Source organism: Cupressus sempervirens, chromosome 4 (genome assembly GCF_028749045.1).
Source record: "Cupressus sempervirens isolate cs-2001-9-10 chromosome 4, ASM2874904v1, whole genome shotgun sequence".
Taxonomy (NCBI): Eukaryota; Viridiplantae; Streptophyta; class Pinopsida; order Cupressales; family Cupressaceae; genus Cupressus; species Cupressus sempervirens.
Window position 1 is genome coordinate 737235330 of NC_143121.1, and position 72089 is coordinate 737307418.

The window sequence follows — 72089 nt, forward strand, 5'->3', positions numbered from 1 at the left end:
TCACCCATCCCAGTACTACTCCAGCCTGAGCGCGCTTAACTACGGAGTTTTCTCCACAATTAAACCCAAAGCTTGCAACCCCATTTGCAAAACCTTCACCAAGTGTTGTGCAAGTCCCGGTGCTTCACCTCTGTGAGCATCACCTAGATCCAATGAGTGCTAAGTGTTCCATTTATTCTCATGAGAGATGGATTCATGTTGAATCACTACTCATGAAACATGGGTCATCGAGTTTGACTCAAAATCACACAGTTAAATCCTGATATTCACATCACAATTTGACTAGCTGTGGAAATCATGTCCTACTTATCAATTGATGAGCTTAAGGGGCTTTCTAATTAATGGTTCATAAGGCACAACACTTGGTGAAGGTTTTGCAAATGGGGTTGCAAGCTTTGGGTTTAATTGTGGAGAAAACTCCGTAGTTAAGCGCGCTCAGGCTGGAGTAGTACTGGGATGGGTGACCTCCCGGGAAGTCCCGGTGCTTCACCTCTGTGAGCATCACCTAGATCCAATGAGTGCTAAGTGTTCCATTTATTCTCATGAGAGATGGATTCATGTTGAATCACTACTCATGAAACATGGGTCATCGAGTTTGACTCAAAATCACACAGTTAAATCCTGATATTCACATCACAATTTGACTAGCTGTGGAAATCATGTCCTACTTATCAATACTGAACAAGCCAAAGCGCTAGTCCTGAAAGAAATGATCAAAGGGAAGAATCGGAAGCTTCGGTAGAAGAAACCGTAGGTGATAAAGACCCATTTGGTTTAAAAGAGAAGGTAGGAATTTAATATTAATGGACTACTTTACAAACTGACTCCATGGCCTCTAAGGGCATGACCAGCCACAAAAAAAAGAGGAAGACGAACGATGGTCCAACTGTTAGAGGATACTAGAATCCAGAAGGGACAAACCAAGTTAAGACCGAGGAGGGATGAAGTCCCCTCAGGAAGTCATGAGGTGCATAACGTGGAATGTCAAGAGCTGCAATGCCCCTGACAAGAGGTGTATGATCAAGAAAGGTCTTGATAAGAGAAAGAACATATAACTTGCCTTCAAGAAACAAAATTATCAGAGGATCTAGCAAGCAAGATCTTTGAATGCAGACATCAACGGGTTGGGTATTATTCTGATGCCATGGGTGCATCCAAGGTTCTGGCTTTTTTATGGAACCCTCAGACTATGGTGGTGGAGCCAGTGATGAAATCTAGGTTCTAGCAGCTGATAAAATTCAAGCCTCTCACAATCAATTTCTTTGGGATTCTGATAAACATGTATGGGCCTACAAAACCAAATGATAAAAATTTAGTATGGGATGAAATATCATTCTGGACCAGCACCTACAACAGTTTTGCAATTGTGGTAAGCGGGGATTTCAATGCCGCACTCTCATCATCTGACAAAAGAGGTAGTTCCCACGCTGCTTCACAACTTCAATCTGATTTCTAAGATCTTGTTTCAGTCGAACTGTCTCTGGGAAATTGAGGCTAGGGGAGGTGAGTACACATGGACTAATAGACGTTCAGGAAGCTCTAACATTGTTGTGAAGTTGGACCACCTTTTTCAATCAGGAGAATGGAGTGCTCTTCCTCTATTGTTTGAAGCCATGGTGTTAGGAATTTTTGGGTCAGACGATTATCCAGTTTCATTATTAGTTCAAAAGGATGGATTCCCACTGAGATGCTCATTTAAATTTGAAAAAATGTGGTTTCGAACGGATGGCTTTTATGACATGGTAAAGAATTGGTGGACCAGTGCATCCATCCCTTCAGGTAACAAAGCATTCATGTTCTTGGAAAAGTTGAGATTAGTTAATCTTAAACTCAAAACTTGGAATAGAGAGCATTTTGGAGACATCCTTAAGCATATTCTAGAAGGTAATTTGGAAGCCTTAAACTGTAAAAATTTAGCAGAAGGTATGGATGAAGTGGACTATGCCATAGAAAAATATTTATTGACAAAATGCAGGGAAATTTTACTATGGGAAGAAATTCATCTCAGGCAGAAATTAAGAGAGACATGGATAAAGGAGGGAGACTGGAATACTAAGTACTTCCACTGCTCGGTAAAGATTCGAAGATTAGTCAATACAATTCTTTCAATAATGTGGGAGGACGGTGCCTTTGCAAAAGAACCAGAAGAAATTCATAATGAAGCAGTAAGCTATTTTCACAATTTATGGAAACAAGATGCAGCTGATAGGAGTCGAGGGAGTGGGGAAGTATTACAAGTCATTCCAAAGTTGGTAACAAATGAGGACAACAACAATTTGAATTGCCCAATTTCAATGAACGAGCTTCGCAAAGCAGTCTTTGGTATTGGTGGAGACAAGGCCCCGGTGCCGGATGGCTTCCAAGCCTACTTTTATCAAAAGTCCTGGGATGTGTTGTCCAAAGAATTATTAGAAGTAGTGGAAGAATCTAGAAAGGGAAGATTAATTTTAAAAGATTTAAATAATCCATTGGTTTCCCTAATACCCAAAAAGGAGAAACCTAACAGATTTCAATAATCCATCGGTTGCCCTAATACCCAAAAAGGAGAAACCTAACAGATTTGAGGATTTTTGACCCATCTCTTTATGCAATACAGTGTATAAAATCATATCTAAAGTGGCAGCTAATAGATTGAAACCGATTCTAGGGAAGCTAATATCGCAGGAGAAAAGTGGCTTCACTCCAAGCAGAAACATAGTGGATGGTATCTTAGTGGTGCATGAAGTAATCAATTCAGCATGATTACATAATCAAAGACGTGATGTTGAAATTGGATATTAGGAAAGCCTATGATCGCGTAGATGGAACCTTTCTCATCAAAGTGCTTAAATAATTGGGTTCTGCAAAGACTGGTTGAGTTGGATCAATGGGGTGATTAATGGCTATAGGGCCTCAATTTTGGTCAATAGAAGCCCACAGAGCATCTTTGAAACAATGCTAGGACTTGCGGCAAAGGGACTCAATTTATCCCTTCCGCTTCGTTTTGATGGTTGAAGTTTTGGGAAGATCAATCATAGCTCATAGAGAAAATGGCCAATGGAAGGGAATTAACATTGTAAGGGGAATGAGAGTATAACTCATTCCCAGTTTGAAGATGACAAACACTTTTTTGGAGTAGGTTCACTGGAGGAAGCCAGCATAATGAAAAAAGTTTTGGATGACTACAGCTAGGCCTCAGGCCAACGTGTTAATTGGGAAAAGTCAGAGCTATATTTTTTCAAAATAGAAGTTAACTCCCAGCTAAGCGTTGCAGGATTGTTGGGGGCAAAAATAGGATCGCTCCCTAGCAAATTCCTTGGAGTTCCTCTTTTCGAAGGCGCATGTAATGCACACTATGGGAGGATCTGATCAGCGGTTGTAATTCAAAGCTATAAGGATGGAGGAATCGTTGTCTGTCCCTAGCAGGTAGAATGTTAATAATCAGAACAATGATATCAACCATGCCAATACACGCAATATCTTACTTTCTTATCTCAAAGAAAGTAACACCAACCATTCAAAGTCGGATGAGGAAATTTGTGTGGAGTGGCAACCAGAAACATCACAAGTTGCCTTTGATGGTGTGGGATTGATTGTGCCAGCCAAAGGGATTTGGAGGTGTCGGGTTCTATAACTAGAAATTACTCAATTTGGCAATGGGTACAAAACTGGTCTGGCAAATATATTCCTAGCCAGAGAAAAGATGGGTGCTAGTCTTAAACGCAAAATATTTGGACAATCAGGATAAAGAAAGAAATCTTACAATTGCAAATCCAAAGAGGGGTTCATCATTATGGAATTTTACCATAAGCTCTCGAAATTGGTAACCACATCACTTGAGCATTGGCTAAATGGAAACAAGGAAGATTTATGGAATGATTCATGGGATGGCAAGGAGGTTCTAAGTCAGACGAAAGTATCTGATAATATCATTAACGCAACATCTCAAAGGTGGGGATCTAAGGTAAATAATTTCATAGACTTTTTAGAGTCTCAAGTTGGTAGGACTATTTGCTAGAAAAATATGGCCACGTTGGGAATCTCAGACGAAGACCATGCAAGTCTAAAGTAGATCTTGGAGAGTCGCTCTTTCCCTCTATCTAGGGATGAATAATTTGGTTTGGATCAAATAGTGAAAATTATTCAGTTAAAATTGGGTACACTCTCTTGGACAAAAAAATACTCTTAGGTGGAATAGGAAAAGTGTTTGTGTTGGAATGATCAGTGTCTTCCGAAAGCTGGAGCTTTCCTTTGGATTGTTGGCAATAAATTCGCACAAATGGGTGACTGGCTGAAAAAGTTTGGGTATGCAGGCCCATTTCAGTGCTCACTTTAACTTTTGACTGTGAGTACGCCAAATCTATGTGGGAATTTATTTTTCACAAGCTCAATTGACAAGGAATAATGCTAGCAAATTTGAAGGACTGGCTGAGTTTATGGCCTTCCAAAGTCTCTGAATCAGTTTACTCATCTATATGGGCAATAATCCCATCAATCACAATCTGGTAATTGTGGAAGGAACGCAACAGATGGTTGTTCTGGGACAGAGCTGATACTTCTCAACGATTTTTAGGCAGACTTGCAAGGGCAATCTCAGAAGTCGTCACAAATGCAATAGCAAAGATCAATCCAGTCAAATCTCCCTTCAACCTTCAAGACATCCAAATCCAACGTAGCTAGCCATTAATTAAGTATAGACCCGTTAATGGGATTGGAGGGGTTAAACCTTGCAAATAAGTTAACTGGGCTCTAAAGTGGAAGGGCTTGGGTTCGGATGGGTTAAAGTTAAATTTTATAGGGCGGAAAAGAATAATCTTGGGCCATTTGGATTAGGTGCAGTAGCATAAGATGAGGTAGCCAACATAATGGAAATTTCAGCAAAGAATATCCCAGATGGCACAAATAATCAAGAAGAATGTGTGGCAGGAGTAGAGGCAATCTTACTGGCACACAAAGTCAGGGCTCTAAAGGTTCATATTGAGGGAAATTCTCAGATCGTGATCTGGGGCATCATCAAAGGGGAGTTAGATGCTTGGTACCTAAACAAATACATCATCGAAATTCTGACATTGCTGAGTGAATTCAAGGACTTCAAGATTACTCATGTACTTAGAGAAGAAAATGGGGTGGTTGATACCCTTTCTGAACTTGGTGCTAACAATAGAGGGTTGTTCCTCTTTGAGTATTATAGGGACATCTCCCCTAATAACCTCCCTAAATTTCTTGACTAATACTCGAGCCAGCCTGGTAGATGACTCATGTGCTAGAGTCCTCCCCCTTTGAGGCATGTCATTTAATGATACCTGGGCCAAGATACCCTCAATGACTCTATAAGCCAAATATGGTGTGGCAATTGTCATGTGCGAGGTGGAGTATACAACACAACTTGAATTCAGGCAATGACTTCCTACTTTGATTGGTTTTTGTGGGAGTTCCCTCATGGAAGGTCAACATCATGACAGGAAAAACCTCAATTTACATGATCCTAAGATTGTTGGAGTTTAAATTTGTAGAGATTGCCCCTGCAAAAACAATGTCACATCAACAATCTCCATAAAATGCAAAGGGTCAAAGAGAGTCAAGGTAATTGGAATATTGACCAATCAACATAAATATTTAATTAATATTAAATTTAAAAGAATACATATACCAAATACCAAATACCAGATAGTTTAACCATGACGACCGAGTTGAAATGAGCTCCAAAACCTGTCTAAGAACACAAGGGCGAGAATATTCTAGGAGTGCTTTACCACCCCACCACGAAGCTATTAAGCTTCCCCAGAATCTTTCTTGACATGAAAGATACCCAGCCTGGCATCGAGGAAGACTAAACAAGCAAAACTAAGAGGAGAGTAATGGAATGTGTAGACATTTTCTATAATATAATCAGAAATTTTCACTCATAGTTTAGTAAGGCATGTAACACAACCTTTTAAAGCCAATGAAAGATAACACATTCAATCATTTACATAAGAAAATCATTTTTGACTCAATAATTTCCTTCTTATAGGTCCATTAGGAAACATTTCACAAGATCAAAACTTCATTGAGTAGTTCAATTTTCATTTCATAAAAATTAGGTAATTCATTCACTCTCACTGTGACCTATAGTTCAATTCAATGTATGCCACAATAGACCTAAATAATGATGACATTATCAATAAGCTTTACAAGGGTAAATTTTTGTATACAGTGTTTCTAATTATGTTACCCAAAGAAGACGAACTTCACTATGGGTTCGAATAATAGCATCTATCAATCAGAACTATGTAAATCACATTCTTATAAATTGGACCTTATACTTTACAAAAAAATTAAAATTAAAACAAAAGTATACTTCTTCTCTTCAAATTCCATATTCTACACAAAATTTCTCACACATGGAAATTTAATGAGTAATGAAGACACATCTCATAATCCTTCATTTGTAGGAATACATACTTGTAAGGACTGTCCATATTTCCTCAAACAGTTGTCCATATTTCCTCAAGCACCTTTTAAGACTTCTTAACCAGTTGTTTCCAATAATTGCCACTACGAGTCATTGCATCATATTCAAGAGTTCAATATCATTCATCTATATAAAAAAGAAAAGCCTTCAACATAGCTTAGCTTATACTACTCTTTACTCATGGCCATAAGTGATAAATACATTCAATTTTCATTGTACAACCACTTCCAACAAAGTATATACACAAGAATTGGCCATTTCTCATTCAATTAAAAGAAGAGGAAAGAATTAGTATTTTAATGTATTTTGGTCATATTCAGGTTTTAAGAAAAAATTTAAAGGGATTCCAGGTAATATATTCAGTCATACCCACTCATAATCTAATGACTTTATTAAAAAAGTACATCACTCTTATGTTCCACAATGAGAGAGCTTCATTTCTATGTTGACAACCAATCCTTTATTGCTTTTAAATTTTGCATCATTCATTCTAATGGTCATGGTTCAACTAAGTTATTTAATCTTTCAAGGCTTATTTATTTCAAGAAATCATACACACCTTTAGCTTAATTCAATGACTTCCTATTTCCCAACCACTGTCATTTTAAGAGAACAAAGGTGCCACCATAGGATAAATGTTTCACTAAGATGGGTGATTGTTTGCTAGGATTCTATATTCCACCCAAATATTTACTAAGAGGTGGTTAAAGAAGATGTAATGGAATCACAATGTGGGAATTGATGCACACTCCACAAGTTCCTCTTCATGCATTTATGGATTCAGATGAAGAAAGCAAGGAATTAATTTAAGAAAAGGAACTTTCTTGAAATTAGAGTTTTACACATACCATTTCTAACTTGTTTTTTTATATGTAACAACCATTACATAGTATGCTCAAGCACGTGGCCATACACATGCAGAAATGCTCAATACATAAGTCTGTATGTTTGTAGTTGATTTACATCTAGTTTAAAAGAAAAGAAAAGAAATCTATCAATAATTAACTTGACTCTATTCACATTGCTTAAAAATCTAATTGAAGACATTAAATTTAGTAAATTGCACAAGCAAAAGGAACCTAGTTAACCAATAGTTGCCAAGGCTTGTTTCCCAAAACCTTCCTTCCAGTTCTTCTAGTTCGTTGAAAGTGCAAACTGGAAAAAACAGAATAACAATAAAGATAAAAAACACAAACACACGATTTTATCATGGCTCACCACAAATTGTGGCTACGTCCACACTGCAGGGAAGATCTCTATTAATGTAAATATCTAAACTTTACATCATAACTATAGCTTCAGCTCTTTCAATACAATGATCAAATAATGAACCTCCAATACATATTTATAGAGTCTTGAAAGAAATGAAGAGACAAACAATTAGAAGGAAAAGATAATGAAATGTAAATAATAAAAAGAAGACTGTTGGACTTCACATATACACCCAACACTGCTCCACTCCATACCCCTTCCAAGAGAGTGTTCCCCCTTTTCTCTCCAATCAGTAAAACCACATTAGCTAGAAATGATGTCACTTCTCTCTTAGAAATCTTCATTGATCCCGTACTTCCAAATGCAAGAAAAGCATTTGCTGTAGTTATAAATGAGTGGAATGTATAGAAATCCTTTTCCCCTGACACTTGTCTGAAGCACCTTGAAAGTGAATGAGAAGTGTGACATACACAACTTGGGTGTGGTGCTTCTGGAGCTTGTGACTGGAAGAAACCTAATGAAGCAGGGTGTGGAGATGGGCTAGACATTGTTAGGTGGGTTTGGAATCAAATTCACAACATTGGTGGGGCGCAGTCAATACTGGACTCAAGGGTAGTAGAGCATTACACAAAAAAAATGATGTTCGCTCTAAAGGTGGCTCTGCTATGCACAAGCACTTTGTCCATTAACAAGCCTTCCATGAGGGGAAGTTGTAAAGATGCTACTCCTTTGCAATCTAGATGAACAAGTTCGGACTACAGTGGCTGCTAGTTTTCCTCCTCGTCTCAAAAGAAATCCCAGTGCTTTCACGACCTTGTCAAGAGAATCCTCATATTCAACAAAACTATCATTGACAAGCATGCTCCATGATGCATTCTTCTTACCCGTTACCTTTACCACACAAGGTAACTCCCGTGAGTGTGAACTAGAGCTTCTTGACTTTGGGGTGTAGGAATGCCACTGAACTTTAAAATTTGTGTATTGTATCATGCTCAAGTCTGAATCTGCCTTGACACTTCGAGACTTTTCATTGCGCAACAGAGATATAAGACTTAGTCCATTTTACATGAATAGTCTCCAGCTATTAACTATCGATGCCATAATCACCTTTCTCTAACATTGCACCTTCCTGTTCGAGTATGAGATTCAGCTTCAGATGCCAGTCGACTTGGTAGATCAAACTGTTCTGTAACAAGATAACTTTCCTCTATTGATGTCTCAGAACATTTAATGCGTCAAATTGAGAAGCAGCCTGGCTATAACCTTCAAATTTGGAAGAATTTACAATTTTTGCTCGGATTTGTTACTGTTTTCTGTAAAAACTCCCGTCATAGCTTATAACGAATTCGTTATTAATGTTGTTCCCTTCTAGATTAAGCAAAGAATTTATTACTTTAATCTACGCAACAGTTTAATACCGAATTATTTGGTATGTGATGGAGTGGCTTGTTACAAAATTTCCATGAAGAAGGTGGGAGTCGGTGCATTGGGAATCCCCCGTTATAGAAATGGAGGCGGAATCCGTGCCCAAGTGCATAAGCTTTCATTGCCTCAACGAAGAGTCAAGAAGAAATTTGGTTGTTTAGTTCTTCATGGACTCCACTTCGAGCAGAACTAATCTTCAGCATCATGGAAGCTACCTTCTCACTATCCACCACTGGTCAGCGACCTCCATTTGATGGTGAGATTCCTGTCAAATGCTTGAGAAATATCTTCAAGCTGCTGGACGACGACCTGTTTTGGGAGGCAATCAGGAAGATTTTCGGAGACCATTTCCTCACCACTGATTTTCGCCCTCAAACAAACTTGGATTTTCTTCATGTGCTCTGGTTCTATGTTGGCGTGTTTCAGTCTTTTCTGGTTCTTGTAAGCTCAGGTGGCATTTTCTCAATCCCAGGGTTTAGACGAGCCTGTATGGCATGTAATTTAGTGTTTGTGTCTTGCTGGTAGTCATGTCAGCAAATTTTTTTGGGTGGGTTGCCAATGGAACCAATGTAAAGAGTGATATTTTGACTATATATACATAGAAATGATTATTACCGTTCAAAATAAAAATCTGAATGTAATTAATTAAATGAGGTATTATAGTACAAATTATATCATTCTTAGAAAAGATTAGTGAGAGATGGTTATATGTAGTAATACATTGTTTTATAACTTGTGTATAGCATTATCGTTATGCAAAGTAAGAAGTTGGTATGAATGGAGGGCTTCACATTTGTAAGTTTTTAATTGATATTATTATTCAAATTCTAAATTTTATTATAAGCCTTGTCAGCTTCATACTCTATTATTAAAAAATTAATATTTAATACGTTATTGAATCATTTTGAGTATTGAATTTGATAGTTTTATTCTCATACCCTCTTCCTTTTAATCTTGAAAAGAAATTGGATGTTAAAACTAAAAAAACTATTATTTGTTTGTTTAAAAATAAAGCCATTAGTTATTATAATATTGAATGAATTTGTTCCAAGCCATGTGAACTTCAGTTATAGATTAATTGGTAGCCAAAATATTTGTCAAAAATTTTCAATTACTAAATACTTTTATGAATCATTTTATGAATGTAATTATAAGTACATGTGACATATTTTTTATTTTATTTTATCATGAGAACATTATATTTCAACAATGTTATACATTTATTCTAAAATAAAGTGTGTTAGTTTTTATAAATATTAAACAAATCACATTTCATTCTCTTCAATACAACTTTACTATTATTAATTTTTTTGAACTCAAAATTTAAAAAGCATATCATGTAATGCCCTGCCAAGGAACCCAAAAGAAGTTAACCTAAATTTTACTAAGTTTGACAAACTTTTTTTTTAAAGATAACGTACACAAAAGTAATAGAATAATGGAAGCAATAACATACACTCATACATCAACAACACATAAACAGGTTCCCATGACGATGAATTACATTTAATTTTAATTAACACTAAATCCAATATAATATAAATCCACATCAAATAATAATATACAAGTATGATTCCATTTAAATAATATACAGTCATCTCAAATGCCACTTGGCGATAATCATAATGCACCATCATCCACTGTACAAGTCTCAGGGTATGAAGGGCTAAAATAATATACATCATGAAAATAGATAACAACACATCTCATAAGATTCACGAAAATAAATACAATACAATAGGTATAACCATCCATCATAGTACACAAGAATAGAATGAAAGAGATACATAATAGGGAACTCCAACCACGACAATCAAACTATCGAATCTCAGGTATAAGAAAAAGCACTACCACCCGACCTCGTGGAACCCAAAAAGGCCCACTCCCACCGCACTGAGATAAACTCGAGTCCCAAACATGATAACAAACTCAAAAGTCAAAACCAACAGCTAGGTTCAAGGAATCACCTAAAAGAAAACTATCTCAAGGGTACCAAGACACAAGTATCAACTAAACCCAAAGGTAATAAAGACACGTAGGAAATCTACTATGTAAGTGGGCAAGTGTCATCGCATGAGCCAACTCTAAGGTTACCCTAGTAGCCTCTTTGGACTCTAGCCCCTCAATGTCTCTATACGACATCAGTATCCTTTCATAGAGACAAGGCATACTAACGAGTTAACTCTAAGGTTACCCTAGCAGTCTCTTAAGACTTTGACCCCCTACTGACTTTATGTGGTACCATATCTTATTAATTCATTTTAAACCCATTTAATGAAATGTTATCACTTATTAAAACAACCTACAATGGTTTACCCAGGCAGCCTCTTTAGGGGCTCCAGCCTCCATTGCAAGCCACTTCCCAACATGACATACAGATAACCTACCCTAAGCTCAGTAAAATCAAAAGATCACAAAAGACCACATACCATACATCAATTATTAAATAAGAAACTGATAAATATTGAAAATCATTGATCATAATCACTGATTCCAACAATATGATCATCCTAATAGGACTGGTCCCAAAATCAAGTACACATAAACCAATTCCATGTCACAACATGACATCACCAAAAATAAATCATTTAATCACCTCAGTCCTATACAAACAACTGAAAAGAAATCCAAATACAACTGATCCAAGACTCAAAGGTTATATCAGATAGGTCACACTGTTCACCTCAATTTCACACAAGAACACTGGAAAGCAATAACAATCAATAGATCAAAACACCTCATAGAGTATACAAGACACATTACCATGGTTGAGTATAAAAGATCCTGATCAAAGCATCATCACAAAATAGAACTCTTGAGCCTCTAGTAAACATCTTAATTTGGTCAAAGCTAAGTCAACCCAACACCCAACAATAAAATCACATGTCATAAAAAGAGTACATATTAAAGTCATTTTCTCAACTCATAACATTTTGAAAATACGATAGTTCAATTTTCATTTGTAGGTTTTCAAGCTTTCATTTACATTTATAAGTATTACAATTGATAATGTTTTCAATCTCAATCAGGGTTTCAGTTTTTGTTTCTCTAGTTACCAGATTTACTAAGGTTTTCGAGTTCACTAGAATTCTAAACGATTCAACAAATCATATAAAATCGTTTAAACATTATTTCATAGTTCAATTCATTATCAAACAAAAACAAGATTCGATGTTCAAAACTAGGGTTTAAGTTTTCATTTTATGTTTCAAAGTATTATAATGACAAAGGTTTTTATAACAATAAAAGGTTTATGCTTTTATTTCATTTTAAGTCACAAATTCACTAAAGTTCTCAATTACAATCAAAGTTAGTTTCTGTCTTTTCAAAGTATAATAACTACTAAGATTCTCGAATAATAAAATTCCCTCAATTTGCTAATGTTTTTTCGAGTACACAAGAATAATAGATTTATATATCTTATTAAAAGTCAATTAAATATGAAAACAAACTATCAACCCAAAGACCTAAGTTAAATTTTCCCAATTTCAATTATTAATTTACTTCACAATTACATTGTAATAATAAATTACTTAAAACTTCAACTAATTATATTAACAACAATTTATAATTAAATATTATCATTAAAACTTTATTATCAATTATTAAATTATGAATACTAATAATTATTTAAATAAAAATAAAATAATATATAATATATGTTATTTATTAATAATTATTATTATTAAATTAACTAATATTAATAATAATAAAGTTTTATTAATAATTACTAATTTATATTAATAATTATTAATTAATATTATTAATTATTAATTAATAATAATAATAAAAAAATGCAAAGATCTCATGTGATTCAATTGCACGTTCCCCAAAAGGGAAGGCTACCAAAGGCAGTGTGCTGCCCAACGCGGTGTACGCTACCTTGGCAATGGCGAATTGTCTTTAGATAGCTGCACATTGCCATGGTAGCACACTATCCTTGGATAGTAGCTACTTTGTGGTAGCTGGGGGTAGGGATGGGGTCCCCGCCTCCCCCCCCCCCCCCCCCCCCACCCACAAATTTATATGTTTATTTATTTACTTAAAAACCAAAACAACCCCCTTCTATAAAAATAGTATTTTCATGCTTTCCCATAAAAAGGTATGCAATAAAAATTATCACAGTGAAAATTTTTACTGTGGTAGTTTTTATTGACATATTTTTTTAATATAAAATATTCATAATAAACTGATAGAGAAAATACGATTAACCAATTGAATATTACAATTAAATCCTGATTACTTTTCAAACCCTCATTTTGTTTTCTAATCAATAAAACATGGATTCAAAGTTATAATCATTCACAGATGTTCCCAAAACAAAGAACAATAAATCTACTACGAGATTTCAAATTAAATCATAGAAAATTCTATAACGAAAAATCATTTTTCTCAAACAAGGGTTTCAATCCTAGAAGAATTTTGAAAATAGAAAACACAATAGACATGGAGAAGACAAAAGATCGAAGAATGAAAATTACTGTACAAATAAACCACAAGAGCCTACCTGAATCTGATGCTAAAACGACATTTGCACGAAGCACACAAACAATCCCCTTTCCATGAAAACCTTTTTCTCTGAAATTGTTCCTTCAAAACCCAGCTCCTACAACAATGAGCTTTAGGTCTTTGATAAAGAGTTTTCCCCTAAATTTGAGGCTCTAATTCTATAATCACACGAGGGAACTCAATGATCAATATCTTTTATTATTTTATTATCTTTTTACATTTTCATGCATGATTTTTTACAATTTAAAATATCTTTATTAAATTAATTTGCTTTATCTCTTTAATTATTTATTATATTTTAATTTCATGCATCAGCGTTATGCAATTTAATTAAAATAAAATTTATGAAATTATGTTTTCTCTCTCTTATTAAATCATGAGATGCTTTAATAATATATTTATTAATTCAAATAATAATATTATTTAGAGTTTATTATTAAATAAAACTCTTAAATATTTTTTTATTAAATTAAATAAATATAAATACACCAAAATAGAACTTTAATAAAAAAATTTAAACTTATTTTTTTATTTAATTAATTCCACAATTAATTAAATATAATTAAATATCGAATTTCTTTATAAATTTTCCATTAAATTAAAGCATTAAATTATCTTTTAATTTGATTCAATTATAATAGAAAATCATCACATACCCACAAAAACAAAAATGACAACTCAACTGAAGACAAAGAACAAAATCAACCTCCAAGGTCAAAATCATGAATTCAAGTCACTTGACGAATTTGAACAGGTAAACTAACTCAAATACTTGTCCTACTTTCTAGGACAATTGGCTTAGGGTTTAGAATTTGGACTCAAGAATTATCTCCCCACTTATACCATTGAAATACTATGATAGAGTACGCTCATCCTGGCAATTCAAGGAAGTCGATACTCAATACCTACAATCTGCATAAAATCCATGCATGTACAAACACATGCATTCTAAACTAAATAGGCAATGGTGGAAAGCAGTGCATCGTGTAGATCCTGACTAGAATGTGACTACAAATCCCTTCCTCAACCACATTTGAAATGTCAAACATAAAGAAAAAATACACCTACACCATACACATGCAAGTATGGGGTAAGTATCCCTAGAAACTACATAAAAATAGTTTATCTAACTAACATCATCAAATAACTAGAATCATTGTATACAATCATCATCAAAGTATAATCATGCATACATGAAATAGCTAGTAATAAAGTAAATAAATACATATATTAACTAAATATGAAATACAATTAATCAATTCCAGTAATCTAGCACCACTAATCATAAAACATAATAATAGAGTAGGCCTAAAATAATCTAGTCATAACAAATCACAAAAGTCAATTAGAGGTAGGCATTACATATCAATTGTAGGTAACCATGTCATAAATTATTTTGGTAACCTATTTTTAATCTAATTTATAATTACATAAACATATATCGACAAATACATGCCACTATGTGGCACTTGTTTATAAAATAAGATTACATATACTCTTTAAAAAGATGGGTGGAAATAAGTCACATATCTAGAATTTACATAAGGTTAAAATTCATAACATAATTTAAATATATAAAAAATGTAATGACACTAGGCAACTAAACTAGTAGCAAAGGAAAGACAACACAATATCAATCTTATTCTTTCTCTATTAGATTACAAGATCTAGATAAGAAATTTTTAATCTCACATAATAGGTAACTCACAAGTTCCCTCTTTAAGCGGCCAATTAGAAAAGCACTAAAAATTAGGACAAAACCAATCCTACTATCTATGGTCCCTTCTTGTCCCTTGAGAAGAATATTGCAAATAAGTTCTTTTTAAAAAAAAATTGAAATAATGAACATGTATTACACAAGAATCTTACAAGAATGGCAACAAAGTTTGTCATAGAAATATAAATTGTTGTCACAAGATTATACTCATAGGAAGACAACAAGTATACTACCACATTTATAGAAACCTACACATAAATACTGAGCACCATAGTACATGAAATAAAATTTCTTATTAATTAAATTTGAAGTAATATTGTAGTTGGGCAGAACAAAGGAAGTCTTTCCTATGAACTCTAAGAAGATGAAGTTTGATCATGTCCAACAAATATTTTATCTTGGGTTGTTGTTTAGTGACCCCTTAAAATTGAAAACATAGTGGGGCAACTTGGAACAAAATGTCCTAGTAAAACTATAGCATTTTATTCCCACGATGAACTACTTGATTTAGAGAAAATAGTCACACACCTATATTTCCAAATATTAAGTAAAATAGAATATCTTAAGGTATTAGTAATCACATTATCATGAACACCCACCCCTAGAATAGAAAATTTCCATCTCAAACCATTCTCAAAAACCATAGGCAAGTGAGTGAGGAAAACTGATACACGGGCATCTTGGGTCTTTGAGAAATCTTGAATCAACCAAAAAAAAAATTCTTTTTTTCTGTACATGTTTGATGTTCATGAAGTAGTTTTTATTTCTTTTGGTCTTAGGTTGTGCGCAGTTGGTATCATATCAAAGACCTATCCTAGAACTTTTCCCTAAGTGCATATGTTATGATGTTTCATATCCTTCGAGCTCTATGTCATTCTTCATCGTCTATATTTCCTATAGTTTTCATCCAGTGAGGCATGTTGTTTATATTCATGAAATTTCTTATGATGATGTGATATCTTGCATAGTTGGGAGCCAACTCTAAACTCCCATGTGGACCTATCTTTAAGTGTGTGTGCACGATCTTATGTTGTCATTTTCTTGGGTTTTAGTTTACTCTTCCAAGACTGGACCTTTAATGTAATTTAATGCTTGACTGGCCAACTAGTGGCTTAGCTGGCTATATAAGAAGCTTAGTTAGATGTAGAAAAGAAGGTACTGAGAGATGTTAGAGTGCATAATATTTGGGATGTGAATTTGGATCCTGATTCTATTTAATTTCATTGTATATGGCCACAACTCAAAAGTCCTCATAGTCAAGCCTGTTGCTTTCTTTATATGCAAAATTAAATAATTACAACTATTGAATTTCGTATATGGCCTCTTGTTCCTTGTTGTGTGTTTGATTAATCTTATATGTATAACATTCAGCAAGGGCCTCTTGGGGTTCTCTCCTTGGGATACCTCAACCTTACATCAAAAACCCTCCATTTTATTCTGGCAAATTAACATTCACAACAAATATTCTTTAAGTTCTCAATACTGCATCAAAATGAAAAACTATTAGGTTGAAATTAAACATTTGAATATTCCCCTATAGGAAGTTTGAAATGAAGAATCTTCCAAGTCAACATTTATGCATTAATTAAGTAAAAATCAATGGATAACTAGAGAACTAAAAATTTACTACATGTAACAATTGAATAGTGGGCTTGGAGGGATCGATAAAAGAGCGAGATGGAAAGGTTGGTTCAAATTTGAATTCTCTGAGTGGGAAAAATGGTGGTGGTGAGTAGGAGGTTAGATGTCAAGAGGGATTTTTTGGGGCTTCTAGCCCTTCTATAGTCTTTGTTCCTAACATCATTTTGTTCCTAGAATCTCTGGGAGATTTTTTTTTAAATGCCTTGAAGGAAGGACCTTTAGGGGCTTTGGTTGAAGTTTCTAAGGTGGTGATCCTACTACTCTCTTGTGTTGTCAAAGGATCTAGAAAAGGGGTCGTGAGGTGTCTTTGAAAGTGGGGTCTAGATGTCCTTTGACAAGGACATTCAAGTGGGATCAAAAATATTGGGGAAAGTTGTTCAAGCCCAACTTGAATAATAAGCCCTTGGTTCCTGTTGAACCTATCAAAGTGGGATGCCAGAATGGGGCATTCTCTATTATTATCCCTAACACCATTCTAAATTTTTCTATTTTAGCCTTGGAGATGAGGCAAATTTGTAAGTTTCTTGGTTCTCATCCTATTATTGAAGATGTGTGTTCTTTTGTTAAAAAGAAATGGTATTTCAAAGGCCAATTTGAGATAGCTTCCCTTTGCAAGGCATTTTTGTTCTTTGAATTTTTGAATAAAGAGAATTAATAGAATCCTTTATGGGGGACCTTGGATGATTGGCAAAATGGCTCTCTAATTCCTAAAATGGGCTCCTAAATGGAACTTTGAGGAAGATGTTTTTTCTTGAATGTCCCTATTTGGGTCATACTCCCTAAGTTGCCTTTGGAGTTTTAGAATGAAAATGTTTTTGAAGGTACAATGTTTCTCACTTCAGCCAGCTACTAGTTATTGATCAATGTATGACTACTAGATCAAGGTTGACCTTTTATCATATATGTGTTAAAGTTTGTAGATTGGAGAACCTACCACCTATTATAATGATCAATTCCAAGTAGGTTTTATTGAAATAGGAGGTTGAATTCAAATCCCTTCCCTTTGCCTATTTTGTTTGCAATAAGATAGGTCATTAGGCTAAAAATTACCACAAAAAAGATAGCAAGGTTGTTCAGCCTCATCTTACCCTAGGATAAAAAAAGGAGTGGATCCATAAATAGGTATTAATTTCTAAGATAGATTCTGGGTCTGAGGAAGTGGGTCAAGTGAACCAATTTATTCACCCCCCCCCCCACCACCCCACCCCAAGAGGACTCAATTGTTGGGGATTCTCTTAGAGGTTCCAATATTTCTAGTGAAGAAAAGCATTGGAATCTAGGCTAGAATGTGGAAATTTTTCATATTTGGGGTTGTGGTTGACTCTTTTGATTTTGAGAAGAAGATTGATGTCTTGCAATCTTAGAGGACATATTTTCTTGAGGATCAAGTTCTTCACAGAGAAGGATTGATTGAAAGTTTTTCTAAGGAGGTAGTAGGTGGGGAAATAAATGTTTCCTGTAGGGTCCTATGGAATAGTTGAGGTTGAGAAGGTGGAGTCCCCTTCTTCAAATGGGATGATCCAAAATTTCCAAATGGTGTTACCATGAGCATCAGTTACCAATCTGGAGGTAGTGGTGAACTTTGTGGAGAAAGGTGTTTATTGAAAATAATTGATCAATTATATCTTGTCTTTGATGTTATACAAAATGTCATATCTTTACCAGTCAATGTATGTCAAGCTCACTCGAGCAATGAAGATGATTTCCTATGTTTATCAAGCATTCCATCATTTTCCAAGTTTAAAAGATAGTATCTACCGAGTTCACTCAGGTGTCGAAGAGAAGTTAGCAAAAGTTGAGTGTTAACTAAGTTAACTTGGCTAACAAAGGCAAGTTGGATAGAACCAGTGCTAACCGAGCTCACTCGATTACCAAAGGAAGTTTGCAAAGATGTAGTGTTAATCGAATTCACTTGGTTAACATAGGATAATCATTTATGAGTTAGTGTCTACGAGTAGGGTCAACTAATGAAGGATTTTCTTGTTTTGGCATATTTAGTTTAATGAATTTGTTTATTGGTTCTAGCTAATTGATGAGATGAATATTAGTTATTCTAAGATTTATTCAAGATGACTCGACAATGTGTATGATATAAATATAAGGTCAAGTTGAGGATTGAATGAGTGAGTGTATGGAAGAATAAAAGATGTTTAGAGGAAGAAAATTAGAAGGATAAGCATAATATTCTTGAGGAGCTGCAAAGATACATTTGATCAGGGAGGATCAAGTATTTGAGCCAGAATTGATATCTGAAATCAGAAATATGGTTGCATTAGAAATTAGGTTATATCATTGTTACTCTCTAACCATTGTAGCAGTGAACTAAATCTCTTAACAAAGTTGGCTTAATAGCTATTTGTAAATCCTCTAACAAGGTGGCATTTCTAGATTGAAGTGTCTAAAGACCTCTAACAAGGCCACTCCTAATAGGGTCATTAAATCCTCTAATAGGGTCACACCTAATAGTATGTTTTGTAACCTTTAATAGGGTTGGATCCTAATAGGGCTCACTTCAGAAGAGTGAAAATTAGTAACTAGTTGCAATTGGTGGTTTTTCCCAAATTGGGTTTCCACATTAAATTTTGGTGTCACTTGTGTTCATGTTATTTCTTTTATGTGTATGCAACTAAGTTAATTAAGGTTAATCATAGATAATATCTTAAGTTCTACATATTCAGTATTTGCTAAGTAAAAATTGTTATTTTAGTGGTTACTGAGTTAAAGCATACTATTAGTGTTTACTAAGTGCTTATGTGTTAACTAAGTTACAACAATTTCAGCGGAGTTTATGTTTTGTATTGACATCTAAGGGATCTGGGATTTATTTTTGTGGTAACTGATTCACCCCTTCCCTCTTAGTTGCTTCTCTTATATTTCCAACAATTGGTATCAGATTTTTTGGTGCTTTCAGAGAAGGTTTCAAGGACCTAAGCTAAAGATCAAGATGTCTTACATAAGAGAGATCCCCAAGTTGAACAAAAATAACTTCAATGCATGGAAGGAACTTATGAGGTTACATTTGGCAACCATCAATAATTTGAGTCTGAAATATCTTGACTCCAAGATGTGGCACCTGCTAAAACTATGATTATTGAAGAAATTGAAGAGAAGAAGAATCATAATATTATGATGATTGATATTGCTTCAACTCTCAACTATGTCAAATTTGATGAAGTCAAAGACTATGATACTGCTAATGAGATGTGGATCTAGATGAAACCCATCTATGGAGGAGATGATAATGTAAGAAGAGCCAAAGTTGAAAGTCTTAGAGGACAATTTGATCAATTAAGGATGAGAGAAGATGAGAACATTGCAAAGTATGGTGATAGAATCAAAGTCAATTTTTGTGCAATCAAAGCCTCATGAGGAAAGAATGAAGATGAGGTCCAGTGGTAAGTAAGTTTTTCCAGAATGCTTCTTCCTATATATGCAATCAGATTTTTAGCAATTCAAGAGATGAGATGCAATCCAAAGAATGATATAACATTAGATGTAGTAGTTGAAAGACTAGGAACATTTGAGCTAGATAACTATGATAATTATGTTCCTAGTTCTAGCAATATTGAGTCTACATTTGAAGCCAAGTTATCACTCAAGAAGAAAGCTACAAATTCTAAAGGAAAACAATTTGAAAGTGAAGAGGAAGATAGTTCTGATAGTGATCTTGAAGCTATTGAAGCATTACTTGCAAGAAGGTATCCCAAAGGCAAAGGAAAGTATAAAGGTAAAATTCCTTTAATCTTCTTTCCTTGTAAAGAATTTGGTCACATTATTGCAAGGTGTCCAAATAGAGAAGACAAAGCTGAAAAGAAGAGTAGCAAATACAAAGGAAAGAAGGATTTCAAAAGCTACAAGGACTACAAGGATAAAGGTAAGAAGTCTTGTTTTATGGCTAAAGATTCAAATAGTAGTGATGATGATGAAATGGTCTATATTGTTGTAAAAGATGAATCTAATGATGAAGATAAAATAGCACTTATTTATCATGTTAGAAAAAGTGATACATGGATTATTGATAGTGTTGTTCACATCATATGACTCGTGACAAAACAAAGTTTGAACATATGGAATACAATAATGATGGAAATGTAAGATCTAGAAACAATGAACCATGTTGCATAAAGGGAAAAGGTTGTATCTCACTAACCAATGAACTTAGATGTGATAATTCTTATTGGATTGAAGGGTTGAAGCATAATCTACTAAGTGTGGCATAGTTGAATAACATTGGATTCAAGGTATAATTCATGAATGGGAAGGCCAAGCTACCAGATGAAAAAAGAAATCTAGTTGGGTCTGGTAACCAAACAAAAGGTAACTTATTCTACCTAGATCTTAGTGAAAGTTCATTTTTCATTGTTCAAGTAGAAGAAAGTTGGTTATGGCATAAGAGGTTGTGTCATGCTAACTTTGATAACTTGATCAATATAAGAAAACACAAAAGAGTGAGAGGTATTCCTAGTTTGAGGAAACCTGATATGGGCCTACGCAAAAATTGTCAAATTGGTAAGATGGGTAAGAAAAGTTTCAAGAGAAAGAACTATCATTCTGAAGAATTATAGGAGCTAGTTCATACAGACCTTTTTGGACCTATTGAAATTGAGAGCTATAGTAGAGATAAGTACTTTATTCTTTTTGTTGATGATTATTGTATTAGCCCCTGGTACACCACAACAGAATGGTATAGCAAAAAAAAGGAATAAATCAATCATGAATTGTGCAAGAACCTTGATGATAGAAAAGAATGTTGCAATCAAATATTGGAAGGAAGTAATTAATACAATAGTGCATACCTTGAATAGAGTATAGCTAAAGAAATACTCAAATCAAACTCCTTATGAACTATGGTATGGCTACAAACCTAATGTAAGTTACTTGAAAGTATTTGGTAGAAAATGTTATTTTTTGAAGGAGACTATGAAAGGTAAATTTGATATGAAAGGTGATAAAGGCATATTCCTAAGATATTCTAGCAGAAGTAAAGCATACAAGTGTTTAAATCCAGCCACTCATAAGATCATAGAAAGTGCACATGTGAGAATTGATGAGTTTGCAGAAAAGAGTGAAGAAGAGAGCAACAAAGAACATGACGATTATATAAATTTTATTTACTTTGAACCCGATACATTGCCAAATCCAATTAGAAACTAGTATACTTCACCTCTTGATTCCCCAAGATCTCTAGAAGCACCCGAGTTGCATCCAGTGCAACCCGAGTCATAATCAAAGGCTACTGAGTTACATCTAGTGCAAGCTAAGTCTAAATTTGAAGAAATTGAGTCACAAATAGTGGGACCCAAGCATGATGTAGAAGATTAAGGTGAGGCAAGTGGAACAAGATATAAATCCAAAGTACCTGTGTTAGCAAGATATGTCAAAAGGCACCATGCACCTAAGCAGATCATTAGAGACAAGTCAGATGGAGCAATGACAAGAATTCTTGAAGATTGGTTTTCAAAGAACAAATGATAATAGCAACGTATACATCAAAGAAGGACCAGACAAGAAGAGTGTGTTGACAAAGATCTTTGTGGATGATACATTGTTTACTAGAAATGATGATTTGTGCAAATATTTTTCATAGGAAATGAGTGAGGACTTTGAACTGTCCATGTTTGGAGAGATAAAATTCTTCTTTCCAAAAATTATGATTCCAAGGAGGTAGATCAGACCACATATAGATCAATGATTGGAAAATTACAATATGTAGTGCATACAAGGCCTGATATTGCATTAGCAGTTGGTATGCTGGCAAAATTCTTAGCTAATCCTAAAGAAAACCATAAGATGGAAATCAAGAGAATCATGAGGTATCTAAAGGGTACTAAAGACTATGGATTATGGTATAAGAAAGGAGACAATTTAGATTTGAAAGCCTTCACTGATGTTGATTAGGTAGGAAGTATTGATGACAAGAAGAGCACCAATGGTGGAGCATTCTTTCTTGGTAAAAGACTATTGTCTTGGACAAGTAAGAAGAAAAATCACATTTCTTAGTCTACAACAAAGGCAAAGTATGTTGTAGCAGCAATTAATTGTTCCAATGTTGTTTGGTTCAAGCAACTGTTGGCAGGTATAAAGGTAGAAATCAAGGATCCAATGGTTATCTTCTGTGATAATGCCAGTGTAATTAATATATCAAAGAATCTTAAGATGCATACCAAGACCAAGCACATTGTAATAAAATATCATTTCTGACAAAATTGGTGCAAGACAAAGAGGTGAGATTGGAATATGTGAATACTAAAGAACAAATTGTAGGCATATTCACCAATCCATTACCTAAGGATGCATTTATGTATCTAAGAGGTAAGTTAAGGGTTATTCCCCTATCTGAAGCTTACTAAATGAAATTTGGCATTTAGTGATGCATCAACTAGAGCATGTTAAAGATCAATCAAGTTTATGTAGTGTTGAAAGGGCAGATTGCATATGAATCAGTACATGAGGTACATTGATATTCACTGAATATTGTCTTTGGCATAAGATGTAAAAGAGGGAGATTTTGTTGTCATATCCAAAAAAAAATTCTAAAGAGGGAGAGTTTACTGTAATGGTTCATATCACAAAAATTTTGTTTGAATATGTCAAAGAAAGAGAAAGAACTTAATCTGATATCAAAGAGGCAAAATTTACTGACAAAGGGAGAAATTGAAGTCAGAGGGAGTTCTCATGGATGAGAATTAGAATGAAACCAAGGATATTATCCTTACTATTATTTTTCTCTAAAATTTCATTGTATTATTGACATGTTGTGTTGTCATCAATGCCAAAGAGGGAGATTGTTGAAAACAATTGATCAATTGTAAATTGTCTTTAATATTATACAAAATGTCATATCTTTACCACTCATTGTATGCCAAGCTCACTTGAGAAATGAAGACAGTTTCCTGCATCTACCAAGAATTCCAGTGTTTTCCAAGTTCAGAAGATAGTATCTATCGAGTTCACTCAAGCGTTGAAAAGAAGTTAGCAGAAGTTGAGTGTTAACCGAGCTCACTTGGTTAATGAAGGCAAGTTGGATGGAACTAGTGTTAATCAAACTCACTTAGTTACCAAAGGAAGTTTACAAAGATGTAGTGTCAACTGAGTTCACTTGGTTAACATGGGAAAATTATCTCTGAGTTTGTGTCTGCCAAGTAGGGTTGGCTAATGAAGGACTTTCTTCTTTTGGCATATTGAGTTTAATTAATTTTTTTAGTGGTTCTAGTCGGTTGAGGAGATGGATATTAATTATTCTAAGATGTATTCAAGCCAACTTGATAATGTGTATGATATAAATATAAGGTCAAGTTGAGGATTGAATGAGTGTGAGTGTATAGAAGAATAGAAGATGCTTAGAGGAAGTGAATTAGAAGGATAAAAAAAAATCCTTGAGGAGCTACAAAGACACATTCGATCAGGAAGGATCAAGTATTCGAGCTAGAATTGAGATCTGAAATTAGTAATACAGTTGCATTCGAAATGAGGTCATATCATGGTTACTTTCAAACCATTGTAATAGTGAACTAAATCTCTTAACATAGTTGTCTTAACAACTATTTGTAAATCCTCTAACAAGGTAGCATTTCTAGATTGAAGTTCCTAAAGGCCTCTAACAAGTCCACTCCTAATAGGGTGATTAAATCCTCCAACAAGATCACACCTAATAGTGTGTTTTGTAACCTTTAATAGGGTTGGCTCCTAATAGGGTTCACTTCAAAAGAGTGAAAATTAGTAACTAGTTGTAATTGGCAATTTTTCCTAAATTGGGTTTCCACATTAAATTTTGGTGTCACTTACGTTCATTCTATTCCTTTTATGTGTATGAAACTAAGGTGATCAAGGATAATCATAGATAATATCTTAAGTTTTACATGTTCATTATTTTCTGAGTAACAGTTGTTATTTTAGCGATTACTGAGTTACAACATACTATTAGTGTTTATCAAGTGTCTACGTGTTAATCGAATTACAGAAGTTTTAGTAGAGTTTATGTTTTGTATTGACATCTAAGGGATCTAGAATTTATTTTTGTGGTAATTAATTCACCCTCCCCTCTCAGTTACTTCTCTTATATTTCCAATAGTTTCTAGTCCTAGAAGTCCTTTGATCCATCAGAGATCATATTTCAGTTTGTTAAAACCTATCTATCATTGTTGGTTTAGGAATCAGAAGCTTTGGTAAATCTGAACTTTTTGATCTCTTCTTCTGAGAAATAATGGCATTTTGTGAACCGTAGGAAAACAATTGAGTAGAAAATGTCACTATTTGTTAATAAGGTGACCAAGAATCTCATTAAACCAAATGTAAGGGGAAAGAAATAAGTCCCTGGTAAGAAAAATAAAAGGAGAATTGGGAGTCTTCTCGCAAACAAGACATAACAGATGGGAAAAAGAGGAACATCCTAAAGATCTACTCCCCTAGTTCTAAATGAAGATCATTTGTTGGAATAGAAGGGATTGAGTGCTCCCCATAAGAAAGATGTATTGACAATTATGATCAGGGATCATTAATTGGATGTGTTGTTAATACAAGAAACTAAAATGTCTAAAGATAAAGTTGAAGTCCTTTCTCTTTTGAAGAATGGAAAAGTGGTTGGGTGTGATTTTGAAGGAGCCCTAGAAGGTGTTGTAGTCTTCTAGAATAATCTTTTATTCAAGGTTAGGTTCTTATGGCTGAAAATAATATCATTTATATTTTTTTTGTTAGGAATAAGGTGTCTCAACCTTGGATGATTCCTATTCTTATTATTTGTTTTGTAAATGCATTTTTCGCAAATAATTTAATTAAGTGCGAGTGTACATGTCTAGTTGGAATGTTGATGTGTCACTCCACTTGCATGTGTCGACATCTTGAATAGTGTGTAAGGAGATAATGACTAAAATAGTTATGACGGATTCCTATGACATGTAAGAGCTATCTTTGGAAGATATGATGATGGGTGAAGATGTGAAGACATGTGGTAATTGATCATTGAGTACTATACACTCGAGTCTCCATTTAGCATGCAAGGTTCGGGGCATCACCTAGAAAAAAATTTGGGTTCCTACTTTTCTAGAGAATGGTAAAACCCTAATATGGTTATTCTTTGGAAGTTGCCCTAAAATGGTAAGTGCATGATATAAGTGACTTTAGGGTTGTAGATAGGAGAGTGAAAATTTGTGTATTTTTGGTAGTGTTTGGTTGCGACTGGATTTGTCTTCCATGTCCTGAAAGAACTTGCATTGCAAGTGTGTTGTAACCTTTGTGTTGAAGATAATACATTGTGTAGGTTTTGGAGGGGTGGGGTTGTTTTATCGAAAGGTTTTTCCCCACTAGCGTATCTTTGTGTTTGTGTTTTCTTTCTCTATCTATTTTTTGTATTCATGGTTGACTACAATATTGTTGTTTACATAATATTGAATAAAAAATTGTAAGGATTTAAATAGAATTTGCACAATACTTTCCTTAATGGATTAGTGTAGGAAGTTGTTTTTGCACCTGAGTTTCCTTACAAGTGGTATCAAAGCTTGATCAACTTTTGATCCTAGTTGTTGGGTAGAGTTTTTTGAGCTAATCTCAAGTTGAGTGGGAGTTTTTTGCAGAGTATTATGAATCTTATTGGCAGATTGAGATGGCTAGTTCATCATACAGAAAAATGGAAGTGGAGAAATTTAATAGTAGTAATTTCAAGTTGTGAAACTCAAGATGGAAGACTTGCTTAAAGATCGTGATCTATGAAAGCATGGCTTCACTTGATGTGAGACCCATAGCAATATCTCAAGTAGATTGGGAACTCAAGGATTAGAAAGTTAAGGGTCTCATTAGATTCAATTTAGCTGATTCAGTTCTCCTGAATTATCTTGATGAGAAGACTACAAACAATTTGTGGATGCAGCTTAGGTCTGTGTATCAAGCCAAATCTCTGGTGATAAGTTTTTCTTAAGGAAAAATTTGTATTCTCTAAGAATGGAGGAAGGAGGATCTATCATAGATCATCTTGTTGGGATGAAAAATTGCATGCTTCATTTTTTTAGTCCCATTTTAAAATTTTGAGAAATCAAGCCCCATAAATGCTTGTGTACCCAGCTATACCTGTTATCCCCAGGGGTGTTCAATGCTTCTAACACCTTTCATTCAGCCTATCTAAGTGTTCCATGAAGTTAAACTGACTTTCTAAGTTGTTTCATGAAGTCTCATTTTGAGCAAATTTCAAATTTGCATTTTCACCTGTGTCAAACAGCATCAGGAGGCTATGTTTGCAATTGAATATCTTGCACCCAGAAATGTTTTGTGAGTTTTTGCTTTGGGAGTGTCTAGTGTCCATACTCGAGAACTTGTGTTTTAGATTTTGAGTCGTTTCGAGTTCGTTTGACTAGGTTTTGAATCCCTCAAAGTTGGTCAATTACTATTTTCATGCTTTTGCACTTTGCACATAATTATGGGAAGCCCTATTTGACGTGTTATAAGTTTTGACCAGTTGACTAAAATGCTAAAATTCTTTTTGCATTGCATTGTACAGGTCAAAAACTTGTTATATTTCAAGTTTCATCTTATGACGAATCTGTTTGATCAATTTTCAAACACGATTCCAAACGCAATTTTTATCTTTTTACTAGTGTCAGCATTTGCATATTTGTCAGTACCCCTGTTTGTGGTGTTATAACTCCTGATCTATGATTGGTCAAGTCAAATGGATTGTACCCTTGTGTTGTCCTTTGAAAAATTTTCAAGTGTGCCAATTTTTAAATCTTGACGAATCCATTTGCACAGTTTTCCAGGTCAATTCCATTCACAAAAATTGATTTCTTGTCATTGTTTCCAGTCAGCAAATCCAAGTAGCTCACTTTGACTGATCGTCATTCACATCTTATTATTTTTCATGAGCCCAAATCCCAGATTTATAATGTCCTCATGACAGAGAATCAATGCCCCATTTTTCCTCTTCCTAAGTGTCAGTTTACCTAGTTTTTGAAGCCAATTCCAAACCCAATTTATTGTTTTTTGACATGTTTCTTGCAAGCAGTTCTGGGAGGTCAACTTTGATAGAGAATATCTTTTGACCCCAAATTCATCATGAGACAAGATTCAACAAGGTGAAAGTATGCATAACAAAGAGTCAGTATGTTAGTTTTTAGAGCCTGGTCAAGTGTTTGGATCAGTTTTTAAGGCCAGTCAACAAACTTCCTGGCGCAAAATTGACAGTTTGCAAAAAGATGTAAAATGAGTTTCAAATTCATTTTCAATGGTCGAATTTGTTTTCAAATCAGTGCTAGAGGGTGAATGAGTCAATTTTGCAATTCAATTGTTCAAAAATGAAAAAAAAATAGTCGGACCCGCTTTGGGGCCCGATTGAATGGTTATCAAATTACTGAACCATGGGTGAAACAGTTGAGTGGGTGACGATGAAAATCCACCACATTTCTTTGTCCAAATATGATGGGGATAGAGCTTTCTCTCCAATGAGTTTTTAATGGGTTAGTCTGCTTAGATAATGCTCTAAAAAAGGATGGAATCCCATTTCTATGTACTGCACCTATAAAATTCCAATATGCAAGTTTCTCAATGCATGACTATGTTTGCACATGAAATGGATCTTTGAATTTTCAATTGATCAATTAGTGAGTTAGCTTTGCTTTTAGCATTATTTTCGAGGGGATCCTCTTGCTTCTAGTCATACTTGGTCACATTTTCATTGCCACCATCATGCAATATTGGAATTTCCTATAAGAATTGGGAACGACTTCAAATTCTTTTAATGAAAAGCTTGAAGCATAGTTTGACCAATTAAAGAAATTAAAAGATGAACTTAAAATGATAGGAGATAGCCTTAAAATTTTAGAGTAGCCACCTTCACAAGCCATTGTGAATGACTGTGAAGCTATCTCTCCTAGACATTTGATGGTGGTATTTCTCAAATAGGACAAATTATTTTTGGCATGGCATTCAATCATCTAAACATATGTGGTGTGTTGAATCATGTGTATCAATAAAGCAACAATGAGGTGCTATACAAGAAAAGTTACCTCAATTCCAAAATCACCCTCCCATTATTCTATTTCATTCAGATATGTTGTGGAAGAAAAAGAGGAGGTCACTGCATAAAAAGGGGAACACATATGTTAATAGCCCACGCTGAACATAAAGTAAACATGCAGCATGATCACACAATGCAAAGAATGGAGCTCCACATTTTTTAGCAACATAAAATCTCCATGAACATAAATCCATCCACACAAAATCCAAAGAAGCCTACAAGCATTCAAAGTAGCAGGGAGATGAAAAGAAAGAGCCGCTAAACAAATTAAAGTGCCCACGTTTTCCAAAGGGGGTCAGCCAGTTAAAAGAAGAGGATGCAAATTAAATGGGAAGGCATCCATAAAGCAGTGGCAATTATAAAAGATGCCCGCGTTAAATGAGCACTCCACATAGGGAGGCCTCTTCAAGCAAGGTCGTTGGCCAGTAAGGAAAGGCTGTAGGCAGTCTAAGTCCAAATATGAGACAAAGCAGGCACCACGTCAAAGAAAGAAGAACACACCTTACCAAGGGCAGTAATGCAAAGATGCCACCTACAAATAAAAAGAATCTGCAGTCAAAGTAAAGATAAACACGCACAAAAAAAGGAAGAACAGAGCATGCATTCAAAAATCCAAGCCACTAATCAAAAGGGCAGATGACATGTATATCAAGAAAAGAAACACCTGCATTAGAGCAAAAGACACCCTATGCTAGAATAAAATCACAGTAAATGAGTTAACAAAGCTTGTGCAAGGAAAATGATGTGAAGGTAGGAATCAACGCATAAATATTTAGAAGTGTTGTTTCAAAGGAATTCATACATGTTCAAAGAGCTCCCACACAGAGGAATCCACTTAAATAGAGAAAGTTGCCCATGAAAAGGGTATCCTCATGCAAGAACAGGGTGAGCTAGAGATATAGGGGATGACTTCTTGCAAGGAAAGTAGACCTCGCCAAAAAAAAAAAAAAGGAGGCAGCGACAGATCAGGCTAATGAATAACATGCATAGAGGATGGGGGCGTGTCAATACAATTATCCCACATCGGGGGCACCAAAAGATTTTATTTTGTTTATATTCAAATGCGCACTATAGGCTTAATGTATATAGAACAACACCTTTTTGAAGTGAAGGCTTTCCTAGTGGGGCCCCATGTGCCAGTGAAAGCCAGCTGGCAAGTTGTCAATGAAAAATTTTAAACAAAGATGCAAAAATGCTGATGTGGTGAGTAAGAACGAGATTATGATAGGTGTCCACATCCGACGATGCCTGCATTCCTGCATTATCAAGTTACGCAAAAGATAAATAATGTGGGAAAGTGGGCTGTCGCCAAGTGGCAACAAGTCTCGCACATGACGAAGTGTCGTCACAGAGCAGTTTAGGCGATCTAATGGATGGTGCTTCCCCACAAAAATAAGTTGCGCCCAGGATAAGAAATGCAGGAAAGTGAGATTTTTCCACGTGTCACTGGGCCCAGAGTAGATGGTGATGTGGAAGATAAAGCAAAGGTGAACGAATCATGAATGAACATGTGGCAGCTGGTCAAGGTCAGTTGACCATGAAATTGGAGGGATGGGCAAAATAAAATGATTTTAAATTTTCTTTTTTAAAATTATTTTCAAAAAGTGACTGCACATTCAATTTGTTTTTTTAAATCAAAAGAGGTCATTTTTAATATAGTTTCGACCTTAGGACATTTTAAATTTTTCAAAAATTTAAAATCAAAAGAAGTTGCAGACAGGCTGAGTGTTTATACGAGGGGAGTATTTTTCAAAATGACTTCCTAGACATTTTTGAGAGGCTAGATATGCCTTATCATATATCACTGGAATCGTGAGAATCTAAATTTTCTAATTCTGGGGTTAGTTTTTGCACAAGAAGCAGTTGGTTCAAGCTACAGAAGGTTTTGTACTAGATGTCTAATCTGCAACTGCATTCAGGTGAGGAAGTTCAAAATTGATTTTTGGCAAGGTAGTGACCTGAATATGCATAAAAGATGGTAAAAATGCAGTATGGGTTGAATTCAATTCAGGTTCACTCAATAAAAACCAAATTTCACTAGCATTCTCATAAGGTAGTTAAGATATTTTGGTGACTCACACAGTTTTCATCATTTAGAAAAGGATATTTTGCAAGTCTATTATAGAAAATGATGAAACAAGATCAGATCAAAATGGGAAGAAAGAAGAGAGTCTTTTCAGTTACAAAAGAGGGAATTTCAATTGGACACATGTTGATTGCAGATTCAATCCGAGAATTCATCTTCATCGTATATTACTCTTTCTTTCTTCCATTGTAAGGGTTCCAATTTTTGTTATTGAGAAACTAGTTGGTTCTAGTCTTTGGAGAGAAAACTAGTCACTACTGAGATACCAGGTGTTGGATCCAATTTTGATGTGTTCCCATACTGTGATACCATACATTCTTTAGCAAATTTCTCTTATGTGAACAGCAGTAGGAAGGATAATACGGAAAGTTCTGATATGTTAGGTTTCTCTGTGTTTTCATTTCATGCATATGGTGGTATTTTTCAAAGAAATTAATACAAAGAACATTAGGATTTCATCAGTTTCATCTTAAATCTTGTCTCCTTTCTTAGTAAGCTTCAATGTTTTATGATCTTTGAACAAAGAGCCTAGGTCATAGTTACAGTCCCTTAAGGTTGTATGATGTTTTATTGTTGCTTATAACTCAAGGGGTTGTGTAAATGCTTCAGTAATTCAACAGGGTTGCAAGTTTTATTAATGGGGATATCAGGTAAGAATGAGGTTCAGATTGAGCACAGATGTCTATTTACAAGTTAAATAGATAGATCAAATATCTGATTATATGTATAAGTATCAGATATCCATATGTATGTTTTTAATTCATGGATTTTCCCAATGGTTAAGGCACTGATCAGCTACATGATCATTAATTCTTACTATTGCATATCTGAGGGTTTGTCGGAATCAACATTATTAATCAAACATTCTTTCATTTCATGTTGAAGGACCTAAATAGAATGCCCTCACTCAACTTGTGAATATTCTAGATTTACATTTAGCTACTGCAGATTTGTGTCATTTCATGAGTTACTAGGAGAAATAAGGGCTTGTATCTACTTAATAGATTCAGGGATATGTTTTTGCACTGGTATGGTATCAATTGAATCTGAGGTCTACCCACCTAGGTTTAGCAGAGCCTGAAGAAGAAGAAGGTTCATGCCTTATAGTTGGCCTGATGTCTGAATGGGCATGTTGAAAATGGGAGTTAGCTACCCCTAGATGTGTTTTGTTCTCATCAGGGTAATTGAAAACCCTCTAGCATTTTCAAACACCAACACATCTAAATGCTTTTAATTTATTGATTGAACAGTTGACATCATCTGGTGTCAAGATAGAGGAGAAGGATCAATGTATGACCCTATTATGTTCCTTTCCAAATTCATGGGACCATCTTGTGATGGCTCCTGGAAGTACTTTAGTCACTTTCAGAATGGATGATGTGGTGTATTTATTGTTATCTAAGGAGACACAAAGAAAGTCTTCAAATTTGGCTAAGGAAGCTCATGTTGTTCATGGTAGATCCAGTGACAAAGGGAAGCAAAATGACAACAAGTCTAGAAAGGGTAGATCCAAATCTCGTAGAAAATCAAAGACTCCTAGAAATTCCAAGGCTAAATGTTGGAACTGTGATAAGATTAGGCACTTCTGTAAAGACTGTAAAGAGCCAAAGAAGAAGAAGAAGGCCTCAGATTTAGGTTTAGAAAAATCTCAAAAAGATGGTGATGCTTTCGTTGTAGCCTTTGCAATGCATGCGTCTAATGATGTGTGGTTGATAGACTCAGGTGCTTCTTTCCACATGACCTCTAATCAAAGCTAGTTCTCAAAGTATGAAGTTTTTGATGGTGGAAAGGTGTACTTGGGTGATGATTCTCACCTAAAGATAATTGGACGAGGATGGGTCATTATCAGATTCCCTGATGGAAGAGTAAAGGGGATCAATGGGGTAATGCACATCCCTTGTTTGGCACAAAACCTATTATATATAAGTATACTAAATGATGTAGGTGTACAAGTTATTTTTCTAAAGATGGATGTAAGATGATGAGAGGAGCTATGGTGCTTGCTAAGGGTACTAAGAGAGGTACTCTATTTCAGCTTGATACATGCATTTCTTAGTGCAATAGTTCTTCTATTTCAAAGAAGAGAGCAGCTATCACTTCATCCCCACCATCTGAATGAGCAGTAAAAAAGATTTTGGTTATTGGTTTCAATGGCAATGTAGCATGTGTACCTAAGGGTGCAAACACATTGGAAGGAAAGCTTCCTCCAGAAAAGACAATGTTATGGCATATGAGATTTGGCCACATTGGTGAGAAAGGTCTTAGAACCTTGAAAAATAAGAACTTCATTGATGGGTTAAATGATTGTAATCTCAAGTTCAACTTCTGTGAACATTGTATCTATGGTAAACAAAATCGTGTTCAGTTAGTTCTCACAAATCTTCTAATGTTTTGGATCTTATACATTTTGATGTATTTGGTCCTGTAAAAGTTCCTTCAATCTCCAAGTCTGTATTTTTTGTATCTTTCATAGATGATTACAGTAGAAGGACATGGATTTATTTCCTGAAAAGTAAGACACAAGTCTTTATTCAATTCAAGGAATTCAAAGCTCTTGTAGAGAATCAGACTAGCAAAAATATTTAAGTGTGTGAGAACTAACAATGGTGGTGAGTTTTGCTCAATAGAGTTTGAATAGTTCTATAAAGAATGAGGTATTGAGAGGCATACGACAACTCCTTATACCCCATAGAAAAATGGAGTTGTAGAAAGAATGAATAGGACATTGATGGAGAAGGCTAGGAGTATTCTTAATGGAGCTAGTCTTGAACAAAGGTTTTGGGCTGAAGTTGTGGCCACTGCTTGCTATCTAGTTAAGAAATCTCCTGCATCAGCCCTTATTGGTAAGACACCCATGGAGGTGTGGTCTAGTAAGAAGCCTTCAATTAGAAATCTATGTGTTTTTGGTTGTGAAGCTTATGCACATGTTACAAAGGAGAAAAGATCTAAGTTGAAAATAAAGTTGTCAAATGTATTTTCATCAGATATGGTGTTGGTGTGAAGGGATACAAGCTTTGGGACCTTGCGACTAGTAAGGTGTTGTATAGTAGAAATGTTATTTTTAGAGAGCTAACATATTCTCCTATTGTGCTATAACTAGATGAAAGAGAGAGAAAGAAGATATTGTTCAGTTGCCTCCTACTCCTGAGAAGAATGAATAAAAAGACCAAGTTGGGTCTAATGATGAGGAGAGCTCTAGTAGCTCTAATAGTTAGAAGAAGAGGAATAATAACATCAACCTTATCCCTTGAGGAGATCCATGAGAGTAAGAAAATAGCTAGAGAGGTTTGGTTATTCTATGTTAGATTCTAGTTGTGCCTTCGCTTTGATTACTAACACTGATGAGCCTAGATTTATGAAAGAGACTTTGGATATGGAAGATGCAGGTTCCTGGATTGAGACCATGGATGATGAGATAGCCTCATTGGATAAAAACAAAACTTGGGACCTTGTACCTTTGCCTAAAGGATGGTAGCCTATTGGTAGAAAATGGGTGTTTAAGAAGAAATTGTGTGTAGATGGCAGTGTTGAAAGGTACAAAGCTAGATTGGTTGCAAAGGGGTACTCACAAGTAGAGGGAATAGATTATGGTGAAATATTATCTCCTATTGCAAAGTTGACATCTATTAGATTTCTTTTATCTCTTACTGCATCATATGATTTAGAGATAGAACATATGGATGTGAAGATAGCTTTCCTTCATGGTGATTTGGAGGAAGAGATTTATATTTCACAACCTGAGAACTACATTGTTAAAGGTAAAGAATCTTTGGTTTTCATATTAAAGAAGTCTCTGTATGGTTTGAAACAATCTCCTAGGATGTGGTACCTTAAGTTTGATGCCTTTGTGTTGTCAATTGGATTTGTAAGATCAAAATTGGATCATTGTGTTAATTTCAAAGTTGAAAATGATCACCTTCTTATTGTTGCATTATATGTTGATGATATGTTGTTGTTTGGGAAGGGTAAGGGTATGATTTTTAATTTTAAATCTCAGTTGTCAACACAATTTGAGATGAAAGATCTTGGGGCAGCAAGATACATCTTATTATGGAAATTAGTAGAGATAGATCTAATAGAAAACTTTGGTTGAGTTAGAGTATGTATGTGAAGTCTTTGTTTTTGATAGGTTCAGCATGGCAAATTGTAGACCATTGTGTGTTCCTATTTCTATGGGAAGAAAGTTATCTATATATGATTTTCCAAAATCTCCTAGTGAGGTGGAGTACATGAGTAGAGTACCTTATGCTAGTGCAGTTGGTAGTCTTATGTATGCTATGGTCTATACTAGACCAAACATTCCCCAAGTGGTGGGATTTCTAAGCTAGTTTATGGCTAATCCTAGATGGGTACATTGGGATGTAGTTAAGCGAGTATTCAGATATTTGAGGGGTACATTAGATTACTCCATTTGTTATCATGGTAACTCTTCTAGAGCTCCACATTCAGTTTGTATTCATGGTTTTATAGATTCATATTGGGCAGGTGATATTGATAGCAAGAGATCCACTAGTGCTTATGTGTTCACTATGTTTGGTGGTGCCATCAGTTGGATAAGTAAGCAACAACCTGTGGTTGCTTTGTCCACTACAAAAGCTAAGTACATGGCTGCTACTCATGCTTGTAAGGAAGCCATTTGGCTTAGGAGATTGTGTTCTGATATTGGTGTTGATGCAAGACAGATTATTATTTGGTGCAACAATTAGAGTGTTATTTTCTTTGCAAAGAATCCAAATTTCCATGCCAAAATGAAGCACATTGATGTGCAATTTCACTTAGTGAGAGCTATGATGGAAGATGGAAAGGTAAATTTGGAGAAGGTAGATACTATAAAGAAAGTTACAGATGCATTGATGAAACTAGTGGGCATATAGAAGTTTAGATGGTGTTTGGAGTCTATGGGCCTTTCAGCCTATAGTGGTTAGTTTCTGTTATGTTCTTGTTGCTATTATAAGGTGTTTGACAAGTGGGAGAATGTTAGGAATAATGTGTCTCAACCTTGGATAATTCCTATTCTTATTATTTGTTTTGTAAATGTATTTTTTGCAAATAATGTAATTAAGTGTAAGTGTACATGTCTAGTTGGCATGTTGATGTGTCACTCCACTTGCATATGTCAACACCTCAAATAGTGTGTAAGGAGATCATGACTAAAATGGTTATGATGGATTCCTATGATATGTAAGAGCTATCTTTGGAAGATATGATGATGGGTGAAGATATGAAGACATTTGGAAATTGATCATTAAGTACTGTTAACTTGAGTCTCCATTTAGTGCATGGGGTTCAGCCTGAAAAAAATTTGGGTTCCTACTTTTTTGGATAATGGTAAAACCCTAATACAGTTATTCTTTGGAAGTTTCCCTAAAATGGAAAGTGCATGATATAAGTGACTTTAGGGTTGCAGATAGGAGATAGTGAAAAAGTGTGTATTGTTGGCAGTGCTTTGTGTTAGAGTAAATAATTAATTAATTATTAATTATTTATTCTATTTACTTAAGCTTACTTAGGTTAATGCATTTATTTAATATTTACTATTTAATGCATGTAGTGATGAGTTGTTGACAACATGGGAGTTTGTTCCCTTCTAGCATGTTCCACCTTTTTGTGGAAGTGTACTTAATTGTCAACCTTATCTTCTACCACTTTCCAGCCTGTTCTACAAGCTTCCATGAGGCCTTTATATTCAGGCTCTCTCATTGTATTTTCTCATTCCATTCTCATTATAAATACAATTTCATTGTTTTGCAATATATTTCTCTCTCATGTTCATTTAGGATTTTTCCAAGCTCCACCTCTTACTTCTTGGTTTTCCTTCAACAGGTTATTTTGCATGCAGGTGATCTTGGCGAGCTGTGGAGTTGGATTTCATCAACTCCTACATTTTTTTGCAACTAGATTTGTCTTCCATGTCCTAAAAGAACTTGCATTACAAGTGTGTTGTAACCTTTGTGTTGAAGATAATACATTATGTAGGTTTTGGAGGGGTGGGGTTATTTTACCTAAAGGTTTTTCCCCATCGGCATATCTTTGTGTTTGTGTTTGTGTTTTCTTTTTTATCTATTTTATGTATTCATGGTTGACTGAAATATTGTTTTTTTTTTTTTTTTTTTTTTTTTAAGAGGGGTAAATGCTTTGACCTGGACTTATGAACCAGTGAGGCCACAAACGGGGGACCTCATCCCCATTAGATTTGAACCTTGATGGCAAGGATAACAACTCAACAACTTAACCATCACGACATGCCACTATTGGCATTGACTGAAATATTGTTGTTTACATAATATCGAATATGTTATTGTAAGGATTTAAATAGAATTTGTACAATACTTTCCTTGAGGGATTAGTGTAGGAAGTTATTTTCACACCTAAGTCTCCTTACATTTTTCTCATATTAGGGATAATTTCACTTGGACTCTTTGTACTATTGATGCCCCCAACTCAAAAATTGGGAGGTTGGTTTTCTAGGAAAGTTTGGGATCCTTTAGAAATATTGTTATGGATTTTTTGTCATTGGTTATGAATGATTTTAACTCTCTTTTTAATGAGAATAATAAATAGGGGAGAATTTCTCCCCAATCTCATCTAGATGGTAGGATGGATTTTATGGATTTCATTAATGAGCATGCTCTTCTTGATGTGGATCTCCAAGATTACTCTTACACATGGTCTAACCTTAGGAAGGGTAACCATCTAATTTTAGGTAACATTAGACCTATCTCTTATATCAAGTGATTGGTTTAATAGTTTCAATTATTCTCTATCTTCTATCACCAAGATAGGTTTTGATCGCTTTCTAATATCTTTATTGGTTGAACCTCTAGCTATCAAGCATAAATTTTCTTTCAGGTTTGAGAGGATGTGGATGGAATACCCCCATTTTTATTATCTTTTCCAAGTCTAGTGGAATGTGCAAGTTCAATGGTTGTCTATATTTAGGATTGCTAAGAAAATCAACTATGTTATAAAAAATAGTCAAAGTTTGGAACAAGGAGACTTTGGAGATATATTTCACCAAAAAAGTAACATTAAAAAGGGTCTGGATGAAGTGCAAAAGGTGATTCAAGGGGATGGGGATTCCTATGGGTATTTTTGATGAGGAAAAATAAATGTTGATGAAATTTCATGATATTGTGATTTAAGATGAGCTTTACCAGAGACAAATATCCAAAGCCCTCTAATTGAAGGTGGGAGATGGGAATACCAGGTTTTTCCACCATGCTATGTCAAAACATAGAGCTTCCAAAAGGATTTTGAATATCTCTATGGAGAATGCAGATATTCACACTAATGGGGATATTCTGAGATTTTTGTTGATTTCTTCTCTAGTCTTTTGAAAAAAGATTCTAATCTTTGTCCTCTAAGTCAAAACCATCTCTTGGCTTCCATTCCTTTGATTCTACATGATAAAATTAGTAAAATGTTAGTTGTCATTCTATCTACAAATGAAATTCAAAAAGTAGTCTTTTCCTTTGATGGTGAGAAGCCACAATGTCCTAATAGTTTCTCAATGTTCTTCCTTCAACACTTTTGGAAGATAGTGAGGTTGGAGGTGTGTGTGGTAAAAGAATTTTTGGATCTAGAAAGTAGCTTAAAGAACTAAACTCAACTCTCATAGTGTTGATCCCTAAAAAAGAGGGTACTAGAAAAGTGGAAGCTTTTAGACCTATAATCTTCTATAATTCCATCTGCAAGGTGTTTTCTAAAGTCTCAACCTTGAGAGTATTATATATTGTATCTTCTATCATTTTGCCTCAATAGAATAGTTTTGTGTTAGCTAGAAAAATTATGGATTCAATTATCACAGTCCATTAGTTTATTCACTCTACTAGCTATTTGAAATCTTAAGGTTTCCTACTAAAACTTGATCTATCTAAGGCATATGAGAGAGTTGAATGGGAGCATGTTCAAAGTTTTGAAGAACTTTGGCTTTGGGAATTGCTTCATCTAGCTTTTTTTCTAGCTAGTCAGGATTTTTGCAACAGTTATTGTTAATTTTTATTCTTAAAAAAAAAAAATCAAATCATCTACAAGTTTGAGATAGGGAGATCCTCTTTCTCTCATTCTTTTTTTGATCATGGTGGAGACCCTTGGCAGATCTATCAATGCTTATATGTCTCAAGGATTGATTGCTAGCCTTAAACCTTGTTCTAGTGGCCTAACTTTCTCTCATGAGGAATTTTTTGATGACATGATTATGATGGGAGAATCTTTGTAAAAGGAGGCAAGAGAATCTTTGTAAAAGGAGGCAAGGAAAAAGGTTCTTTTTTTCTAATCAACATCCCTATTCCTAGACAGGGGAAGATTACCAGGATTTTAGATTGCAAAATTGAAAATATGCATGCTTCCTATCTTAGGCTTCCCCTAGGGCTTACACCTCTAGAGGTTTTCTAGGTGAATATGGTCAATAGATTCAATATAAACTTAGTTCATTGGAAAGGGTCTCTCCTTAGCCAAGTAGGGAAATTCCAACTTCTTAAATCTACTTTGAAAAAATTGTAGGTTTATGCTCTCAGCCTCTTCAAAATACTAGGCAATTGTTTGGAGTCTATTGAAAAAATCCAAAGGAATTTTCTTTGGTCTAGAGTTGAGGATAAAAAAAGGATGGCTTTAGTAGCTTGGGTTGAAGTGTGTAATATTAAAGTGAATGGATGCCTAGGGATTTTTTCAATCAAAATGCTAAACTTAGCCCTAATGGCCAAGAAAATTTGGCACATTTTAAGGACAACAAATATTGGAATAAAATATTAAAGAGTAGTGCAGGAGCACCTAGGCTCATCCCTCAAACTTGTTTCAATTTTGGCTTGTATTGGCCTTATCCAAGTTAGTAGTGTTTTTTTTACCTTATAAGGTCTTTCTTGTGTGTTCCTGGGTGGATTAGATTAAGTTCAATCTAACCTAGGTGTTTATTTGCTTTACTAGTTGTTAGTGTTGGATTAGGCCTAAAATGGGAAAAGTGGGTATTAAAGAATTTAAGACTTGGGAAAGGGTAGAAATATGCCTAAAATAGTTCCTAGGATTTTTATACATCATTCTAGGTCGAATAGAGACCCTTGGCATGAATTTAGCAAAAAGATGTAAAAGTTGTCACAAAGTTGCTTGACAATATTTTGTAACTTTTGAATGTTGCATGACAACAATGGCAAGAATGGATTCCTTTCAAAGAATCATTATGGGTAGTTTCTATAATGGCCTAAAATCAATGTTAGGGAATATTTAAACTTCTAGGATCCCCTTTCCAAAGGTAGAGTGTGATGTAGTGGAATTTTTGAAGTAGAATAGAGTTCAAAATTATGTTTTGCAGTGACAGTCAATTTGCATTAAGTGAAAGTGTGATTTAATGGATTGAATAATGTGAGTTAGTGTTGGGATTTTGTAGGTATATTAGTCTTAAGAATTTTTTTTCATTGCTTGATTTATTTTGAACTCGTTAGATTAGGTTTTAAAATTGATTTGTAAGTAGACATGTTGCTGATGTAAAAGGAACCAGTTTTTTGTTTTATATCTTCCCCATAGAACTCTCCATCATAAAAATCATTACGGCCTAGAGGAATATGGTAGGGAATCCATTAGAGGTTTTTTGTGTGAAGTTAGGAGCTCAAGAAAGTAAGTGGGCCATTTTTGGCATTATTCCCTAGGCGAGATCAATGTGCCTAGCTAGGTGTATCATAGTGCAAATTTGATGTATGATTGCAGGGGAAATAGGAAGAACGTGGAACCAAGAAGGGTTTTAGAAAATTAATAGTCATATAGACACCTAGTAGTGATATTAGGCATTTTTCAATCCATTTAGGTAGATTTCTGGTCATAAATCAGAGGACAACACAAAACTAGCCCTTTTAGCCCTATTATCCCTACATTCTAGGAATCCATTGTACAGATGACCTAGGAACCTAAGACCTCAAAAATATTAAAGGTCTCAAAAAAGGGTATCTAATTATCAAGTTATTTTTTGGGTTTTTTTGGAGGTTTGGAGAAATAGTTGAGAAAAACCCACTATCTAGAGCTGATTGGCTAATTAAGCCTATTAGGCCAAAACTGTAGCAAATCTTGAACTTGATAGGAAAACCCTAGATTCCATGTTCAAATGGAATCATTTTGAAGTCAAATGAATGTTTTAGTGATGGATACACCCCCTACATCATTTGTGATGATGTTATGGTGAAATTGTCTTTGGAGATATTCAGGAAAAATGAAGGTTTGAAGCACCCTTAATGATAGTTATCCCTCAAGGTGAAGCACAAAGAAACTCACTCATAGAGTTGAGTTAGGGAAGTCTTAGGACAAGATTTTGAAGACTTGTAAGGTTCTAGAAGTGATTTTAGGATCTTGAGAAGGCTAGGACTAGTGTAGTCCTAGATAGGGACTGTGCAAGTACACCTTGGAGATAATCTATTAGATTGGTGTCAAAGCCTAGTTGAGGTTAGGCTTGTGTTGAATGTTTCAAGAAGATGAAGAATTAGTTGGTGAGTCTGTAATGGTGAAAAATGTAGAGCTTCCAAAGAAAGTATATGAGAAAGAAGAGTAGAATAGATTTCTCAAAGTTAGGCTAGCTCATTTGGAGCAAAAGTGGATGAAGTGGATGAGAAGACTAAAGAAGTCAAGGATAAGGTTGAAGAAAAAAAATAAGGAGGTTCCCTAAACTAGACCCTGTACTTATAGAAGAACCATTCATTAAAGAGTTGAGGGCCCTAAGTGGCAAGGATCTAGAAGGCATTCCAATCTTTAGTGGTAAGATGGAACCTGAGATAGTCCTAGATTGGATAGAAGGACTAGAAAATCACTTTGAATGTGATGGTATAACTAAAGCTTAGAAGGTTAAAGTTTCTAAGGCTAGATTAAGAGGATTTTTGCTAACTTGGTGGAAATTTATCCAAGATGAGGGAGAGAAGGAAGAAAAGAAGCTCATTTCCACATGGAAGGCTATGGTTGCAAGAACCAGAGATGCTTATGTACCTAAGAAATACAAAATCCAATTGCATAAAATAAGAAAAAGTCTAAGATAGAAAGACTTGTATGTGAACTCTTTTACTAAGGAGTTTTAAAGATTGTCCATGAGGTTAAGAGTTATATAATATGAGAAAGTAAAGGTAGCAAGGTATATTAATGGTCTCAAGTGGACTATACATGATGAGATGAGTCTCTTGACTCCTAATACTATTCAAAGATGCCACCAAATAGTATTAAAGGTAGGAGAGAAGCTAAGGAAGAAGCAAGATTCAATCAGTACTAGAGGTATGGGAAAAGGAAGAGACAATAGAGGACAGAGAGGTGGATATGGTCATAGAATTTTTAAGACAAAATCTCAAAGAGAGACCAAAATTACTGAGCAACAAGGAGGAAGTTCAAATAGAGGCAATTCTAATAAAGGAAGGAACTCTAGTAGAAATTGGAGAGGAAGAAATAGTGGTAAAGATAGAGGTTCTTACTTTGCAACTATGAAGTGTTACCACTGCAAGAAAATGGGACACCCTACGTACAAATTTCCAGAGAAAGGCTCTACTTCACATGGAGGTGATAAGAGGGTAAACTATGTTCAAGAGGAGACTAGTGGTGGAAGTAAAAACCCTGAGGTACCTTTAGAGTTGAAAGAAGGAGAGAAATTTATGATGAGAAGAACATTAATCAAGGAGCACATAAAAGAGAAACCTAGTAAAAGAAGGTCACTATTTAGAGTGAAATGCAAAATGATGGGTAAATTTTGTAGAGTCATCATGGACTTGAGGTCTACTAACAACATTGTTTTAGAGGAGGCAGTCAACAAGTTGAAGTTAAAGATAATACCCCATAGCAACCCATACATGGCCACTTTGTAAACAAAGGATAACATGTCTTAGTCAATGAACAAGCATGGGTAGAGTTTTCCATTAGGAAATACAAAGATAAAGTTTTGTATGATGTCTTACCTATTGATGCATGTCACCTACTACTTGGTAGGTCATGGAAATTTGACAAATAGGCCATGCATAATGGAGTGATGAATTATTATTCTTTCAATAAGGACAATGTGACTTTCAAGATATAGTCACTACTAGAGGATGGAGAGATGAAGTCATCAAGTCCTCATATTATTATGGTCAATGAAAAGGGGTTCATAGAAACCTTAGAAGAAGTTGAGGGACTGGGTTTTGCAGATATGTTGAAGCCAAAAGAAGAAAGTGTAGACAAGGTATTCAAGAAGGTAGAATTGCCAAAGGAAGTGTAGGATTTATTGCAAAAGTATGAAGGCATAGTAAGTAATGGACAACCATCAACCTTAGCCCCTAAGGGATATTTTAGTCATCAATTTTATTTTATCCTAGGAGCTACCCTTCCTCACAAAGCAGCCTATAAGATGACCCCTCAACAAAATGAGTAAATTGCCAAACAAATACAAGAACTTCGAAGCCAAGGACTCATTAGGAAAAGCATTAGCCCTTGTGTTGTTACCACTATCTTAGCACCTCAAAAGGGAGGAACTTGGAGGCTATGTACTAACTCAAGAGCTATAAACATAATAACCATTAGCTATAGGTTCCCTATCCCTAGGATAGAAGACCTAATGAATTGTCTAGAAGAAGCCAAATATTTTATTCAGATTGACCTAAAGGGTGGATTCAATTAAATTAGAATCAATGAGGGAGATGAATGGAAGACAACCTTCAAAATCATAGAAGGGTTGTATGAATGGCTTGTAATGCCATTTGGGCTATCCAATGCCCCATCTACATTCATGAGACTTATGAATGAAGCCCTAAAAGACTAAATAGGTGAATTTGTGGTAGTATATCTAGATGATATACTCATTTTTAGCAAGGCTAAAGAAGACCATATTAGTTAACTATAGATTTTTTTCAAGAAGCTAGATCATGAGAAACTAATGATAAACTTGGAGAAGTGTGAGTTCATGAAGCTAGAGATGGTGTGCCTTGGGTTTGTGTTATCCCAAGGCAATCTAAAGATGGATCCAATATCATAGTAAGTTCATTAAGCAGTTCAATGCTATTTTTGCTCCTATGCTTGATACTTTAAAAGGAGGAATGAAGACTAAGTTTGTTTGGAATGAGCAATCTAACCATGGATTTGAGTTTTTGAAGAAAAATATTGCCACTCAACCAATCTTGATTTTACCAAGCTTTGAGAAGTTGTTCAGAGTTGAGTGTGATGCTAGCAATGTGGCTAATGGTGTTGTCTTAAGCCAAGAGGGGAGACAAGTGGCTTTTCACAATGAAAAGTTAAGTGATGCTAAGAAGTACTCTTCTTATGACCTAGATATGTATGCTCTAGTCTAGGCACTAAGGAAATGGAGGCACTACTTGCTTCCAAAGGAATTTTTGGTCTTTTTAAACAACCAAGCACAAAGTTTTTAAAACTCACAAGAAAAGCTTAGTCATAAACATATGAAGTGGGTGTAGTATCTATAGGCCTACATTTTCAACATTAAACATAAGAAGGTACTATAGAACAAGGTAAAAGATGCCCTAAGTAGGAGACTACTAATAGTACAAGAAGTACAATTTCAAAGCATAGGTATTGAAAGTTTTAAAGACTTATATGTTAATGATGAAGACTTTGTAGAGATATACAAGGAATGTAAAGACCATAAGAATCACTTCCATGGAAATTTTTTTGAATATACTTTGTAAAGTAAATTATTATTTAAAGGAAGTCACTTGTGTATCCCTAGAGGGTCAATTAGGGAAAATTTGATTGAATAAAGAAACAATGGTGCAGTTAGTGGTCACTTTGGAGTCAAAAAGACCCAAGAGTTAGTGTAGAGGTTCTATTTTTGGCCTAAAATGAATCTAGATGTTAGGAGGTATGTGGAGTGTTATGTAGTGTGTCAGAAAGAAAAAGGAACATTCTCCGATGTAGGCCTTTATCAACCTCTTCACATCCCAAGTAGGTCATGGGAATGCTTGAGCATGGACTTTGTTGTAGGGTTGCCAAGGGCAAAGAAACAATTTGATAGCATATATTTCATAGTAGACAAATTTAGAAAAATGGCCCATTTTGTTCCTTGCAAGATAATTCATGATTCTTTCCACATAGCACATGTGTTATTCAAGAAAGTGGTAAGGATACATGGAATACCTCTGAGTATAGTCTCAAAAAGAGACACTAAATTCATGAGTAACTTTTGGAAAACATTATGGCACAAATTGGGAACTAATCTATCTTTTGGGTTTGCATATCACCCATAGACAAATGGCCAAACAGAGGTGGTCAATAGAAGCTTTGGAAATCTATTGAAGTGTCTTAAAAAGGAGTATGGACAAACTTGGGACCAACTCCTAGGATAGGTAGAATATTCCTATAATGATACTCTGAATAGGAACTACTAGCAAGAGTCCCTTTGAGATAGTTTATGGCCTACACCTTAGAGGTATATTTGAGCTTACAGAACTAAATGATGGAGCCAAGGGTAGTGGTTATGCTAAATATTTTTCACACTCCATGAAAGAGGTGCATGAAATAGTGAGGACTATACAAGAAAACATAAAAAAGATCAAGCAGAAGGTGGATGAAAGGAAAAAATATGTTCAATTCTAGGTAGGAGATCTAGTTATGGTTAATTTTAACAGGGCTACAATATAAAAGGGAGTACCTCATAAGTTGCAAATGAGAAGATTAGTAGCATGCACCATTCTAGCCAAATATGGCAACAATGCATACAAGGTTGAATTCCCTAAAGATATGGGTTTGTCTCTAATCTTCAATGTTGTAGATCTAATCCTTTACAAGGGTCCTACTCTAGATCTAGACCAAATTCTTACAAAGGTCGTAAAGGAGGTAGTAGACATGAATTTAACTCCTACACTACATAAAAAGGCAAAGAAGGTACTTGACTCCAGGGCCTACAAGAAGATCAGATAGAGAACTTATTATGAGAATCTAATAAAATGGCATGGACAAGTAGATGTAGAGGCCACTTGGATCAAGGAGACTAAATTCAAGAATTTGGGAGTAGATGCCAACTTATTCAATCCAAGGATGGATTGAAGTCTTGTCATTTGGGGAGGATGGTGCAGGAGAACCTAGGTTCATCCATCAAAATTGTTACAATTTTGGATTTTACTGAGCTTAGGAAAGTTAGTAATGTTGTTTTGACCTTAGAAGGTCTTTCTTGTGTGTTCCTAGGTGGATTAGACTAAGTTGAATCCAACCTAGGTGTTTATTTGCTTTACTAGTTGTTTGTGCTAGATTAGGCCTAAAATGGGAAAAGTAGCTCTTAAATCCTTTAAGGCTTGGTAAAGGGTAGAAATATGCCAAAAATAGTTCGTAGGATGATTCTACATCATTCTAGGTTGAATAGAGACCCTTAGCATGAATTTAGCAAAAAGATGTAAAAGTTGTCACATTGTTGCTTGACAACATTTTGCAACTTTTGGAAGTTGCGTGACAACAAGGACAAGATTGGATTCCTTTTGAAGCATAATTATGAGTAGTTTCCATAATGACCTAAAATCAAGGGTATAGTATATTTAAACTTCTAAAATCCCTTTTCCCAAGGTAGAGTGTGATGTAGTGGAATTTTTGAAGTGGAATAGAGCTTAGAATTCTATTTTGCAGTGATAGTTTTTATTGAGTGAAAGTGTAATATTATGGATTAAATAGTGTGAGTTAGATTTGGATTTGTGTAGATATTTTAGTCCTAAGAATTTTCTATTTAGCACTTGATTTTTTCAACTCATTATATTAGATTTTAAAATTGTTTTATAAGCAAACTAGATGTTGGTGTAAAAGGAGGTAGCTTTTGGTTTTATGGGTCCCTTATAGTTCTCCACCCTAAAAATAATTATGAGCTAGATTAATATGGTAGGGAAGCAATTGGAGGTTATTTTTGTGAAAGGAGGAGCTCAAGAAAGTAATTTGGCCATTTTTGGCATTATGCCCTAGGCAAGATCAGTGTGCTTGGCTAGGTGTATGACAATGCAAATTTGATGTGCAATTACAAGGAAAAGAGGAAGAGCATGGAACAAAGAATGATTTTAGAAACATAATAGTCCTACAAAAAATCTAGAAGTGATATTAGGCATTGGCTAATCCATTTAGGTAGATTTCTAGGCATAAATCAGAGGACAACACAAAACTATCCCTTTTAGCCCTATTAGCCCTACATTTTAGGAATCCATTGTACGAATGACCTAGGAACCTACGACCTCAAAAATATTCAAGGTCTCAAAAAATGGTATTTGAATATGAAGTTATTTTTTGGCGTTAATTGGAATTTTGGAGAAAGAATTGGTAAAAACCCATTGTCTAGGGCTAATTGGCTAATTAGGCCTATTAGGCCAAAACCATAGCAAATCTTGAACTCAGTAGGAAAACCCTAGATTCCATGTTCAAATGGAGTCATTTGGAAGTCAAGTGAATGTTTTATTTATGGATAGACCCCCTATAGAATTTTTATGATGTTATGGTGAAACCGTCTTTAGAGACATTCAAGAAAAAGTGAAGGTTTGAACCACCATTAATGATAGCTATCCCTCAAGGTGAAGCACAAAGAAAATACTCATAGAGTTGAGGTAGGGAATTCTTAGGCTAGGATTTCCAAGACTTGTAAGGTCCTAGAATTGAGTTTAGGATCTTGAGAAATCTAGGACTAGTGTAGCCCTAGATAGGGAATGTGCAAGCACACCTTGGAGAGAATCTATCAAAGAGAAATTACCATAGTAATAATATGAACATCGTGGATTTCATGGAATCACACAATTTGGTTTGAGGGTCCAACTTCTAGAATGGAATTTAAAAGGGGAAAGATTTAATTAAGTCTAGGACAAGATGGAAAGTGAGGAATGGTTATAATGTTAATTTTTGGGAAGATGAGTGGATTTTTCAGGACCTGATATCTTCTTTGTTGATGCTATAACCTTTCAAGGAAAGACATATTCTTTGGTTTGGTTCATAGATCTCAGATTATTGGTAGAATGGAAAGTGGGTGGACTTGACTATTCTTGATCCTATCTTCTCTCAAATTATTATAGATCTCAACTCCATTATGTTTGTTTTGACTTAACCCAATTGATTTATTTGGGAAGCAAGTGCCAGTGGATCTTATTCAGTGGACTCAAGGATAAATTCTTTGCAAACTTCTATCATCCCCCCTTTGATGTGTTTGCCAAGGTATAGAGCCATCATCTCATTCCAAAAATTAACATTTTACAATGGCTTGTACTTTAGAACAAAATCCTCACAATGGATAATTTGATGAAAATAGTTATGTCTTTTACTAATAGGTGTTTTCTTTGTGAAGAGGTTCTTGAGAAGGGCGATCACATTTTTTACTATACCCTTATGCTTCTGATATGTGGATGTATCTTTTCCAATGTTGGAACTTGTAGTGAATCTTACCTAGTTCAGTTTTTGAGCATTGGATTAGTTGGAGAATATGTATACAATCTGTGGACAAGGGAAGTTGGTTGCTTCTCGCTCCCTATTTTTTCTAGAACCTCTAGAAAGAACAGAGCAATGGGGTATTCAAGGAATTCTTTTGGACTCCAGTAGTGGTGGCTAAAAGAATCAAACTTAATGTGGTTAAAATTTACCATAACAAGCTTAAAGGTAATTTGGACTTTAAGAAGGGGATTATTTTTTGTTATCTCTTATATGCCAAAAAATAGTAGTAAAGAGAAAAGGGAGAATGTGATATGGGCTGCCAAAGCGCTGGAGAAAATTGAACTTTGATGGGATGGTGAAGGGGAATCTCGGTGTTGTTGGCCTTGGGGAAATTATTTAAAATGAGAATGGGAATATAACTAAGGCCATTGTAATTCCCCTATCGTATCATACTCATCATTTAGGAAAATAAATAGGTCTCCTCCATGGGTTAAGGCTAGTAGTGAACTGTAATTGCAAATTGTTGTGGATCAAGGGGAATTCCATGAATATTCTTGATTTTTTGTAGGAATAGCTTAAGGCATCATGGACTATAGGTAACATCATGAAAAAGAGTGAATCTATGGTAAGTAATATGGACATGGTGGTAATTAGCCATATGTATAGAGAATCTTATAATGTGGCAGACACTCTTGCTATGGTAGTTGTAAGCTTGAAGCTCATTCTATTGAATGGTAATTTAATAGGGTATAGAAATTTAAAATTCAATTTTGATCATGATAAAATGTTATGTAAAGTGGGAGATTTTAAAATCTTGTTATTAATGAAAGACATGCCTAGGGAAATGAAGAGTAATGATGGTGCTACTTACGGCAAGATTTTGTATCAATTTCAAAGAAGTTCTCATATTTTTTGGGTGTTTTTCCTTTTATTCATTTATCTTTGCCTTTCTCTATGTAAGTAAAAGTACAAAGCTATGTCACCTTTCAGGCTGACTTATCAGAATGGCTAAATTTGAGTTTTTCTATCCAAAAATCAATTTTGCTCAAACATATGATCTAGATAAATTCATTCTAGCTAATTTATATATGGTCTCACACTTTTCCAATTGGAAATGTCTATTAAATGCGTGTTTTATACTAGTCTATATCCAATTACTAAAGAAATAAAATTATTTTAGAAAAGTGGTGTTTCAATAACTCTAACTATTTTTTATGATTTTTTTTAGTAAAATATAAACACCATTTTGTAGAGCTCAAAGTCAAGAATTCATATAGAGTTTATGGTGTTTTGATTAGGTATAGTATATTGTAATTAAAAAATTCTACAAGCGTGTATTTTAACACTCAAACAGATGTCAAATTTGAAAAACAAAAAAAAAATTTAAATGATATCAAAAAATTTTAAAAATTATATGGTGTTCTAGAGGAGAGAGTCCTCTTTCAGAATGTATAATTTTTCTTCTGGTTAGAATATATTTGTTTTGAAAAATGTGGTGGGAGATGAAAACTATCGATTTTAGGTGAGTTGAAATTTGAATCACTATAAAAAGGTCTAAAATCAAATTTTATTTTTGATTCTTCTAGCTATATGTTTTATCTATAACATAGTCTAATTTCAAATAGAAATAAGTTTCTTTCCATATAGTTTTGTGGTGGGAACTAAACCCCTATTTTTCAATGTTTTATAGCAACTAAAAAATTAAGTATAAAAATTAGGAAAATACATCATTTCTTATTCCAAATAAATATTAAAAATTATAATCTTAAACTTGAACCATTTCTATACATTTCATTAGTTTACTTTGTTTTCAAATTCCAAATAATAATACCAATTTTATGTCATTGAAGATGAACAGTCATACTTTTGTTAGCCTTTTCCTTTACAAAAGGGTGACACAGGTTTGTGCTTTTACCTTAGATAGATACCTTATAAATTTATTGGAATTGAGGATAGTTGCAAAAGCATTACTATGGGCGGAGCTCTAAAAAGGTGGGAGCTGGGAAACTGTAATTTCTAGAAGAAAGAACCCAAAGTTTGGGAAATATTGGATAAGGGTGGGTTGGTGTCTTACATGGTTAGAATGAAGGATACCAAATGAGATATCATTAAGGCTTTCACTAATGTATTGGAAGAGGGTACAATCATCTTGATAGGAAGACATCTAAAACTAGATATTGACATTATAGTGTTGATTACAAATCTCAGGGAAAAGATATGAATTTTTACTATAGTGAAGAACTAACGAAGGAAGAGGATAAGAAATTGCCTAAGACTAGAGATGGGGCTCTAGTTAAAGAAAATGGAGATTTTTTTGTCGCTTCTTCTATAAAAAATTGTGGAAGTTGGTTCTTAAAGTGGCTATCCAATATATCACTTATGATGGGAGGTATGATAGGATTCAAAATTGTCATTTTGTCCTATTAAATCATTTTAGGCATACAATCAGGGTTTTCTTTCCACTTCACCTACTTTGTTCTCTTTCCCACAGTATAAAGGGATTCAAGGAGAAATTGAATAAAATCATTCTCCATGAATGGTTTATGATTTTGATTTTTGAATTTATGATGGATCATGTGAAGGAAACCCTCCCTCCCAATGTTCTTGTTAACAGTGAAAAAAAACTAAAACTATTGGTGGTAGTAAAGGAAAAAGCAAGAAGTGGATGGCTAAATTGGGAGAAGTAAAAAGGAAGTCAGTGAAAAGAAACAAGAAAAGTGTTAAAAATAAAGAAATTTTGACTAATTTTGAAGGAGCAAGTGAGGAGAATTATAATAGTTTGGAAACAAAGGAGGATGTTGAGAATGAATTTTCTAGAGGGTCAATTGAGAAATTATTCAGACCACCTAGTTCTTTCCCCTCCCCCATTTTGATTCATTCAAAGGAAGAAAAGTATAGATCACAAAAGGAGGAAATGGGTGACAAAAAATTTTGAAGTTGGAGAAGATAAGGAGTATTTTGATCAAGAAGCCTCGTTCTTCATATCCTTTGAGGAAAATATTGCCCATGATGTGTTCATTGAATGGTCAAACTTGCCTCTCAAAGTTTCCCCTAAATATTCTAAGGAAAAGAATGAGGAAAAGAGAGATAGGACTTTCACAATTACCAATATGGTCTATGTGGATGAGGTTAACGTAAAAATATTTGAGGATCTTAAAGAAACTAATATTTGGCCATCTTTGGGACTACTTCAAACTATGAAGGATATCTCTATGTATACATTTAGAATGTAGAAATGGACTTTTAACTCCATTAAAAAGCTCAACATCAATCATAGAGCCCTAAATGCTAAAATGGAGGAATTTGAGACCAATATAAATGAGGGGTGTGTGATTGGTGATACTTGGAATGACTTTGAGAAGAATAATGTTTTACAAGGGTTGGTCAATAGAATTGAGAACCTTCAAATGACTACTACTACTATGGTCAACAATTACTAGAATTTGTTGGAGGCCTCTATAGAGAGTAATAAACTTGTAGTTAATGTTGATATGCACAAGAACAAGTTAATGGTGCTAGACCTAGATGTTTCTAAGGGTGTGGAAGAGTCCCTTAGTAAGAAAAGAACTAGATCTTCAACAAGGATGTGAAGGCCAAGAATGAGGAGAAGATCAAAGAGAATTCCAAAGTGTTCATTGAAAAGATCAAGGAAAAGAAGGAGGAGTTGGCTCTTGAGCTAACTTAATAGTGGGTTAGGTAATAATTTTTTTGGTTTTTTGCCTTCTTGTGTCTTTAGCTTCAGTCAATCATTTGGTTTTAGTGCTAGTTTTGGTTTCTATTATCTGTTGGTTTTTTTATCAGATGTCAGTTGTTTAGGGGTGTTGCATTTTTTTCCAACATGGTCTAAACTATTGAAGTTTTATTATTGTTTTTGTTATGACTATTGGGTTTTTGGGTCCCCTATGAAAAACATGTTTTATCCCTTAATCAAAAACATTTATTCATTAGCATCAATAAGAGATCTCCAAATTTTCTCACTCAGCCTCCTCCATATTTTTTAAACCATTCTACATTTCCATTTCTTATTAATCCTTGTATTCAAAGTCATGTTGGGAAGAACACATAAATAAATCTTCTAAAGGGGAAAATGATAGAAAGGAGGCTTTGATAGCCACACCTAATCCATGCAAAAATTGTATTATAAAGTGGTACAAAGTTTGATAACTAGATTTGTTGGCACTAAAGAAATCAAAAAAATCAAAAACCTCTTGGACTTAGTGTTTAGTTTAAAAGTAGCCTTGGAATACTCCCAGGAAATCCAACGAAAGAGTGAAAATCTCATATGTCACCAAATGTTTAATCCCTTTTCTAAATAAATAATGAACCCATCAAGGGAATACAATAGCACGGGGTTGGTTATAGTATTGAATTATCTTATTCCACCAAATAGATGAAAAAGAAAAGTTGAACCCATGTTGCAAAATATTAACTTTCTATCTTAAAAATTTAGATACTGTTTGCCAAGATTTCCATGTAGATTGGAGGGAAAGAAGCCCTCAAACTAAAACAAGGAGTAAGAAGTATTTTTTCAATCCAACTAACACAAGACCATTTCTTTTTTATAGCAGCATGGGTGACGTGATGTCGAACCAAACATTTCCAAAGCTCATCACCAACAATAACCCTTACAATCCATTTGGTAGCAAGACAAATTCCTTTCATCCTAGGATCAAGTAGCCCAAAGAACCTTTGGTTTTGGGTTGAATACAATGAAGGCATTTGAAGAATACTTGAAACCTATTTTTCCATCCCAATTTAATCACAAAAGTGTCAGATGATTTAAATCAAATCCTCATATCCTTTCTTGAAAGGCATCCAACAAGAAGAAAAGTAGACAAGGGAAGCTAGAAATATACAACTAATAAGCTAATGAAAAAAATATGTTTCCTCAACTCCACAATTTATTTTGTAGCTTTGAAAGAAACCAATTCCACATATCAGAGAGGCGGACTTGTAGAATGAAGGGAATGTCCAAATAAGTTCTTGAGTACTATGACTAAAAAGAATGTTTGTCTATGAGGAATAGGTAAAGAGAGGAATTGTGGCCAGAGCACAAGGCATTTTACCTCAATAATTTTTTAGCAATGTTTAGTGGGAAACTTTACTAAAATATTGCTTTGGTCATCCTTTCTTTATTTCCAACTTGTTTTCAATTATTTTCTCCTTTGATAGATTATAATCATATAATTGGAAAACTTATCCCTAGGTAGAATGTCAAGAATAATATCCACCCAACCTCTTCCAAAACCAATTTGGCTCCTCTAATTCCAAAAACATTCAAGGAAGTCATTTTTGAAAAAATGGTGAGTGTTCCTGCAACTACTAAATTTGTTTGTGTATCCATCCCAAACCATCATGACGATAGACTCAAATATGGTAAGATATTCTTTATGTACTATAATAAAAAATGATTAAGGTCATAATAGTAAAAAGATCATTTACGAGATACTACAATATTCTTTTTTGTAGTTGATCTAAATGGAAATTTTACCAAAAAATTTCTTGATTTTTTTGGTATTACATGGCTTACAAAATTAGGCATTAATAATTTACTTATTATAATCATTCAAAAAAAAAATTATCATTATATTCTTTAAATATTCTTCTATGAAAAAATTTGTGATAGATAAACAATTCTAGGTCAATGGGAATTGCTCTTCTGGGGCCATTAAGCAGTCTCTTTTCAAGCCAACCACCAAAAGAGGAACCTTCACTAGAAAAATACCTTGAAAAATATTGTTGATGAAATGAGATTAATATGGTTGATCCAGACTTGATTAAGAAAACTTTGGGTATATCTTGGTCATTTTGAGGGCCTACAAGATGTATGTGTACCTCTACAAGTCTTCCGATTTACATCTATTGGAACCCTATAGCTAAAAACTTGTTTTCCTCAAAATATTAGGTGAAATTGAATATTAAGGATATTGAGAATATTAGAGAGGATTCCATGATTCAAAAAGGGATATATACCCACACCTAACCTCTTTTCTCCTTGAGATCTCCCCTTCATAAAGATTTCAATCTCTGTGATGCTCTTAGCTCTTTTTGTATCTCTAACTATTGTTTTCTATAAGTGTCAAACACTGATTCATATACTAGGAAGATCCATACAGTCATCACTACAATTGAGCTACTTTATATAGGTTGAGTCATGTAAAGACTTGTATATGGACTTTTATATATTGAGCTCTATAGGAGCTGAGAAAGTATGTGGTTGTCAAGTATTCTCAATGTGAGTTGAATCTAATGTTGACTAAAAAGTTGTCATATGCAAGCCAATCTATATAGAAGGTACCAAGCATAATAGAGATTGGGTGTCAGTAGCATATACAGTAAGTCTCGAGTGTAAAAAATAGTAAGTGTCGAGCAACACAGAATTTACATTCAAGTCAGGAATGATACAAACTTTGAGGTAAACCATTTCAGGGAGAAATAGACATGATATTTAATATTTGTTGATTTTTGTACATATATTTTTACACATTTTATGACATGGATCACATCTCCCTATGTTTTGTGATGAATGAATGATATGGAGAGGCAAAACAAGGAAGCATCTAGTAAACTCTTTATGAAATCTTTAAATAGGGCAAAACTTAACATAGTTTTGTATGGCATGTATGGTATAGTGAAGAGTATGAGATGAAGAAGAAAATAATATATTCATGTGATTCAAATTTGAATGTGTGAACATTGCAATAGAGGCAGAGAGTTTTGTTATTACAGAATACAAAAAGTGATCTGGTCAAATAGTGAAGGAAAGAAGAGCCATATCATATCAGAGATTAGATCACATTGGAAAGAGGAGATCCAATATCATCTTATAAGAAAACTGAGGATTAGGTATTGAATCATTTTTAATAGATTGATTCAAGGTAAATCTCTTAATAGAGTGGTCTTAACAGATCTTTGTAAATCTCCTAACTGATTCCTTACTTTGTTGTAAGTGTGAAATCCTCTAATAAGGTGAGATCTAACAGTCTCAAAAGCTTTTGACAAGATAGACCCCTCACATGATAGATCATTGGATATGGTCAAACATTGTAACCCTAACACTTTATTACTATAGTAGTGTAGATTTGTAGGTGTCATCCCCAACCCATTTTTACCTTCATTCTAAAGTATTTATGGGTAAACAAAATTATTACTTTTCATGAACATGATTGATAGATTAGGTCTATATCCTATTACAAGTTGATTTTATTAGTTATGCATGCATAAGTAATTGGATATGAGATGGTAAATGTGGTGAATGAATTATAGAATTGTTGAAAAGGTTAAAGTGTTACAAATCCTGATTCACCCCCCTCTCAATATATTGGTGTCCAATTAAGACTCCCAACAATTGGTATCAGATCTGAGTTCTCTTGGAGAAGTTTAACAACTTGGAGTCAATATCTTGGAGATGGAGGCTTTTAGATTGGACAAAACTATTGACAAGAAGGTGATTGACATCCATCTCTTACTGCAAAAACTTGAACATCAAGACAAGATCGGAAGAAATTCGTAAAAAGGAGAAAGGAATTGGCTATTTAGGATAAACAATATCATTATGAAGAAGTTGAAACTGAAGGATGATTTGAAGCAATCAATCCAAAGGACATGGTATTTGTAGATCTACTAGAAAAGAATAGACTCCTAAATGAAGAAGTCAGAGGACTAGAAAGGGAACATGAGATTATGTGAAGTAACTAAGAAAAAGAAGAAAGTTGAGGAAGACAAGGTTGGTATTGAGGAAGACAAAAGGATAATGACAACTAGACTTGAAGAAAGTATATCTAATGTACACAAGCTCACAAATACTCAACTTGACATGATGAATCAATTGATGCTTGCAAATCAAGATTTGAATAGGAAGGATGTGGAAATAGAAAATTTGATGTCACAAATGGACTTACTGAAGAATGAACTGAAAGTTGAAAAAGAACTTGTGGAAAAATTCAACAAGCCAAATAAAAAAATGAAATACTTTGAAGAAATTATGAGGTCATCTGGCAGCACTACTAGATTAGGACATTCATCAACCAAGCAAGGAGAATCATCTAGGAATGGAGAACTAAGAAATGCAAAGATAAAAGGAAAACCTACATGTTATCACTATGGAAAATTTGGTCATACTACAAAAATTTGTTGAAGCAAAAATGGTATGCAAATTCCTAAACCTAAATTTATTGGTTATAATTTTTACTATAGGAAGCAAGGACATCAAATATGTGAGTGTGGATCAAGAATGAAGAATGTATCTACTGCACCTACATTTGAAGGCTATTGTTACAATTGTCAAAAGTATGGACATGGAGCATATAAATTTAGATCATAGACAAAACCCTACTAGACTAATAAAAAGTAGAACCATGCACCTAAAAATGTATGTTCCAAAAGTCACAAGTTTGGACATTCAAGGAAATACTACAAAACTCAAGTGTCAACAGAAAATCACAACACAAGGGTAAAGGAAAAGTGGGCATTGATCAAACAAGGAAGGAGATGAATAAAACGTGGAATAAAAAGGTAGAAGATGGAATCAATGGAACAAATGGAGTTGAGATCATCCAATCCAATGGAGAAGCTGATCATATCACCTCAAACTAAGAAAGGCATGTATGGAACTATAGATCTAATTATACATCTTACATCAGTTCCTAACATTAAATGTGCTCAAGTTCATACTTTCATAAGAAAAAATTTATGAAAGGATCAATGCAAAAGAATCATTTGTATAGTCGGTGTCAAACATCAGTAAAATTGTTTGTGTTGACCAAGAATTGCAATATGAATTGTGTATTACTGAAGCAACTGATGTATACATTGAGTTAGATAGAAGAGACTAAGATGTATAGTGTGGACCTATTTCAAAGGAACAATTTTGATCAAGATAGATGGCTTCCACATACCTGAGTATGCAACATCAATGGAGAACCTAAATCAAGGAAAAAGAATTATATATCAAAATTTGAAGGTATTATTTCATACTTTGCATACAAAACTCAAGAGAAAATCTAAGACAAGAAGATTAATTGAGTGAAGATCTCAATTGTGACAAGTGAACTAGAGGAAGAAAGTCTTCAAATCCTAACAAAGAGAAAATGATAGCTTCATCATCCACAAGAAAGAGTGAAGGATTAGAGATCAGTAAGATTCAATTGGTGAGGAGTGATGCTTGTCCTCCACCTAATTTCATGTTATTCCTAAGATTGAAATGAAAAGTGACTCAATGGGTGTATTATCTTCAATACCACCCAAGGTAATTGTGATACACAATGTAAGGAGTTGCTACATGTGTATTATTGGAGAAGTAGTTGATTATGAAATTGGGAAAGCATATGAGAAATTGTGTGATGAAGGAAATTTGAAAGAGGAATTCAAAATTGTCAAGAGAAAAGGGTTAACTCTATCCCTAGAGTTCCCAAGGAATTTCAAGATCAAATGGATCAAGGTTGTGCTAAGAAGGATCCATGATATGAAGTTTTGGCTACACAATGGACTAGTTGAAATAACCAAGAAAATGATTCACAAGGTTACTGGCTATCCTACACTGGATAAGAAGAAGACAATGAGAATTCTAAGTTGTGAGGAAGTTGAAGCAAACATAGGTACTAAGTGGAATGGACGAGGGTTGTCCATCAAAAGCACTCCAAATCCATTGATTGAATTTGTAGCAAGAGTTATTTCTCACAAATTCTATCAATCTAGCAGATTGAACAGTGTGCCATGTATGGTAGTGGATCAAGCATAGAAGATAGTCACGAAAGATCATGAATATGATCTTTTTGAGTTGTAGAAGCTACAAGGAGCATAAAACCTAACATCCATTAGGAAAGAAAAGAATTCAATGTAAAAGTTTGGTTCACTTGTCATGTGTATTTTCTTTTACATTCAGAAATATTTTCCTGGTATTGGAAACATCATTTGCAAACAAGGAAAACCAAAAATAAGGCAAAGCAATCATTACATAACTCAATTAGAGAGAATTTTGAGAATATCATGGATACATATTTTGAAGAATTCAGATAGAGAATGAGGATGAGGATGAGGATGAGGATAATAGAAGATTTGGTAATGAAACATTATAATGATGTATGTTTCTTGGTAGACATAGATATGTACAGGTAGTTAAGCCGAGGAAGGCATTGCTAACAATAATTGACTATGAGATTGATAGTGAGATTGTGAATGCAAACATTGTTGCATTATTGAAAGAAGAGATTGATATAGAGGCTTAATCTTTTGGGAAATATGAAGAAGCTAAATCAAGAATCACAATATATATCAAGATAGCTTTCAAGGAAGAGAAAAGGAAGAAAGTGATTGAATACCTAGAGGTAAATCTAGGCACCCAAGGAAAGACATAGGAACCCCTACAAATTACACAAGGTCTTGGAGAAGATGAAGAAAAGGGTATTGATGATGAGGAAGAGGAAGAAGAAGGAATTAAGGGTAAAGCCCTTATTTTTATCACATAACCTAGAAATAAGACTAAAAGAATTGCAATGAAGCCAGTGGTGACACCTCTCTTTCCTCCACCACCCACCAAACTAGGGACTAGGGCAATAGTTGGTGCCAAACAATTTGCAAAATAAAGAGCAGTGAAAACCACTGAGTCTAGTAGGTCAAAACCAAAAATAAGAAGATTGGTTAAAGGACCACCCACAAGGAGAACAAAAACTATTTATAAGGTATGTGCCAACCTAAGAAAATATTCAAGTTTATCCAATTTCAGATTTGTGAAATATGACACATTAGATAATATTAATAGAACAAAAGATGAGGAGGCCATGATAGACATGATGGAAAATCATAAGTTAGCTCCAAATGAAATAGAGAAGAAGATACCTATATATTTATACAATAGACTTGTTAGAAGGTGGCAACAAGTAGAAGAAGAAGAGAATAACATTAGAACTATCACATTAGCCAAGGTTATGCTTGATCTATCACAAGAATAGAAGGATTAATTTTTGAAGAGATAAAGGAATGGATTCATTCCTAAATTTAGAATCTTTATAATATTCCAAAATAATACTGTTGTTGTAATTAAGAAAAATGAATTACTCTGGAAGAGTATGTTTGGCCTCACAAGAAAAGAAAAAGATATTGATACAGTTACTATGCAAGATGATGAGAGTGATGAAATGCATTCAGGTTTGTCAAGTCTGCAAGGTAGCATGTCACCATTTCATTTTGACACCCCTAACACTCTAGAGAAGCCCTCAGATGTAGACAAGGAGGAACAAGAGGAAGATTTAGATAAAGATTCTAGTGTAGACATTCCTACCAAAGGTCAAGAAGGACCAAAAGTGTCAAGACCTCACATTGAGGTGAATAAGGAGGATAATAAAATAGAGCCAAGTGCTAGTATTTTTGTCTCTAGCAGTGATATACAAACATGACCAAGTAGTGATACCCCTCACCATCTCCCAAATAAATGCCAAGTTGTAGCACTTCTACACTTCATACAAGGAAAGCAATAAAGGACCTCTCTCTAGATATTGAAGTTAGTCTGGATGAAGTGATTGAGATGCCACAATTAGCCTTGGAAAATCTCACTCTTGAGAAAACAATTTTTCTACAAGAAATTTTGGCAAAGAAGAAGAAATGGTTACAATTTTGGAGAGAACATCAATAGAAGCAAGATGTTAAAGATTTTTTATTAAGGCATTTGATATTCAAAATTTTGATGTGCAAGCTGCAATAATTCTCCCGCTTGTAAATATCATTGAATAAATAAATGTGAATCCAATGAGAACTTGATAGATTGGTCTATGAAGAAATTTGAGAATAAGGTTGTAGACAAATTTTCTACAACAATTGTTGAGCAAAAAGTTCAATTGCAGGAATGCGTATAGAACACAGTACAACTAATTTAGAAAGTACAAAATTTGTACACTATTTTATGTTATGTGCCAAGATTCACTATTGATCTTCAGGCTAACATGAAGACAACAAGAAACACTATTTTGTAGCCAGTTGAATCTAGCTCACAACACTATAATGAGTTATTGAATGCTTAAGGTAAATTGGTCAAGCTTCATGTAGTTAACAAAAATATGAGATCATGGTTGATCTGTATTTAATCAAATTTGATACCTCGTCTAGAGGTTATGCAAAAAGAAATCAAATTAGCCCAAGATCTTATGAATGAATATCATAATCCTTCAATGGCTGACAGATTAATTGATTTTCCAGCTAGGCTACAATTGTAAAATCACACTTTGGAATCAACAAGAACCACTTGGGATCATGTCCTTTCTATGATCAGCCAAGTACACAAGCCTTTTATTGAAAAATATGGTTTGATTCCACCTATTCAACCCCAATAGCAATCGTAAGTGACAAAAAAGGGGGAAATGGAATTGTAATGATGATTACATATCTTGAATGGTGAAAAGAAGAAAAGAACAACAGGAATATAATGATGAAAATTAGAGTTTATAAGGAAATTAGAATGCATAAGGAAATGAGAGTATGACACTAAAAAAATAGACTATTTAGAGTCATGTGCATACATTGTTCATTATTTATTTATTTGGCATAAATCAAAGTTTTGGTAGTTCTATTTTGAACTAAGTAATATGCTTAGGGGGAGTACTCATATTTGTAATGATGTAATCATGACAAAAAAAATTTGTCACTAATGTCAAAAAGGGAGATTGTTGGTCTCTCTAACTATTATTGTTTATTAGTGTCAAACACTTAGTTGTATACTAGGCAAATTCAAATGGTCATCACTATGACAAAGCTACTTTATATAGGCTAAGTCATGTAAAGACTTGTATATAGACTTGTACATACCAAGATCTATAGGAGGCAAGCAAGAATGTGATCACCTAGTATTCTCAATGTAAGTCAATTCTAATTTTGATTGAGCAGTTCAAGCATATGCAAACTGAGTTATCCAGAAGGTACCAAGCATAATAGAGATTGAGTGTTAGCAACATATATAGTGAGTATCAATTGTCATAAATAGTAAGTCCTGAGAAACATAGAATTTACATTCGAGTTAGGAATGATACAAACTTTGAGGTAAATGGTTTCAAGCTAACATGGATGTGATATTTAATATTTGTAGAGTGTTTTACAGAGAATTTTACATGTTTTATGATGTGGATCATAGATCCTTATGTTTTGTGATGATTGAATCATATGGAGATGCAAAACAAGGAAGCATTTAGAAAATTATTTATAAAATATTTAAAAAGGGAATAACTTAACACAATTTTGTATGGCATGTATGGTATGGTGAAGAGTATGAGACAAAGGAGTGTATAAACTATTCATGTGATTCAAGTGTGAATATGTGAACATTGTAAAAGAGGCAAAGAGTTCTTTTATTATAGAATAGAGTAAGTGACCTAGTCAAGCAGTAAAGGAAAGAAGAGTCATTCAAATTAGAGATCAGATCATATTACAAATAAGAGATCCAATATTAGCTTATTATAGAAAACGAAGGATTAGGTACTGAATTAGTTTTAACAGATTGAATCAGGGTAAATCTGTTAACATAGTGGTCTTAATAGATCTTTGTAAATCTCCTAACAAATTCCTTACTTTGTTTTAAGTGTGAAATTCTCTAATAGAGGTGTGATCTAATAGTCTCAAAAAAAATTAACAAGGCAAACCCCTCCTAGGGTAGATCAATGGATATGGTCAAACGTTATAACCCTAATAGGTTAACTTCATTACTACAATAGTAAAGATTTGTGGGTGTCATCCTACCCCAATTTTACTTTCATTCTAAAGTGTTTATGGGTAACCAAAATATTTGTGTCATGTGATTACTTTTTATACATGTGGTTGATAGATTAGATCTATATACTATTATAGTTTGAGTTTATAATTTATGCATGCATAATCAATTGGATATGAGATGGTAAATGTGGTGAATACATTATACAATTTCAAGACAAGATATGAAGAAATCCTTAAAAAGGAGAAAGGAATTGGCTATTCAGAATAAGCAATATCATTATGGAGAAGTTGAAATTGAAGGACTGTTTGAAGCAATCAATCCAAAGGACACAACATTTGTAGATCTACTAGAAAAGAAAAAATTCCTAAATAAATAAGTCAAAGGAATAAAATGGGAACATGAGACTCAATCAGTAAGGTTTGTGAAGTAATTGAGAAAAAGAAGAAAGTTGAAGAAGATAAGGTGTTCGTTGAGCAAGACAAATGGATAATGGCAACTAGACTTGAAGAAAGGATATATGATGTACAAAATGTAAAGTTCTTGCAAATTCTTTTAAAATTAGATTGAGTTACTTCTTGTAGTTAATGATGAAGATGAATCTTAATATATCAATCTATATAGGAAGTATAATAATAAGTATTATTATATTATGAATTTCTATATGTCCAAGCAACTCGCATAAGGAAGTGTTAAAGAGAAGAAAACTTATCAATTTATATGTGTTCTTTATCCTCACACTTGTCTTATATTTATCAAGTAAACGAAGGGCGTGTCCCTTCAAGGGACATGACCCTATCTAGGTCAGCCCTTGATTGTCTTCTAAAATTGGTGCCTAGTATAGGAAAAGATTTAGTTAGTGACTAACTAACTAAAATTGTTCAAGATCAAACTTTAAAAAAAAATCTTAAGAGAGTCATCGATCTTGATTGAAGACTAAGCACAATCAGATCCAAATGATTTGTATCATCAAACCAAGATGATTTCAAAGTTATAGAACTAACACTCCCTCTTAACTTGATAATCATACTAGGAGATAACATATCTAGCATCATCAATGGAAGATGAATAAGCATAGATTAATACTTTATATCTATCTGAATCTTTTAAGTATGTGGTATCATTAGAACACATGATACTATGTCATATTACTATACCTATGATATGACTTATCACTCATACTTTTGATATGACTTATCACTCAAAATGGGGACCCCCTATTTTGAAATTCCCCTTTGAGGCTTCTATTTCAAAGCCTCAATCATTTTTGACCCTCCCCTAGGTCTAGGGCAAACCTCAATCTCTGACCAGGAAAGGTCAGGCAGTCAAAGAAAAGAGAAAAATAAATTTTTTGACCTCATTATACTTTAAATGCACATATGCACACATGCACATTTGTGCCAAGTGCATAGTTGTGCACTTTACCCTTGCTCTAGGGTGTTCATGTGTGCACCTTTGGGGGTGTGTACCTTCAAAGGAGCACACCTATCAAGATGTGCACAATGAGCCACCCTGGGGCCTATATAAGACCCTAAACCTCCTCTCCTTCCCTCACTTTTCTCTTCACCTTCTACCAGCACTGCACTTCTGCACTTCTCAACCCTCTACTTCTACGCTTGTTCGGTCCCCCCTATAAAAAAAACATAAAAGGTAAAGACCTCTAACAAGGTGTGCACATGTACACCCCTAAGAGGTGTGCATGTGCACACTTCTGAAACCTAAAAAAGATAGAATAAACCTAAAACAAGACTAAGGTTACTTAAGGAGGTGCCCATATACACGCCCCTAAGAGGTGCACATGTGTGCACCTCCACAATGTAAAAAATAGACTAAGCCCCCCTTTGCACAATTGCATGTTGCACATGTGCACAATCGTGGACATGTGCACATTTTTATGGTGTGCACATGTGCTAGTGTGCAACTATGCACTAATCTATTCTGAAGGCTAAATTAGCTACTTGGGGGGAACTACATTTTTTGTCTATTTTGACTTTTTTTTGTAACCCATTTCTTCATTAGTCTAAGCCCTATAGAGTCCATTTTTGTGCCTTCTAATATTCATAAGACAAACATTTACCTCTTTCATGTAGATTAAATGGCATCATCATCATCTTCCATGGATGAGAAAATGGCACCAAACTCCATTACATTCAAGTACCAAGGAGCACCTAACAAATCAAGATTCTAGGATAGGCACGTAGAGATCTAAGATTCTGAGCTAGGACACATCAACGAGAATGCATTTCTAACAATCTACAACAAACCTAAGGATAGATTAGCACTAACCAGAAGTGGTTTAGTGAACACAAAATCACATCCCACATCAATTCAATCTTCTAAACTAATAATGACATTGGTTAAACATTATGTGACTAAGGAGAATGTAGCGTAGAGCATCACGGGAGAGATAGTCCTAGACCTCTAACCTCACAACATTAAGAAAGTATGTCACCTCCCAAGGGTGGACTGGTACCTTCAAATCTTATATAATGGATCAAAAAGGTGGTATAGAGATAATGAGAGAGGCAAAAGAACTAGTACAGACCTCATTTTTTATCGACAGGACACCTTTGGGATGAGGAGTAGGCAAGGTGGATATTACCCAAGGATTATATGAAAGATGGCATCGGATACTCAATTGTCCTCCTCAACAAAGTAATGGGCCTTCCTATAGCGGGTCACTTAGAGACATGGATGGTTCACTTTATTGAAACCATAAGGACCACAAAGAAGCCCATTTATTGGGTCACAATCCACTTAGATGAGAAACTGGTCACCATCAAGATAGACCCTCATTTTTACATGGCATCATACATGGTGTACCTCCTTGCAGCTAGAACCATGGACTATTCAAGGCTATATAGAAATGGGAGCATGCAAGATGCAAATTCTTGGCCCTATGTGGTATATCGATACCTGGTGAAAAAGAAGATCCCATTGCAGAGTGTGGAATACAGAGTGGTCAATGATGGGTTCATATTTATCATCATCAAATTCATTGAAGGAGATTATGCGAAAAGAATATTAGTAGAGGTAGCAACATGAATCATTCAAATAGGAGCCTACTAAATTCAATTCAAGACATTCACATATCTTCAAGTAGCTGGTACTCTTGTGTGCCCTAAAAGGCTCCTAAGATATCCTTCAGATCAGCTGATACTCTAGGAGATAGCCTACCAACTTGCTTCTGCTTATGACAGAGTGAGGAAACAACATAAGAAGACATGGGTCTGGCCTATCACAATTGGGGCATTTGAGGTAAACAAAAAGTGGGACATTACTATCTTTGATTCATAATGGGATCAATATCACTTGGAAGAATACAACTCTCCTCACCCATACCTTGACAACATTGGGATGGTCTGGCATTTTTCAAGAAAAGAGTTTGTCCATATCAAAGCCCTAGAAGATCATTGGATGAATGCAATAGATGACTATGATGTCTGCAAAGGGACTATTGTAGGATGATTCTATATCTAGCAGAGAATATGTTGAAAATGAAGATTCCTCTAAAGGTCGTAGAAAAGGATGCCTCAAAAGTCATGGATCCTTTGTGTAACAAAAATAAAATCTGCAACAGGACAAACATGAATACAAAGATAGGGCAAGAGGAAAATATTTCCATAGATCATCAAGCCAGACATGTGGTCAAGCTAACAAGGGAATGGATCCAAGAGCCATTTTGGATGGTTCTAGTTCCCCAGGCCATACCTCTACAAGACACAACTACACGTCAGGAAGGTAAAGGTGCTAAGGTCACTATATCAACCTACCCAACTCAATCCATAGTAAGGCTAGAAATAGTGCATCAACATGAGTGAGAGGTTGAGTACTTTGAGGAAAATAAGGGCAAAAAGAAGAAAAAGGAAGCCCCCAAAGTAAGCACAACTAGAAAAAGGGTAAGATGAGCCTCAATCTAAGAAAGACAAACCTCCAAAATAAGCACAATAGGAGTAGAAAGTGGAGGAATAAAGGGTCCCACTGCCAATAATTTTATAGGAAGAAGCCTCCCCCTCAACGTTGAAGAGAAGGAGAATAGAAACAATTGTCATGGGTGCTTAGAAGAGGATATTGAAAAAGAAGAATACTCCCTCCCCACAATTTCCAAAGATCATCCCAAAAGCTAAGGATGAGGAAGAAGGGAAATAAATATATTTTTTCCCTTGAGCCAAATAACCCACTCAACTAAATCCATAGAGGAAGACAAAAGAAGAAGCTCTATACAAATACCTCTATCTGCTCCAAGGGAGCCTATCCAAGTATCAACTTTAGAAGATGAACAACATAAGTGGATAGTAGAATGGAGGGTGAAGGGATAGATATCTTCAACCTCTCAGACTTTGATTTTATGCCAATGGGCACTAAGATGGTGGGTGAGAAGATAAGAGATACTCCCATGAGAGAGCCATTAGGAGAGGATTGGATTTAATTGCCTCCTCTGCCTCAAGGACCTCTAGGCATTCCATCAACGCCACCATAGGATATGACCACCATTCTGGATAAAGAGTCAATAGCTCCACCTCCTCCAAGGATACAAGAAGAACCACAAGTTCAAGGAACCAAGGAGAGATAATACCAACAACTTCATACTGATGAAGTATTTAAAGAGGGGTAGATACTAGAAACTTAGTAAACTCCCCCAGATATAGAGGCTATATTCTTAGCCCAATAGAGCACAAAAATTCCTTCTAAATATTTTCCTCCACATGAGAAGACTCTACAAAGAAGTAATAAGGGAAAGGAGTATGCTTTAGGAACAACCTCTTCAACCAAGTACATATCACCTATGGAGACCACACCTTATGGCTAAAGAAGGAGGTCATGTTTTGATAGAAGAAGTAGTTGGAGCTGACTGAAGAGGAGGGAATGAAGGAATTGATCAAAGTGATAAAGAATCCTAAGCCACCTAAGGGTGATTCTGGAACACTTGCCTTCATCATGAAGAATCAAGATCAGGACCTTCTAGCTCATATCATTGTTTCTTCTCCTCATGCCAACACCAAAGAAATGACTCCAAAATATTACCAAATCAAGGAGGTCATCTTGGGAAAGCCCATGGTGGATATAGCCAAAATTATGATCTTTGGAAACTTACAATTGGAACAATTGTTGTTTTCGCATTGATGTCAAATATATGGATGAGACATGTTTCTACCTAATCTAAATGTCATCTCTATTTGATTGATGAAGAGGATTTGTGAATTTAGTCATAACTATAGCACCTATAGGAAAGGTTGAAGTTATGAAAAGGAAGTTAAAATGGATATTTGATTAGACAGACTTTGATAAAGCAAAGTAATTGTTTATGTCAAGAAAGTTAGGCTAAGTTGAGCAAAAGATCAAAATACTAAGGAGTAATGAGTAATGCTACTATCAAAAAAACTACAGTTAGTGTCGAGAAAATCTCCTGTTGACTAACCATTAGCATCAACTGAGAAAGTTATTTGATGCTGAGAAAGAAGCTTTACAGTCACTGAGTATTTCAATGTTAACCAAATATGAGAATTTTAATATTATTGAGTGACAAGAAGAGAACAAAATTCAAATAGATCGTAAGATCAAGTTGACTCAATTAATTTCTTGGGAGATGTAAAACATGTTAAACATAAGATTGATGAGTTGGATCATTAAATTTAAGGAGATGATTATGAAAATACCTAGAATATGGATTCTAGAAAATTTTCTAGAGGATGATCAAGAAGATGAATAGATACATCGAATCAAGTTGAATCTGATCATTAACCCTCAGATTTACAGTATATGTAGAAAATGGTAAAGCATAAATTTCTTATTTAAAGACATACATAATTCATCATTAAGTGTGATGTTCAACTACGTCTAGTCAGGCCAAGCCGAGCCCAGCCAATGTGTGTGTATTAGAGAGTTTGTGTGTGCAGAGAGACATGCAGAGCGAGGTTGATCAAAAGCACACAAGTGTTTGAATGTGAAGCTAAAGGATAAATCTTATAATTATGATATTGTTTTTGATAAGATAACTAGAGAAGAAGGCTTATTTATTGATGAGAATAGTGGATTGATTGCTTGAAGGGTGACCAAGAAAATTAAAATCAAAGATGATAGTGAAAGGCTTATCAGTGAACCAACACAAGGACCAAACAAAGATCTAAACCAGTAAAAGTGAGTTGTTATCACACATATCAAAGCTAATTTTTTATTTCTTATCATTGTAAACAATTTTAATTGAAATCCTTTTAACAAAGGTTGACCTAAAAGTCATTTGAAGACTTAACAACCTGTGTAAATCCTTTAACTAGGTGACATTCTAAATGGAATGATCAAAGTCCTCTTACAAGACCACTCCTAATAGGGTGATTAAATCCTCTAACCAAGTCTATTTAATAGTGTATATTGTAACCTTTAAAAGGGTTGGCTCCTAATAGAGCTCACTTTGAAAGAGTGAAAAAGAGTGACATGTTGCTGGTGGTTTTTCCCAAATTAGGTTTCCATGTAAAATCCTAGTGTCAAACTATGATGATCTTTTTATGAATGTTTACATTTGATAATGCTTTCATTATGCAAAGCAAGTAATGCTAATGATAGTTTTACAGTAGCGACTAAGCAACAACAGGATAAGCAGAATAGCAAAGTGATTTATGTTTAATTTTTTAAGTGGTACATATAGACTTTGAGTAACTGATTCACCCCCACCCCCCAGTTTTTATAAAAATTTCTAAAAATTGGTATTAGAGTGTAGTTAACTTATAGAGAAAATTTTGAAGGTACTTAAAGCTAAAGATCATGATGAACAAGAGAAATGCACCCAAGTTGACCAAGGAGAAATTTCTTGCATGGAAAACCTTGATGAAGCTCCACATATCATGTATCAGTGATGTTGTTGTCAAGTTTCTAGAAAATGAACATGTAGAAGTAGCAACTACTCCTCTAATTGCTAAAGAATTGAGACATAAGTTAGATCATAACCAAGCAATGTTGGAGATTGCCTCAGCCCTAAGCTATGTTGAGTTTGATGACCTAAAAGATTGTTATACTACAAAGATATGGGATAGATTGAAGATCATATATGGAGGTGATGACAATCTTTTAAGAGCCAAATTAGAAAGCCTAAGAGGAAAATTTGATGGCATGAGAATGATGGAAGGTGAGAACATAGTATAATATTGTACAAGAGTTAAAGAGTTTTTTAATGTTATTTGAGGTGCAAATGGGGAAATCAAAGATAAAATAGTGATAAGTAAGGTATTAAGGACTCTACTCCCTATCTATGTCATTAGAGTCTCTAGAATCCAAGAACTAAGATGCACGCCAAATAAAAACTTGACCTTAGAAGGTGTAATTGGTAGACTCACTACTTTTGATATGTCTAATTTTGATAACTACACACCTGCTATCATTGAATTTGCTTTCAAGTCACAACTTGTTCTTAGCAAGAAGAAAGGAAAACATGTGAAGATTCAAAATGATAGTTCTAATGATGAGATTGATGAACTTGAAGCCCTCATTAAAAAAAGGTTTTAAAGAGGAAGAGGTAAATATAAAGGTAAATTACCTATCTTCTTTTTTTCATGCAACAAAGTTGGTCATATTGCTGCTAGATGCCCTAATAGAGAAGATAAGGATGAAAGGAAGGAAAGAAAGTACAAAGGAAGAAGAGATGACAAAGACTACAAGACAAGAAAGGATGACAAAGGTAAAAAATATTATTATATTGCTAAAGAAAAGATTGATAATGAATTTAATAGTAATGATGATGAAATTGTCTATGTTGTTATGAAAGAAGATTCTAATGAAGATGAGAAAATTGCATTAATTTCTTATGTGAAAAAAAGTGATAGATGGATAATTGATATTTGATGTTCCAATCATATGACTGGTGATAAAGAAAATTTTGAAGATATAGGTTTATACAATGGTGGGTGTGTTAAATTTGGTAATGATATCCCATGTGTTATAAAAGGTAAAGGCACTATTCAACTGACTGACAAGATAACATGTGACAATGTTTACTAGGTTGAACAACTTAACTACAATTTTTTGAGGGTTTCACAGTTGAACAAGATAGGTTACAGAGTTGAATTTCACAATAGAAAGGCAAAAGTACATGATGGTGATGGTGAGCTAATTGTAACTGGTGAGAAAACAAGAGGTAACTTATTCTATCTAGACCTATCAAGTAAGACATGTATGTTTACACTACAAGAATATGTTTGGTTATGGCATAAAAGATTATGTCTTGTGAACTTTGAAAATTTGTTGAATATCAGCAAGATGAAGAAAGTAAGAGGATTGCCAAAGCTAAAGATTCTTGACAATGCTATTATAAATAGTGTCAATTAGGAAAGATGACAAAGTCTAGTTTCAAGAGTAAAACATATACTACTAGTGATATTTTGGAATTGGTTCATACTGACCTATGTGGACCCATTGGTGTTAAAGTTACTGTAGAGATTAGTATTTTTCTCTATTTATGTGACTATTCTAGAATGATGATTGTGATGTTTATTAAAGCTGAATTTGATGATTTTCAATTATTCAAGTGGTATTTAGCCAGAGTTGAAAAATAAACAAGGAAGATTCTGAAGTGTTTGAGATCAAACAGAGGTGGTGAATTCATCTCACATGAGTTCAATACATTCTACATTGATAGAGGAATCAAAAGACAGATGTCAGCACCAAGGACCCCTCCTTAGAATGGGATAGTTGAAAGGAGAAATAAATAAATAGTGGACTGTGCAAGAACACTAATGATGGAGAAGAACATGTCTTAAAAATATTGGAGAGAAGCAGTTAGTACTATTATCTATACCTTGAATAGAGTACAAGTCAAGAAAGTTACAAATGCTACACCTTTTAAACTATGGTATGCCTATGATCCACATGTTAAATATTTCAAAAAAAATGGTAGTAGATACTATATACTGAAAGACAATAGGAATGGAAAACTTGATACAAAAAGTGATGAAGGCATATTCCTAGGTTATTCCACTAAAAGAAAACCTTATAAGTGTTTGAATTCTAACACTAACAAAGTTGTGGAAAGTAAAAATGTGAGAGTTGATGAGTTTACAGAAAGAGATGATACTTCATGTAATGAAAAACTTGAAGACTATAGTACATTCATCTATGTGGATGATGATACTCCCAACACTCAAAGTAAAAAGATCAGTCAAGATGCAAGTTCCCATCAAATAGGAAATGAGGAGTGTAAATGCAAATTATTGAACAACAAAGAGTGGGTGTCAAGAAATAGAGTGAAGATGTTGAGTCATAGACAAGCATTTTCGACCATCAAATGGTGTATGTCAAACATTTAGAACCTAAACCTAAACAAAGAAGAGGAAATGATCATGAAATTATTTTTCCAGATGAACCTGAAGAAGAACCAAGAAGGAGACTACATATGTTAGAAAAATATGTGAAAATACATCATAAACCTGATCAAATCATTGGAGATGTTGAATCAAGTATAATGACAAGAAGAAGACTCAAAGATGGTACATACTTATTATGTGAGTTTGAGCCCAAGTCAATAAAGGATTCTTTAGACAATGAAGATTGGATACAAGCAATGAATAAAGAAATTGACTAGATTGAGAAGAAAAATACTTGGACCTTAGTGCTAAGACCTAAAGAAAAAAAATGTCATTGGTACAAAGTGGGTTTTTAGGAAAAAGCTCAATGAAAATGATGAAGTAACAAAAAAAAAGTCAAGACTGGTATGCAAGGATTATACACAAGAAGGAGTTGATTATGGAGAAACTTTTTCTCTTGTGGCCAGACTTGAAGGAGTCAGAACTCTGCTTGCATACTCAATTTACAATAACTTCAAGGTATATCAAATGGATGTCAAATCTACATTTTTAAATGGCATACTAGAGGAAGAAATATACATTGAACAACCTGAAGGATTTGTAGATCCAGACAAAAGGAACATGGTATGTGAATCGAACAAAGCTCTTTATGCATTAAAGCAAGCCCCAAGAGCATGGTATGAGAGACTACATAACTACTTAGTAAAATTTGGTTTTGAAAGGAAAAATGATAACAACAACTTATATTTAAAGAATGGTAAGAAAA